Source organism: Oncorhynchus mykiss, chromosome 4, assembly GCF_057628025.1.
Source record: "Oncorhynchus mykiss isolate SJ-2025 chromosome 4, ASM5762802v1, whole genome shotgun sequence".
NCBI classification, from domain to species: Eukaryota; Metazoa; Chordata; class Actinopteri; order Salmoniformes; family Salmonidae; genus Oncorhynchus; species Oncorhynchus mykiss.
Window position 1 is genome coordinate 96,571,276 of NC_143025.1, and position 72,089 is coordinate 96,643,364.

General features: G+C 42.8%; 1 protein-coding gene across 1 annotated transcript; it reads left to right on the plus strand.

The window, feature by feature from the left end:
- The first annotated feature begins 779 nt into the window (after positions 1–779).
- tfap2d (transcription factor AP-2 delta (activating enhancer binding protein 2 delta)) lies at positions 780–43,079 on the plus strand. Its single transcript, XM_021601156.3, has 8 exons — positions 780–1,007; positions 1,638–2,147; positions 4,747–4,807; positions 12,697–12,862; positions 14,291–14,409; positions 21,611–21,752; positions 23,175–23,288; positions 41,735–43,079. Exons 1-8 carry the CDS (start codon positions 969–971, stop codon positions 41,943–41,945), a joined length of 1,362 nt encoding a protein of 453 aa, XP_021456831.1. The 5' UTR covers positions 780–968; the 3' UTR covers positions 41,946–43,079.
- The last annotated feature ends 29,010 nt before the right edge of the window (positions 43,080–72,089 follow it).

Here is a 72,089-nt window from a genome sequence, read left to right on the forward strand (position 1 = left end):
TTAGCAGAAATTATTCCCTGATTATTCTCATTATTTCTCTCCACGAAATTATCTTCCTCCCTGGTATACACTCATTGCATAGCCTAATTTTAATTTCGATCGAAACAAAATATTGTCGCTTAATTCCAAATACATCTGGAGCAGACGTTACTGTTTAATATGGGGTGTATTTGATTTAAAAACAAAGATAATATAATATTAGTAATAATAATAATAATAAAGGCAATACATAAGTCTATAATAATATATAATAATGATATTAATTACACAACAATAACGATAATAATTAAAATAAAACAATAATAATATTTATAATGGTAGTAGTAGTAATAATAATTTGCTTATTAATTAATAGAGACTTGTTGACGGGGCACGGCTCTGTTTGAAAAAACAAAATAGCCTACATCAAATTACATTAAGTTCAATAGATGAGAAAATACATGTTTATTTAATAATGATAGCCTATATAAACGTGGGGATGTTTTGAAATCAACTTACATTTTTGTTGAAAATCCGACTAGTTTTGTAATAGCCTAGGTTTAAGCCATGTGGGTAAAACGAAGAAAGCAAACCGTCTGAAAATACAAACGAGAAAAAAGAAAATGTCCACAAAAATGGTAAAACATTTTGAAAGTGTCTGTTCCTTATTAGGGAAGATACAATATTTATTCCTTGTCTCCTGGGATGGAAACAGCTAGCTCTTCTATTGTCCTCCATCCATTCCTCAGTGCTGATGCTTATTTTTCTAACTATATTATCAGGGGACCACCGACGACATCACAACAGAAATACCCTGCAAGTACAAAATCTGTGCGCCAGCCGGTGTGATGGTACAGAGGGAAAACGCTCGTGTTCCACCAGCTATCCGCGGCTCCGTGCAGGGACTTTTTCCACTTCTCTCGGTTTGGGGATTTTAACGGAAAGCATTTGTTCGATCAGGAGGGAAAGCTGGTTAGCGGAGCAACACCATGTCAGCCACGTTCCCCGGTTTGGTCCATGATGCCGAGGTATTTATTTATTAGCACTCTTCATTATCAATAATATTTAGGAATTATCATCTACCTGTTATAGTAATCACACCTGTTTGATACATGCAGATTTAAAGTTATAGTAATCACACCTGTTTTGATACATGCAGATTTAAAGTAAAATCGTTGTGATGCGTCTCCAGAAAGCAAAGCTTCCCTGGGTAATGGCAGAGGACTGGCTACGGAAAACTGGAGTAATGTTTTTTATTTGTGTGAAGAGTGAGGGAATAAAATGAGGGAGACAGATGAGGCTTGTGTGTGTAAACCGGTAACGGGTGTGATTATAACATTTAGGGCGGAACACTGGTGGCTCACTCTACTTACCTGCCACCCAGCGCGCGTTCAGAGCTGAGACCCAAATAATAATAGAACAGCACGCGCTCTAAAACGCTGCACTGAAAATGACAGATACCGTGTACAACGCACACACACACTGAGGGCTTGTGCTGCTGTGCGTACCCCTCCCAGGCTCATGGAATCACATTTTCTTCGTGTTTTTTCTAAGAGCTTTGAGTGTTTGAGTTTGAGGTATTAAAAGAGAGAGAGTGGTAAAGAGAGAGAGATGGTAAATGAAATGACACCGCTGATATTTTCCTTTATTCCTCTCAGATACGTCATGACGGGTCCAACAGTTACCGTCTGATGCAGCTAGGTTGCCTTGAGAGCGTCGCCAACTCCTCGGTGGCTTACAGCTCGTCTTCGCCGCTCACAGCCTACCCCGCGGCGGCTACAGAGTTTGCCTCGCCCTACTTCTCCACCAACCACCAGTACACCCCCCTGCACCACCAGTCCTTCCACTATGACTTCCAGCACTCCCACCCAGCCGTGGGCCCAGAGGCGTACGGCCTCAACTCTCTCCACTCCGGGCAGTACTACCAGCAGATTCACCACGCGACCCACGGAGACACAGACTTCATCAACCTGCACAGCGCCCGTGCACTTAAGTCCTCGTGCCTGGACGAGCAGCAGCGGCGCGAGCTGGGCTGCCTGGACGCCTACCGGCGCCATGACCTGTCTTTGATGACATCACACGGTGGGCAGTACGGCATGCACCACGACCAGAGGCTGCTGCCTGCAGCCGGTCTGGGGCTCCCTCCCCCCGGGGCGGACGACCTGCAGGTACCCCCTCTCCTCTTCTCTCTCCTCTCCTCCACTGTTGTCATTCTGATCAAACACCAACAATTCACACAACAGCCATACTGGCTATAGTGCACAACAAAGTTTAATTTCAGACCCTAAATACTAAACCCTAGCACCTATTTCCTAAAGCCTAGCCACTATCTCCTAAACCCTATTTCCTAACTCCTAAACCCTAACTCTTGTCACTCTCAGAGTCCGTCTGTCTGTCCCGTTCCAAACACAGAGACACGAGGGTATCTCTGCTCTCTTACGCTCTGCAGAACTCCAGTTATTCTGAGTAGGACGAGGAGGGTTCAGTCAAAATAAAAACAGAATATTCCATGACTGAATATGACATTAGGCTGATATTACATTAGATGGAGAGGAATTAAAATATGAAGTAATCTAGAATACAACTGAATAGAATATACTCTGCATTAAAACAGTTAATGTGAGAAATTCACTCCCATTATGCAGTCCACCCTCTATTTTACTCTAAATGCACGTGACCTATATTTTACATATTATTTTCGATGTAAAGAAATGGTGTGTGTGTGTGTCCGGCTGGTGAGGCGGTGAAAAGACGCTGGTTCTCTCTTCTCTTCTGAAAGCGGATTAAGGGATTGGGGTTCAGGGCACAATGGGCTGCTCGGGCACGGTAAAGCACCGTAGTTTATCCAATTACCGTTTTAATGTCAATCAACGTGTTCTTTATGCAGCGACATCTGAGCCGCGGCTCTGGTTAAACACACTGCTGCACAAGACAGAACAACCTCCAGTTAAACACTGTGCACGAGACAAAAATATCTCGTTTTAAACACGTTGCATCATTCCTTTATCGCGTCGTTCATTTCTCAATTGTACAACCAAACTGGTAAGATATTTGACATTCAACTACTAGCATACCAGAGGTAATTAAACTACTAGCATAGCATAAGTAATTAAACTACTAGCATACCAGAAGTAATTAAACTACTAGCATAGCATAAGTAATTAAACTACTAGCATACCATAAGTAATTCAATTACCAGCATACCAGAAGTAATTAAACTACTAGCATACCAGAAGTAATTAAACTACTAGCATACCAGAAGTAATTAAACTACTAGCATACCAGAAGTAATTAAACTACTAGCATACCAGAAGTAATTAAACTACTAGCATACCAGAAGTAATTCAAGTAATTCAATAGGTAGAACACCTGAAGAAATGTATCTGCTAGACCTAGATATATATTTGCTTGACTAATAGTACTAATATAGGGATATCTGCTAACTACTTGTTTGTGGTATTAATATATGATAATAACTAGTTAATTAATAATATTTATAAAGGGCTATATGATAACTTGTTGAATAATAATTTTAATAGCGTAGCATAGTAAAATAGTCTGCTGATAAGACCTGTAATAATAATAATGGTAATAATAATCACAATAATAACAATAACTAACAATAATAACAAAACCATAATAACAATAATGACAACAACAACTATAATAATAACCATAATAAGAACAACAATAATAATTATAATAATGGAGCTGTTCTAGATCCAAGAGCCTACCATATCTTTCTTTCTGTTGTGAATGTTCTCTTATTTAGGCTATTATGATGGTGATGAGGATAACAGTTATAATTATTCTGATCATTCTAATTCTGATTATTATTATAGATACTAAGAATCTTTATTTTTATTTAGATGTTAATATATTTCAATATGTCACCATCATTACCACTTTCATTATGTAGATTATCAGACCTTTGAGTGGCGTGTTGGTAAGAAGGGTAACCACACACACACTAACACACAGAAATGCACAAACACGAGCGAGCAAGGGGTCTCTCACACACAAGCCACTAGAAAAGATCTTCGACCTTCTTTAGAAAATAAAGGCACGTGAACCTGAGTAGAACAGATGCAGTCTGTCTTTTGCAGCACATCGCATTTTTGAGCGCCTAAAGAGATTTCCATGCTCAACAAAAGAGCTGCCACACCTTTCCCCCGGCTCCCTAACTCTTTCTCCTGTTAGACACTTAATGTATGCGAGACCTCTGCGTTTTGTATATTGATTTTATAATCACTTTAGCTTCGGAGTAAAAATGTTCTATACAGCCTTGTTTGTTATAAAGACTTACACAGCCTCTTCGAGAAAGACAGCCGAGTGTTTATTTTAATCAGGGTTGTGTCTGCACCCCGTCCGCTCGCTGCTCACACCGGGGATTAACCGGGTTCTTCTCAATAATAGCTCATGTTCCTCAGTCGTTCGGATGACATCACTGATATCACCATGTGTAACAGGTTCCACATCTGTGGTTAGGATCGGTTATAAGCGGTAACAACAGGTAGGCGCAGGTGTCAAAACACACACACACACACACACACACACACACACACACACACACACACACACACACACACACACACATACACACACACACACACACACACCCCACTGTGGGCTGGGCTGAGCGTTCTCGTCAACACTGAGGTTGACGCACTGCGCCAAGCTCGTGCGTGTGTTTCTTGATTACGATTCTTGATTGTTTATCACGGACCTTGTACTATTATTATTAATAATAATATGACGCTGTTTCAGGGCTCCGTGGAGGCGCAGTGCGGGCTTGTGCTCAATGGCCAAGGCGGCATCATCCGAAGAGGTAAGACACACCTTACACACACACCTTAAACCCCACACCTTTAACACACATTAACATGAATACCCATCTCTTTCCCTGTCTGGTAAAAATGAATAATCGAAAAGACAAGATGGAAGCATTATCTAAATCAAGGGAAAATATATTTTTGTTGAACTAGACAATTTTATGACACACCACTGTACTATTTTTCATTTTTCTCTCAGTTTGTGTTTAAAATGGTTAAATTAGGATGTCACGTCAATCCAGAGAATTCTACCACTACGCCTCAAGCTGTAATGTCGGGTTTAATTGACGCTATCAGTGCACCTTCCATTGTAGAATAGAGTGCGTAATTCTTTCTCGCAGATCTGTCATTCTCTTAACCAACTCTATTATCAAAATCAACAATGAAAAGAAGAAACCCAAATTAATATTGCCTAACAATGATAAAAATGACAGCAACAATAATAATAATAATAACAGGAATAATAATAATACATATAACAATAAGTTATAGTATGAGTTATAATAACATAAATAATAAGTTATAATTACGGTTGTAATAACAGCAATAATAGTAACAATAATAACAGTAATAATAGTTACAATGATAACAGTAACAATGGTCACAATAATAATAACAACAGTAATAATAATAATAATAACAGTTGTAATAGTAATAATGATAACAATTATAATTACAGTTGTAATAACAGCAGTAGTCGTGATAATAATAACAGTAATAATAGTAACAATAATAACTGTCAAAATAGTAACAATAATAACAGCAATAATAATAACATTAATAATATTAATAATAATGGCAATTAGTAATATTAATAACAGTAATAATAGTAATAATAAAAACAGTAACAATAGTAACAATAATAACAGTAGCAACAATAACAGTAATATTAACAGCTGTAATAACAGTAATAATAACAGTCACCCAGACAGTTCTAATAACAGTTCTAGTAATCGTAACAATAATAGTTATAATAACAGTAATTCTACTAACAATAACAGTAATAATAACAGTTATAGTAACCGTAATAATAATAGTTATAATAACAGTAATAATAACAGTTGAAATAAGAGTAATAATAATTACAGTAATAGTAAAAGTAATAATAACAGTTGTAATAAGAGTAATAATAATTACAGTAATAATAACAATAGTAATTCTAACAGTTATAATGATTGTCGTTTGGTAATTTCATTGTTTGGCCTTCACAGTAATAACAGCATTTATTTTTTATGTTATTTCATTGTGTTGGCCTTCACAGTAATAATGGAAGGATGTTTTGGTAATTTTATTGTGTTGGCCTTCACAGTTGTAACTGCAGGATGTTTTGATGTTATTTCATTATGTTGAGCTTCACAGTAATAACAGGATGATGTTTTAATGTCATTAGTGAAAACTTATGGCTGTTTTTTATTACTTGTTACCTTTGACAAATTGGAAATGAATTGTATAATGAAATATAGCCTAAGGGTGTAGAAGATCATTAGAACTCTGAAATGTTATTCCTGCTGATTTGAATCCACTAGGCTGTTGACTTTTCCATTTGTTTGTGTGGTAAAGTAAATAAAAATGTAAATTAAAAACAAAAATTAGAACATTTAAATAAAAACTTTTAGCTAGAGCTAAAAGGACAACACAAATCAAACGTCTTTCTGGTATTTTTACCGCATCACTTTCTGTTGATGTGAAAGAAGCAAAGAATGCGTTATTATTCCGTTATTCTCGAGCTATAAACACGTGTAATTTTCCACCGAGCAGCCTGTGTCTAGTTGTTAATGTTTCATAAATCAAATCAAATCAAAGTGTATTTGTCACGTGCGCCGAATACAACAGGTGTAGATAGACCTTACATTGAAATGCTTACTTACAGGCACTAACCAATAGTGCAAAAAAGGTATTAGGTGAACAATAGGTAAGTAAAGAAATAAAAACAACAGTAAAAATACAGTGAAAAATAACAGTAGCGAGGCTATATAAAGTAGCGAGTCTATAACAGTAGCATAAACTGTCTAGGTGTGTGTGTGCTACTCTGTCTAGGTGTTTTTTTGAGGGGGGGGGGGGGGGGGGGGGGTGGCAGGGTTCTGGAAGCTTGATGCGGGAATCTCTCCGCTATCACTTTTGGTTAATGGTGTGTAGGATTTAGCCGCGAGCTCCACTGCTCCAACCATCACAACCAATAATCTTTGCTTTACCTCGCGCTCCCGTATCGATAGCTTCTCTCGCCTCGGGCGGCCGCTTTGATATGCTAATGTGGCGCGGCCCGAATTCAGCTGAGATCATATTAATGTTGTTCTTTCTGACGCCGGCTTTGGCGCCATGAATATTCACACAACCTTTTTCAAAAGAAATGTCTCCAGAAACGCGGCTCCTACTTAGAGCAGTGTCTGTGTTTTAATCACCAGTATCCCACCAAGCCTTCAGCATCTGATCAAGCTTATCACCCTCCACGTGCACGCACCCTCTCTCAGACGGCTGCTGGATATGTGTGGGCTGTGCTGTCTTGTGACAGGTGCTATAAACATTGTGGTTAAAATAGGAGGAGAATGACATTTGGCCCATGTCTCATTTTCTTTAATTTTCATGGTAAACTTGTAAAAGGCGCTTGATTCCGAGTGTGATCCCGCCGCTGCTCCGCCGCTGCCCGAGGCTACTCTCCGCTGCTTAAATAGAGCTATCGCCTCTGGGCCCACGCGCTCCACCGTACTATCGGCAATAGCTCCTTTTCCATTGCCCGTGGCAACATAAAATACAAACTACTTTGATTCAAAACATTTTTGGAGGAATTACTATGATGTGAACTCACAGCTTTCAGAGATGTGAGCTTGACTGACATGCCAGGCCGGAAACTGTCACACAGCCGAAATTCACACACACAAACGCACACACACGCACACGCACGTACACGTTAGCCTATGACCACATGTAATCCCGTATCAAATAGTGAAAGACTTTGGCTGGATTTGCAAGCCTTATTTAAATTAGAGTTAATCAATGTCTGTGTTCTCATTGATAAAGTGTTGTCAGTCCAACCTCCCTGTTACCCTGATGCCTGTTAGCAGCTGCTAGGGTTGTTTTGTATTTGTATTTATTAGGGAACATCAATCTTTTAACCTTGTCTAATAAAACTACACATTTTTAATGGTGAGCAAGCGTTGAGCCTTTTCTTTTCCAATTATATTTATCAGGGATCCCCATTAGCTGCAGCCAAGGTAGCAGCTATTCTTCCTGGGGTTTATCAGGGATCCCCATTAGCTGCAGCCAAGGTAGCAGCTATTCTTCCTGGGGTTTATCAGGGATCCCCATTAGCTGCTGCCAAGGTAGCAGCTTCTCTTCCTGGGGTCCAATGTGTTTGGGTTACTTACATTACATATAAAACAAAATATACAAATGTACATCATATAAAATTATTACACCACTACATATATGCAATATAAATGTATAATACCACCAAACAACAATATTACAATGTACGTGTGTGTAGAGTGTGTGTGCTAGTGTGTGTATGTAGCTGTTAGTGTGTCTCTACACAGTCCCTGCTGTTCCATAAGGTGTATTTTCATCTGTTTTGACAATCTGATTCTACTGCTGCATCAGTTCCCTGATGTGGAATAGAGTTCCATGTAGTCATGGCTCTATGTAGTACTGTGCACCTCCCATAGTCTGTTCTGGACTTGGGGACTGTGAAGAGACCTCTGGTGGCATGTCTTGTGGAGTATGCATGGGTGTCTGAGCAGTGTGCAAGTAGTTTAAACAGACAGCTAGGTGCATTCAACATGTCAATACCTCTCATAAATACAAGTAGTGATGAAGTCAATCTCTCCTCCACTTTATTCCATGAGAGATTGACATGCATATTATTAATGTTAGCTCCCCGTATACATTTAACGGCCAGCCGTGTTGCCCTGTTCGGAGACGATTGTAATTTTCCAAATCCCTCTTTGTGGCACCTGACCACATGACTGAACAGTAGTCCAGGTGCGACAAACTAGTGCCTGTAGGACCTGCCTTGTTGATAGTGTTGTTAAGAAGGAAGGTAGAGCAGCACTTTATTATGGACAGACTTCTCCCCATCTTAGCTACTGTTGTATCAACATGTTTTGACCATGACAGTTTACAATCCAGGGTTACTCAAAGCAGTTTAGTCACCTCAAATTGCTCAATTTCCACATTTTGCATTAAAAGATTTGGTTGAGGTTTAGGGTCAAGTGAATGATTTGTCCCAAATACAATGCTTTTAGTTTTTGAAATATTTAGGACTAACTTATACCTTACCACCCATTCTAAAACTAACTGTAGCTCTTTGTTAACTTCTCTAGGATAGGGGGCGGGTATTTGGAATTTTGGCATGCCCAAATTCAACTGCCTGCTACTCATCACCAGAAGATAAGATATGCATATTATGAGTAGATTTGGATAGAAAACACTCTGAAGTTTCTAAAACTGTTTGAACTTGCTTGCAGTTCCTACCGCTTCCACTTGATGTCACCAGTCTTTAGAAATTGATTAAGGTTTTTCCTTTGTGTATTGAAGAAGTAGCCCTCTTCAAAACGAGGGTCCCTTCATGTGTACTGTTTGATAGAGGCACGTGACCAGAAAGCTAGCGTCAGTTTGTTTTCTTCCTGTATTGAACACAAATCATCCCGTCTTCAATTTTGTCGATTATTTACTTTAAAAAATACCTAGTTGTATTACAAAAGTAGTTTGAAATGTTTTGGCAAAGTTTACAGGTAACTTTTGAGAAATTTTGTAGTCACGTTGCGCAAGTTGTAACCGGTGTTTTTCTGGATCAAATGCGCCAAATAAATGGACATTTTGGATATATATGGATGGAATTAATCGAACAAAAGGACCATTTGTGATGTTTATGGGACATAACTGGAGTGCCAACAGAAGAAGATCGTCAAAGTTAAGGCATGATTTATATTTTTATTTCTGCATTTTGTGTCGCGCCTGCAGGGTTGAAATATGTTTTCTCTCTTTTGTTTACGGAGGTGCTATCCTCAGATATTAGCATCGTTTGCTTTCGCTGAAAAGCCTTTTTGAAATCTGACATGTTGGCTGGATTCACAACACATACAGTACATAGACACACTGGCTTTACTCAAAGCCAGAGGCATGTTGTTAGTAAAGATTGAAAAAAGTAAGGAGCCTAGACAGCTGCCCTGGGGAATTCCTGATTCTACCTGGATTATGTGGGAGAGGCTTCCATTAATCTTTCTGGCGCAGGGGTCCCACCTCGACAACATCCGGTGAAATTGCACAGCGCCAAATTGAAAATACAGAAAACTTAATATTAAACTTCATGATAATACAAGTGTCATACGTGATTCTTTAGCTTAGAGTCTTGGCAATCTAACCGCATCGCCAGATTTCAAAAAGGTTTTACGGCGAAAGCACAGCATTCGATTATCTCAGGTCAGCGCCCCACACCAGCATATTATCCAAACAAGCACAGACGTCACAAAATCCCAAATAGCAATAAAATAAGTCACTTACCTTTGAAGATCTTCCTCTGATCGCATTCACAAGAGTCCCAGGAACACAATGAATGGTCATTTTGTTCGATCTTTATATCCCAAATAGTCCGTTTAGTAGGCGTCATTGAGTTAAGTAATCCACCCGTTCAGAATGCAGACATAGGAGTTCCAAAAGTTACCAGTAAAGTTTATCCAAACAAAACAAACAACGTTTCTAATTCATTATTAGGTACTCTAATATCTAAATAAATGATAATATTTCATACGGAGCAAACTATTTTCAATAGGAAAGGAAAAGAACGCAACGTGCTCCCTCGGTCACATGAGCAATGAGACTAGTTGTGCCATGGGATGCGCTGAGGAGAAACAACTATTCCTCGTTGGTTTTTCAGAATACAAGCCTGAAACCATGTATGTAAAGATTGTTGACATCTAGTGGAAGCAATAGGAACTGCCTTTTGGGAGGCGGAAGTCTTTGGTTTCAATAGCTTAAGCTTGGAATTGGCTGGCAGGTCAAAAGAAAGAAAATTGGTCCTTGGGTTTTTGCCTGCCAAATCAGTTCTGTTATACTCACAGACAGTATTTTAACAGTTTTAGAAACTTTAAAGTGCTTCCCATCTAATACCACCATGCATATGCATATCCTAGCTTCTGGACCTGAGTAACAGGCAGTTTACTTTGGACACCTCAGTCATCCAAAATTACGAATACTGCCCCCTATCCCTAACAAGTTTTAAAGAACACCCTCTGTTAGACAGGTAACTATTTATCCACAATATAGTAGGGGGTGTAAATCCATAACAAATAAGCTTTTCCAGCAGCAGACTATGATTGAAAATGTCAAAAACAGAGCTAAAGTCTTACAAAACAGCCCCCACTATCTTTGTACCATCAATTTCTCTCAGCCATTCATCAGTCATTTGTGTATGTGCTGTGCTTGTTGAATGTTTTTCCCGAAACACGTGTTGAAAGTCTGTGGTCAATTTGTTTACAGTTTACTAAGGGTTGGTAACAGGCTGATTGGTGGGCTATTTAAGCCAGTAAAGGGGGCTTTACTATTCTTGCGTAGCTTTTTCTTCCCTCCAGGCCTGAGGGCACAGACATTTAGTAGACTTAGATTGAAGTTATGGCAAATAGGACTGGCAATATCGTCAACTATTATCCTCAATAATGTTCATTTCAAGTTGTCTGACCCCGGTGGCTTGTCATTGCTGATTAACAACAACAATTATTTAATCTCTTCCACCACACTCACTTTACGGAATTCAAAATTACAATGATTGTCTTTCATAATTTGTTCAGTTGTACTTGGACGTGTAGTGTCGACGTATGTTGCTGGCATGTCATGCCTAAGTTTACTAATCTTGCAGATGGGCTTTGTGATGAACGAGCCATCTGATTCAATGAATGAGTTTGTATGTTTTTTGCCCAAAATGTAATTTAAGGTGCTCTAAAGCTTTTTACTATCATTCTTAAAATCATTTATCTTTGTTTTATAATATGTTTTCTCAGATTTTTTTATTCAGTTTATTCAATTTGCAGTACGTTTGCCAATTGGTTGTGCAGCCAGACTTATTTGTCATTCTTTTTACCTCATCTCTCTCAACCATACAATTTAGGGGGGTTAAGGGAGGGTTAGGGGAGAGTTAGGGGGGTTAAAGGAGGGTTAAGGGGGTTAAGAGTAGGTTGGGGGTTAGGGGATGGTTAGGGGGATGAGGTAGGGGGTTTAAAGGAAGTTAAGGGTGTTATGGGGTTGGGGGTTTTGGGGGGTTAGGAGGGTTAGGGGAGGATTAGGGCGGTTAAAGGAGGGTTAAGGGGGTTAAGGGAAGGTTCAGGGGAGGGTTAGGGGGTTGGGGTAGGGGGTTATGGGGGGTTAGAGGAAGTTAGGGGGTAATGGGATTGGGGGTTATGGGGGTTATGGGGAGTTAGAGGAAGATAGGGGGGTTAGGGAGGGTTAGGGGGTTATGGGGGTTAGAGGAATTTAGGGGGGTTATGGGGTTGGGGGTTATGGGGGGTTATGGGGGTTAGGGGGTTATGGGGGTTAGAGGAATTTAGGAGGGTTATGGGGTTGGGGGTTATGGGAGGTTATGGGGGTTAGGGGGTTATGGGGGTTTAGAGGAATTTAGGGGGGTTATGGGGTTGGGGGTTATGGGAGGTTAGGGGGTTAGGGGGGTTAGGGTAGAGTTAAGCGGGTTAGAGGAGGGTTAGGTGGTTAGGGGAGGTTTAGGGGAGTTAGGAGGTTAGGGGAGGGTCACGGGGGTTAGGAGGTTAGGGGAGGGTTAGGAGGTTAAGGGGTAGTTAGTGGGGTTAGGGGAGGTTAGCACATAGGGTTATTGGAGGGGGGTAAGGTCCCTGAACACTATATGTTACTCGTGTTTGTTTAACATGTGTATATGTGTTCTACCTAGGAGGAACCTGTGTGGTGAACCCTACAGATCTGTTCTGCTCTGTCCCCGGCCGTCTGTCCCTCCTGAGCTCAACCTCTAAATATAAAGTCACCATCGCTGAGGTGAAAAGACGCCTCTCGCCTCCAGAGTGTCTCAACGCCTCACTTCTGGGAGGAATATTGCGCAGGTACAGACACACACACACTGGCACACAGACATGCACACTCACACAAACACAAACAAACACGCGCACACACACACACTCACACGCTCACACACTCAATAGTACTAAACATTTTGAAGCTAAACATTTACATAATTTTCGAAGACTCAAATGATATCAAAAACATGAATAATGGCGTACTGCTATTAGCCCATAGAAACACAATGAATAACAGATAGTCCTTACTCCTATTAGCCCATAGAAACACATTGAATAACAGATAGTCCTTACTGCTATTAGAAACACATTGAATAACAGATAGTCCTTACTGCTGTTAGCCCATAGAAACACATTGAATAACATATAGTCCTTACTGCTATTAGCCCATAGAAACACATTGAATAACAGATAGTCCTTACTGTTATTAGCCCATAGAAACACATTGAATAACAGATAGTCGGAACAACAGATAGTCAGAACAACAGTCCCCCAATATTTTTTAAGTGTATCTCCTATATCTGATAGATGTACATATATTTAACCCTTTATTTTTGACAATAAACAGTCTCCATTTATACTTCCATTCATTTTTTCAACTGATACCGGGGGACCTTCAGACGAGTGAAGCCTGGGGGATCCTAGAGCAAAACAAAATCTCACCTTTCTAAAGGGGTCATATTAGTGTCTGGTCTGATAAACACCTTTCTAGCTCTGTTAGCGTAAACTGTTCAGACGCTCCATACAGAAGTTGGCAGAACAGCTGTATCGACTTAAGACGAGTCCCAAGACGCTCCTTGGGGACGTAGAGCAAACCGTTTGGACGCTACAGACGATTTCATGAGAAGACCGATTTTCGGTCTCATTGTCAGATAAACACCGCTCTAGCTCTGTCACCTTTCACCGCAGATGGGCTGTCTCATGGTGTGATAAACACCACTCTAGCTCTGTTACCTTTCACCGCAGATGGGCTGTCTCATGGTCTGATAAACACCTCTCTAGCTCTGTTACCTTTCACCGCAGATGGGCTGTCTCATGGTCTAAACACCTCTCTAGCTCTGTTACCTTTCACCGCAGATGGGCTGTCTCATGGTCTAAACACCTCTCTAGCTCTGTTACCTTTCACCGCAGATGGGCTGTCTCATGGTCTGATAAACACCTCTCTAGCTCTGTTACCTTTCACCGCAGATGGGCTGTCTCATGGTCTAAACACCTCTCTAGCTCTGTTACCTTTCACCGCAGATGGGGCAGTGCGAAATAGGTGGATTGAGATGCATCCAATGCAAAACAAATACAGATATCTGCCAGATTTGAACCCTAACCCTAATGCTAATTATATTACCGCGGGTGAGAGGACATCGACTTCAGCGGGTTAATTGATATTAATATGTTAATTATTTTAATGAAATTATAGTATATTTTATTTTATTGCTGTGATAATGTATTTTAATGCAGAGCTAAGTCTAAGAATGGTGGTCGTTGTCTGAGGGAAAAGTTAGATCGACTGGGACTCAACCTGCCAGCTGGACGGAGAAAAGCTGCCAACGTTACACTCCTCACCTCTCTGGTGGAAGGTAAGAATAACTCATCCCTCAATCAATCTGGACCACCTAATATAATTCATCCCTCTATCAACCTAGACCTTCTAAAAAAAACTCATGCCTCTATTAACCTACACCTAATACAACTCATCCCTCTATTAATCTACACCTTCCAAAAAACCTCAACCCTCTATCAATCTACACCTAATAAAATGTATTCCTCTGTCGATCTACATCTTCTAGGAAAATTCACCCCTCTATCAATCTACACCTAATAAAACTCACCCCTCTATCAATCTACATCTTCTAATAAGACTCATCCCTCTATCAATCTAAACCTAATAAAACTCATCCCTCTACCAATTTACACCTTCTAATAAAACTCATCGCTCTGTCAATAGAAACCTAATAAAACTTAACCATCTATCACTATCGACCTGTCACGGTCATCCTCCTCTTCTTCTGAAGAGGAGAGGCGAAAAGGATCAGAGGACCAATATGCGGCATGGTAAGTGTCCATGGTAAATCTTTAATAAAGAAAGACTGAACACTATACAAACGAGTAACAAAAACAATAAACCAAATTCGACCGTGAAGCTACAAAATGAGACCTGTGCTGAAACAAGCCATCAACATAGACAATCACCCACAAACTAACAGTGCAACCCAGGCTACCTAAGTATGATTCTCAATCAGAGACAACTAATGACACCTGCCTCTGATTGAGAACCATACTAGGCCGAAACATAGAAATGCCCCAAAACATGGAAAAACAAATATAGACTACCCACCCAACTCACGCCCTGACCATACTAACTAAAAACAAAACAAAGGAAATAAAGGTCAGAACGTGACACAACCTCTTAATTAAACTCAAACCGTTATCAATCTACTCATTCTAATAAAACTAGTCAATATGTCAATCTACACATAATCAAACTCATCCCTCTATAAATATGGACCTACTAATAAAACTCATCCATTTAACCATCTACCCCTCTTAATAAAACTCATCCCTCTTTCAATCTACTCATTCTAATATGACTATGAAAGGATGAGGTCATCCCACTATCAATCTACACCCCCAATGCAACTCATCCCTCAATCAATCTATACCTCCTAATAAAACACATCCCTCTACCAATCTACACCTTCTAATAAAACACATCCCTCTACCAATCTACACCTTCTAATAAAACACATCCCTCTACCAATCTACACCTTCTAATAGAACACTTCCCTCTACCAATCTACACCTTCTAATAAAACACATTCCATCATTCTGGACCTCCTAATAAAACTCAGCCTTCTATCAATCTACACCTAATAAATCTCATCCCTCTATCAATCTGCACTTAATTCAACTCATCCCTCTATCAATCTATACCTCCTAATAAAACTCATCCCTCTACAAATCTACACCTTCTAATAAAACACATCCCTCTACCAATCTACACCTTCTAATAAAACACATCCCTCTACCAATCTACACCTTCTAATAAAACACATCCCTCTACCAATCTACACCTTCTAATAAAACCCTTCCCTCTACCAATCTACACCTTCTAATAGAACACATTCCATCATTCTGGACCTCCTAATAAAACTCAGCCTTCTATCAATCTACACCTAATAAATCTCATCCCTCTATCAATCTGCACTTAATTCAACTCATCCCTCTATCAATCTATACCTCCTAATAAAACTCATCCCTCTACCAATCTACACCTTCTAATAAAACACATCCCTCTACCAATCTACACCTTCTAATAGAACACTTCCCTCTACCAATCTACACCTTCTAATAAAACACATTCCATCATTCTGGACCTCCTAATAAAACTCAGCCTTCTATCAATCTACACCTAATAAATCTCATCCCTCTATCAATCTGCACTTAATTCAACTCATCCCTCTATCAATCTATACCTCCTAATAAAACTCATCCCTCTACCAATCTACACCTTCTAATAAAACACATCCCTCTACCAATCTACACCTTCTAATAAAACACATCCCTCTACCAATCTACACCTTCTAATAAAACCCTTCCCTCTACCAATCTACACCTTCTAATAGAACACATTCCATCATTCTGGACCTTCTAATAAAACTCAGCCTTCTATCAATCTACACCTAATAAATCTCATCCCTCTATCAATCTGCACTTAATTCAACTCATCCCTCTATCAATCTATACCTCCTAATAAAACTCATCCCTCTACCAATCTACACCTTCTAATAAAACACATCCCTCTACCAATCTACACCTTCTAATAAAACACATCCCTCTACCAATCTACACCTCCTAATAAAACTCATCCCTCTATCAATATACTCATTCTGAGAAATCTCATCCCTCTATAAATCTGCACTTAATATAACTCATCCCTCTATCAATCTATACCTCCTAATAAAACTCACCCCTCTATCAATCTATACCTCCTAATAAAACTCATCCCTCTATCAATCTGGACCTCCTAATAAAACTCATCCCTCTATAAATCTACACCTAATAATTCTCATCACTCTGTCAATCTACACCTAATAAAACACATCCCTCTATCAATCTATACCCCCTAATAAAACTCATCCCTCTATCGATCTACACCTCCTAATAAAACTCATCCCTCTATCAATCGACACCTCCTAATAAAACTCATCCCTCAATCTACACATTGAAATCTACACCTCCTAATACAACTCACCACTCTATAAATCTACACCTCAAAATACATCCAATCCTCCTTCATTCGACACCTAATAAAACTCATCCCTCTGTCAATCTAAACTATCTAATTAAACTCATCCCTCTATAAAGCTGTACCTAATAAAACTCACCCCTCTATCAATCTGTGCCTTCTAATAAAACTCATCCCTCTATCAATCTACACCTCCTAATACAACTAATCCCTCTATCAATCTGAACCTCCTAATACATCTCATCCCCATATCAATCTACACCTTTGAATAAAACTCATCCCTCTGTCAGTACACACCTAATAAAACTCGCCCCTCGATACCCAGCTCCTAATAAAACTAATCCCTCAATCAATCTAGACCTCCTAATAAAACTCATCTACACCTAATAAAACACATCCCTCTACCAATCTACACCTTCTAATAAAACTCACCCCTCTATCAATCTGTGCCTTCTAATAAAACTCATCCCTCTATCAATCTACACCTCCTAATACAACTAATCCCTCTATCAATCTGAACCTCCTAATACATCTCATCCCTCTACCAATCTACACCTTCTAATAAAACTCACCCCTCCATCATTCTGGACCTCCTAATAAAATGCATCCCTCAATCAATCTACACCTCCTAATACATCTCATCCCTCTGTCAATCTGGACCTCCTAATAAACTCATTATTCTATCAAATTACACCTCCTAATAAAGTCATCATTCTATCAATCTAAACATTCTAATTAAACTCATCCCCCTATCAATCTACACCTCCTAATACATTTCATCCCTCAATCTATCTGCACCTCCTAATACATCTCATCCCTCAATCAATCTAGACATCCTAACTATCAATCTACACCTCATAACAAAACACAACCCTCTATCAATCTACACCTGATAAAACTCACCCCTCAGTCAAACTACACCTCCAAATAAAATTCATCCCTCAGTCAATCTAGACCTCCTAATTAGACTAATCCCTCTATCAATCTACACCTTCTAATACAACTCATCCTTCTATCAATTAGGACATACTAATACACATTCATCCATCTATCACTCTACATCTTCTATTAAAAGTCATCACTCTCAGTCTACACCCTCTAATACAACTCATCCCTCTATCAATCTGGACCTCTTAATTAAACTCATCCACCTATCAATCTACACCTCCTAATAAAACTCAAACCTCTATCAATCTACACCTTCTAATACAACTCATCCGTATATCATTCGAAATCAGATAAAACATCCCACTATACCTTCACATAAAACTTGTCCCTCTATACAGCTACACCTCCTCTAAAAATCATCCCTCTATCAATCTACACCTCCTAGTAAAACTCAACCCTCTATCAATCTACACCTTCTAATACAAATCATCCTTCTCTCTATATGCACCTTTAAAACCCATCACTCTATCAGTCTACTCAATCTGATAAATCTCTTCACTCTATTAATCTGCACCTTAACAACTCATCCCTCTATCAATCTGAACCTCCTAATAAATCTAATTTCTCCATCAATCTACACCTTCTTATAAAACTCATCCTTCTATCAATACACACCCCATAATACAACTCATCCCTCTATCAATCTACACCTAATATAACTCATCCCTCGATCAATCTGGAACTCCTAATAAAACTCATCCCTCCATCAATCTACACCTTCTTAAAAACTCATCCCTCTATTAATCTACACATAATAAAACTCCTCCTTCTGTCAATCTACAACATCTAATAAAACTCATCCCTCCATCAATGAAGGAGATGAAACTCATCCATCTATCAAAATACTCAAAATATAACTTATCCCTCTATCTACATATCCCAATAAAACTCACCCCTCTATCAATCTACACCTAATACAACTCAGCCCTCTATCAATCTGGATCTCCTAATAAAACTCATCCATCTATCAATCTACACCTTCAAACCAAACTCATCCCTCTTTCAATGTACACCTCCTAATTAAACTCATCCCTCTATCAATCGACAGCTTCTTATATAACTCATCCCTTTTCAATCTACACCTCCTAATAAAACTAATCTCCTTATCAATCTTCACCTTCTTATAAAACTCATCCCTCTATCAGTACACACCTAATAAAACTCACCCCTCCATCAATCTGCACCTCCTAATAAAAACGCATCCCTCTATCAGTCTACACATTCTAATAAAACTCACCCCTCTATCAATCTCCAACAAATACAACTCATCCCTCTATCAGTCTACATCTTCTATTAAAATTCTTCACACTATCAATCTCCACCTAATACAATTCATCCCTCTATCAATCTGGATATTCTAATAAAACTCATCCCTCTATCAATCGACACCTTCTTAAATAACTCATCCCTTTTCAATCTACACCTAATAAATCGAATATCCTTATCAATCTTCATCTTCTTATAAAACTCATCCCTCTATCAGTACACACCCAATAAAACTCAACCCTATTTCAATCTACACCTCATAATACAGCTATTCCCACTATCAATCTACACCTCCTAATAAAACTCACCCTTCAATCAATTTGGACCTCCTAATAAAATTCATCCCTCTATCAATCTCCACCTAATACAACTTATCCCTCTATCAATCTACATATTCTATTACAATTCTTCCCTCTATCAATCTACACCTAATACAATTCATCCCTCTATCCATCTGGACATTCTAATAAAACGTATTCCCTCTATCAATCTACACCTCCTAATAAAACTCATCCCTCTATCAATCTACACCTCCTAATAAAACTCATCCCTCTATAAATCTACACCTTCTAATACAACTCATCCTTCTGTCAATATGCACCTTTAAAACCAATCACTCTATCAATCTACTCATTCTGATAAATCTCATCCCTATAGCAATCTATACTTAATACTGTAAATCTACACCTTCAAACCAAACTCATTCCTCTATCAATTTACACCTCCTAATACGTGATCCCTTTTCAATCTATACCTCCTAATAAAAGTAATCTTCTTATCACTCTACACCTTCTTTTAAAACGAATCCCTCCATCAATGTACACCTAATACAACTCATCCCTCTGTCAATCTACACCTCTGTATAAAAATCATCCTTCTATGTACCATCCTCTATCAATCTACAACCATCCCTCTATCAATCTACAACTCCTAATAAAACTCATCCCTCTATCAATCCACACCTTCTCATAAACCCATCCCTCTATCAATCTCAACGTTCTCATAAAACTCATCCCTCTGTCAATCCACACCTTCTCAAAAAACTAATCCCTCTATCAATCCTCAACCTTCTCATAAAACTCATGCCTCTATCAATCTACTCATTCTGATACAACTCATCCCTCTATCAGTCTACACCTAATAAAACTAATCCCTCTATCAATCTGGACCTCCTAATAAAACTCATCCCTCTATCAATCTACACCTTCTAATTATACTTATCCCCATATCAATCTACACCTTCTAATTATACTCACCCCTCTATCAATCTACACCTTCTAATTATACTTATCCCCATATCAATCTACACCTTCTAATTATACTCACCCCTCTATCAATCTACACCTTCTAATTATACTCACCCCTCTATCAATCTACACCTTCTAATTATACTTATCCCCATATCAATCTACACCTTCTAATTATACTCACCCCTCTATCAATCTACACCTTCTAATTATACTTATCCCCAAATCAATCTACACCTTCTAATTATACTCACCCCTCTATCAATCTACACCTTCTAATTATACTCACCCCTCTATCAATCTACACCTTCTAATTATACTTATCTCCATATCAATCTACACCTTCTAATTATACTTATCCCCATATCAATCTACACCTTCTAATTATACTCACCCCTCTATCAATCTACACCTTCTAATTATACTCACCCCTCTATCAATCTATACCTTCTAATTGTACTCATCCCTATATCAATCTACACCTTCTAATTATACTCATCACTCTATCAATCTACACCTTCTAATTATACTCATCCCTCTATCAATCTACACCTTCTAATTATACTCATCCCTCTATCAATCTACACCTTCTAATTATACTTATCCCCATATCAATCTACACCTTCTAATTGTACTCATCCCTATATCAATCTACACCTTCTAATTATACTCATCCCTATATCAATCTACACCTTCTAATTATACTTATCCCTCTATCAATCTACACCTTCTAATTATACTCATCCCTCTATCAATCTACACCTTCTAATTATACTTATCCCCATATCAATCTACACCTTCTAATTATACTCATCCCTATATCAATCTACACCTTCTAATTATACTCACCCCTCTATCAATCTACACCTTCTAATTATACTCACCCCTCTATCAATCTACACCTTCTAATTATACTCACCCCTCTATCAATCTACACCTTCTGATTTTACTCACCCCTCTATCAATCTACACCTTCTGATTTTACTCATCCCTATATCAATATTCTCCTCCTAATAAAATATGTTTTTTGTGTGTACGTGTACGTGTATGTGTGTGTTTGTGTTTGTGTAGGTGAGGCGCTCCACCTGGCTAGAGACTTTGGTTATACATGTGAGACAGAGTTTCCTACCAAGGCAGCAGGAGAACACCTAGCCAGACAACACAATGAACCCAAGGAGACCAGTGGGCGCAAGAAGATGGTGCTGGCCACCAAGTAAGACAAACACACACACACACACACACACACACACACACACACACACACACACACACACACATATGTTTGATCCTGATCCTCAACACTGGGGCCCCACAAGGGTGCGTTCTGAGCCCTCTCCTGTACTCCCTGTTCACCCACGACTGCGTGGCCACGCACGCCTCCAACTCAATCATCAAGTTTGCGGACGACACAACAGTTGTAGGCTTGATTACCAACAACGACGAGACGGCCTACAGGGAGGAGGTGAGGGCCTTCGGAGTGTGGTGTCAGGAAAATAACCTCACACTCAACGTCAACAAAACTAAGGAGATGATTGTGGACTTCAGGAAACAGCAGAGGGAACACCCCCCTATCCACATCGATGGAACAGTAGTGGAGAGGGTAGTAAGTTTTAAGTTCCTCGGCGTACACATCACAGACAAACTGAATTGGTCCACCCACACAGACAGCATTGTGAAGAAGGCGCAGCAGCGCCTCTTCAACCTCAGGAGGCTGAAGAAATTTGGCTTGTACAGATGCACAATCGAGAGCATCCTGTCGGGCTGTATCACCACCTGGTACAGCAACTGCTCCACCCACAACCGTAAGGCTCTCCAGAGGGTAGTGAGGTCTGCACAACGCATCACCGGGGGCAAACTACCTGCCCTCCAGGACACCTACACCACCCAATGTCACAGGAAGGCCATAAAGATCATCAAGAACAACAACCACCCGAGCCACTGCCTGTTCACCCCGCTATCATCCAGAAGGCGAGGTCAGTACAGGTGCATCAAAGCTGGGACCGAGAGACTGAAAAACAGCTTCTATCTCAAGGCCATCAGACTGTTAAAGAGCCACCACTAACATTGAGTGGCTGCTGCCAACACACTGACTCAACTCCAGCCACTTTAATAATGGGAATTGATGGGAATTGATGTAAAATATATCACTAGCCACTTTAAACAATGCTACCTAATATAATGTTTACATACCCTACATTATTCATCTCATATGTATACGTATATACTGTACTCTATATCATCTACTGCATCTTTATGTAATACATGTATCACTAGCCACTTTAAACTATGCCACTTTGTTTACATACTCATCTCATATGTATATACTGTACTCGATACCATCTACTGCATCTTGCCTATGCCGCTCTGTACCATCACTCATTCATATATCTTTATGTACATATTCTTTATCCCTTTACACTTGTGTGTATAAGGTAGTCGTTTTGGAATTGTTAGTTAGATTACTCGTTGGTTATTACTGCATTGTCGGAACTAGAAGCACAAGCATTTCGCTACACTCGCATTAACATCTGCTAACCATGTGTATGTGACAAATAAATTTGATTTGATTTGATTTGACATATTGATCTCTTAACCTCTAACCCCTAACCTCTTACTTTTTCCCTGTGACATTTAGGCAGATCTGTAAAGAGTTCCAGGACCTGTTGAGTCAGGACCGTTCTCCTCTTGGCTCCTCCAGACCCACACCTATACTGGACCTGGATATACAGAGACACCTCACACACTTCAGGTACATGCACACACACACACACACACACACACACACACACACACACACACACACACACACACACACACACACACACACACACACACACACACACACACACACACACACACACACACACACACACACACACACACACACGCACGCACGCACGCACACACACACAATCTTCAGCTGTTCTGAGCTGCCCTTCACAATGTAATTTGACCCCACGTGAACCATGACAGTATCAGCCCCCAGTGACTGACTCACAGCCTCGGGAAGCAACCTGGTGATATCCTGAACTTTGACCCCACATGAACCGTGACTGACTCACAGCCTTGGGAAGCAACCTGAAGATATCCTGAACTTTGACCCCACATGAACCATGACAGTATCAGCCCCGGTGACTGACTCACAGCCTCGGGAAGAAACCTGGTGACTTTTGCCCGAAGAAAACACAAAGTCTTTGCCCCAGGTATAGATATATGCCTCACTATTGAACTCCCTATCACAATAGCCAGAATGATCCGTCATCTGTCGTGTCTTGAAGCAGATTGTGAGGCAAGAGCCAGAACTAACCTGAGAAGAGGGCTGCTGAGACGCCGGCTGTGTGCAGGACACAACAGCCAAAAGGACAAAGCTCCGAACCAGATAGTGGTGGTTCAGGCTGTGTGCAGGACACAACAGCCAAAGGGACAGAGCTCTGATCCAGAGAGTGGTGGTTCAGGCTGTGTGCAGGACACAACAGCCAAAGGGACAGAGCTTTGATCCAGATAGTGGTAGTTCAGGCTGTGTGCAGGACACAACAGCCAAAGGGACAGAGTTCTGATCCAGACAGCACGGCCCAGCGGAGGGGGGCAACAGTGGTCCAGGCAGTTGATTGACTAGGACAGGGATAGGCAGCTGGAGGGGCATCCACTGCCATGGATGGAACACCCAAGTCACCTGGAGTCCAACAAGGAGCATCCATTTACACTCACCTGGAGTCCAACAAGGAGCAGCCATTTACACTCATCTGGAGTCCAAACAAGGAGCAGCCATTTACACTCACCTGGAGTCCAACAAGAAGCATCCATTTACACTCACCTGGAGTCCAACAAGGAGCAGCCATTTACACTCACCTGGAGTCCAACAAGGAGCAGCTATTTACACTCACCTGGAGTCCAACAAGGAGCAGCCATTTACACTCACCTGGAGTCCAACAAGGAGCATCCATTTACACTCACCTGGAGTCCAACAAGGAGCATCCATTTACACTCACCTGGAGTCTAACAAGGAGCAGCCATTTACACTCACCTGGAGTCCAACAAGGAGCAGCCATTTACACTCACCTGGAGTCCAACAAGGAGCAGCCATTTACACTCACCTGGAGTCCAACAAGGAGCAGCCATTTACACTCACCTGGAGTCCAACAAGGAGCAGCCATTTCCTGGTTCTAGCTAGTAGAGGGGTGCAGTGGGGGAAACTGATCATAGTCCTGGAAGGTCCTATTAGGATCCTCTTGGATGTTTTGATAGTCTCATAGAATCCTTATTCAGGTCATAATAATTCTTTCTTTAGCTGCATCAAGTTCCATCGGATCGTGACAACAACGAATATGTGGCAGATTATACATTTAATAGCACGCGACACCCCAGCAGATTCAAATGAGTTTTAACAGCTGCACGCCAACAGTCCAAGGGAACAAACATTTTCCGGCTCCACCGCGGACACCTGCACAACAGTGTTGTTTGTCTTTGGTTGAATGCGAAGAGCGTTGAATGTGAAGAGCGAGAGAGAAGTGCAGGGGGGCGGGTGATGTCTGGGTCAGCTGTCAGTGGCCGGCTGTTCCTTGCTATGCACCGGCCCGGCTGTGTGTTAATGTTCGGTGTAGCCTCTCAGAGCTGATTCGGGGTGTCCCTAGTGTCTGTAGTCGTGGAGGTGCTTTGCTGCAGGAGGGAGTGGTGCACTTCACAAAACAGATGGTGTCATGAGGAAGGAAAATTATGTGTATATACTGAAGCAACATCTCAAGACATCAGTCAGGAAGTTAAATCTTGGTCGCAAATGGTTCTAAGGATCCCAAGCATACTTCCAAAGTTGTGCAAAATGGCTTAAGGACAACAAAGTCAAGGTATTGGAGTGGCCATCACAAAGCCCTGACCTCAATCCTATAGAACATTTGTGGGCAGAACTGAAAAAGCGTGTGCGAGCCTGCAAACCTGACTCAGTTACACCAGCTCTGTCAGGAGGAATGGGCCAAAATTCACCCAACTTATTGTGGGAAGCTTGTGGAAGGCTACCCAAAACATTTGACCCAACTTAAATGATTTAAAGGCAATGCTACCAAATACTAATTCAGTGTATGTAAACTTCTGACCCACTGGGAATGCGATGAAAGAAATAAAAGCTGAAAGAAATAATTCTCTCTACTATTTTTCTGATATTTCACATTATTGAAGTAAACTGGTAATCCTAACTGACCTAAAACAGGGGATTTTTACTAGGATTAAATGTCAGGAATTGTGAAAAACTGAGTTTAAATGTATTTGGCTAAGGTGTATGTAAACTTCAGACTTCAACTGTATATAGCGTAAACATAGTGCAAACATAGTGTATATATAGTGTCTATATAGTGTCTATATAGTATATTTATAATGTCTATATAGTGTGCATATGGTGTCTATAAATGTTATTTATAGCATCTATATTGTGTCCATATCGTGTATATAGTGTTAATAGAGTATATAGTGTGTATAGAGTGTATATAGTTGGTAATATAGTGTATATATAGAGTATATAGTGTTAATATAGACTATATAGTGTATATAGAGTATCAAATCAAATCAAATCAAATTTATTTTATATAGCCCTTCGTACATCAGCTGATATCTCAAAGTGCTGTACAGAAACCCAGCCTAAAACCCCAAACAGCAAGCAATGCAGGTGAAGAAGCACGGTGGCTAGGAAAAACTCCCTAGAAAGGCCAAAACCTAGGAAGAAACCTAGAGAGGAACCAGGCTATGTGGGGTGGCCAGTCCTCTTCTGGCTGTGCCGGGTGGAGATTATAACAAAACATGGTCAAGATGTTCAAATGTTCATAAATGACCAGCATGGTCGAATAATAATAAGGCAGAATAGTTGAAACTGGAGCAGCAGCACAGTCAGGTGGACTGGGGACAGCAAGGAGTCATCATGTCAGGTATTCCTGGGGCATGGTCCTAGGGCTCAGGTCCTCCGAGAGAGAGAAAGAAAGAGAGAATTAGAGAGAGCATATGTGGGATGGCCAGTCCTCTTCTGGCTGTGCCGGGTGGAGATTATAACAGAACATGGCCAAGATGTTCAAATGTTCATAAATGATCAGCATGGTCGAATAATAATAAGGCAGAACAGTTGAAACTGGAGCAGCAGCACAGCCAGGTGGACTGGGGACAGCAAGGAGTCATCATGTCAGGTAGTCCTGGGGCATGGTCCTAGGGCTCAGGTCCTCCGAGAGAGAGAAAGAGAGAAGGAGAGAATTAGAGAACGCACACTTAGATTCACACAGGACACCGAATAGGACAGGAGAAGTACTCCAGATATAACAAACTGACCCTAGCCCCCCGACACATAAACTACTGCAGCATAAATATACTGCAGAGTATATAGTGTATATAATGTCGTTTATTTATGGTGTCTTTATAATGTCTATATTATGTCTCTATAGTATATAGTATATATATATTTTTTTTATTTTTATATTTTTTTTAACCTTTATTTAACCAGGCAAGTCAGTTAAGAACAAATTCTTATTTTCAATGACGGCCTGGGAACAGTGGGTTAACTGCCTGTTCAGGGGCAGAACGACAGATTTGTACCTTGTCAGCTCGGGGGTTTGAACTCACAACCTTCCGGTTACTAGTCCAACGCTCTAACCACTAGGCTACCCTGCCATATAGTGTATATATATATATATACATATATATATATATATATACACACACTACCCTTCAAAAGTTTGGCGTAACTTAGAAATGTCCTTGTTTTTGAAAGAAAAGCTATTTTTTTTTGTCCATTAAAACAACATAAAATTTATCAGAAATACAGTGTTGACATTGTTAATGTTGTAAATGACTATTGTAGCTGGAAACGGCTGTTTTTTTATGTCATATCTACATATCCCCAACGCTGTAGGCGACCAGTTTTGATAGCCTTTAGCCGCACCCTCATACTACTCCTCCTCTGTTCCGCGGGTGATGTGGAGGTAAACCCAGGCCCTGCATGTCCCCAGGCACCCTCATTTGTTGACTTCTGTGATCGAAAAAGCCTTGGTTTCATGCATGTCAACATCAGAAGCCTCCTCCCTAAGTTTGTTTTACGCACTGCTTTAGCACACTCTGCTAACCCTGAGATTTCCATACCCAACTATAACATTTTCCGTCAAGATTGAACTGCCAAAGGGGGAGGAGTTGCAGTCTAATGCAGAGATAGCCTGCAAAGTCATGTCATACTTTCCAGGTCAATACCCAAACAGTTCGAACTACTAATTTTAAAAATGACTCTCTCCAGAAAAAAGTCTCTCACTGTTGTCGCCTGCTACCGACCCCCCTCAGCTCCCAGCTGTGCCCTGGACACCATTTGTGAATTGATCGCCCCCCATCTAGCTTCAGAGTTTGTTCTGTTAGGTGACCTAAACTGGGATATGCTTAACACCCCGGCAGTCCTACAATCTAAGCTAGATGCCCTCAATCTCACACAAATCATCAAGGAACCCACCAGGTACAACCCTAAATCTGTAAACAAGGGCACCCTCAGAGACGTCATCCTGACCAACTGGCCCTCCAAATACACCTCCGCTGTCTTCAACCAGGATCTCAGCGATCATTGCCTCATTGCCTGTATCCGCTACGGAGCCACAGTCAAACGACCACCCCTCATCACTGTCAAACGCTCCCTAAATCACTTCTGTGAGCAGGCCTTTCTAATCGACCTGGCCCGGGTATCCTGGAAGGACATTGACCTCATCCCATCAGTTGAGGATGCCTGGTCATTCTTTAAAAGTAACTTCCTCACCATTTTAGATAAGCATGCTCCGTTAAAAAAATGCAGAACTAAGAACAGATGTAGCCCTTGGTTCACTCCAGACCTGACTGCCCTCGACCAGCACAAAAACATCCTGTGGCGGACTGCAATAGCATCGAATAGTCCCCGCGATATGCAACTGTTCAGGGAACTCAGGAACCAATACACACAGTCAGTCAGGAAAGCTAAGGCCAGCTTCTTCAGGCAGAAATTTGCATCCTGTAGCTCCAACTCCAAAACGTTCTGGGACACTGTGAAGTCCATCCATGAAGAACAAGAGCACCTCCTCTCAGCTGCCCACTGCACTGAGGCTAGGTAACACGGTCACCACCGATACATCCATGATTATCGAAAACTTCAACAAGCATTTCTCAACGGCTGGCCATGCCTTCCGCCTGGCTACTCCAACCTTGGCCAACAGCTCCCCCCCCCCCCCCCCCCCCGCAGCTACTCGCCCAAGCCTCTCCAGGTTCTCCTTTACCCAAATCCAGATAGCAGATGTTCTGAAAGAGCTGCAAAACCTGGACCCGTACAAATCAGCTGGGCTTGACAATCTGGACCCTCTATTTCTGAAACTATCCGCCGCCATTGTCGCAACCCCTATTACCAGCCTGTTCAACCTCTCTTTCATATCGTCTGAGATCCCCAAGGATTGGAAAGCTGCCGCAGTCATCCCCCTCTTCAAAGGGGGAGACACCCTGGACCCAAACTGTTACAGACCTATATCAATCCTGCCCTGCCTATCTAAGGTATTCGAAAGCCAAGTCAACAAACAGGTCACTGACCATCTCGAATCCCACCGTACCTTCTCCGCTGTGCAATCTGGTTTCCGAGCCGGTCGCGGGTGCACCTCAGCCACGCTCAAGGTACTAAACGATATCATAACCGCCATCAATAAAAGACAGTACTGTGCAGCCGTCTTCATCGACCTTGCCAAGGCTTTCGACTCTGTCAATCACCATATTCTTATCGGCAGACTCAGTAGCCTCGGTTTTTCTGATGACTGCCTTGCCTGGTTCACCAACTACTTTGCAGACAGAGTTCAGTGTGTCAAATCGGAGGGCATGCTGTCCGGTCCTCTGGCAGTCTCTATGGGGGTGCCACAGGGTTCAATTCTCGGGCCGACTCTTTTCTCTGTATATATCAATGATGTTGCTCTTGCTGCGGGCGATTCCCTGATCCACCTCTACGCAGACGACACCATTCTATATTCTTCCGGCCCGTCCTTGGACACTGTGCTATCTAACCTCCAAATGAGCTTCAATGCCATACAACACTCCTTCCGTGGCCTCCAACTGCTCTTAAACGCTAGTAAAACCAAATGCATGCTTTTCAACCGTTTGCTGCCTGCACCCGCACGCCTGACTAGCATCACCACCCTGGATGGTTCCGACCTTGAATATGTGGACATCTATAAGTACCTAGGTGTCTGGCTAGACTGTAAACTCTCCTTCCAGACTCATATCAAACATCTCCAATCGAAAATCAAATCTAGAGTTGGCTTTCCATTCCGCAACAAAGCCTCCTTCACTCACGCCGCCAAACTTACCCTAGTAAAACTGACTATCCTACCGATCCTCGACTTCGGCAATGTCATCTACAAAATTGCTTCCAACACTCTACTCAGCAAACTGGATGCAGTTTATCACAGTGCCATCCGTTTTGTCACTAAAGCACCTTATGCCACCCACCACTGCGACCTGTATGCTCTTGTCGGCTGGCCCTCGCTACATATTCGTCGCCAGACCCACTGGCTCCAGGTCATCTACAAGTCCATGCTAGGTAAAGCTCCGCCTTATCTCAGTTCACTAGTCACGATGGCAACACGCGCTCCAGCAGGTGTATCTCACTGATCATCCCTAAAGCCAACACCTCATTTTGCCGCCTTTCGTTCCAGTTCTCTGCTGCCTGTGACTGGAACAAATTGCAAAAATCGCTGAAGTTGGAGACTTTTATCTCCCTCACCAACTTCAAACATCTGCTATCTGAGCAGCTAACCGATCGCTGCAGCTGTACATAGTCTATCGGTAAATAGCCCACCCATTTTTACCTACCTCATCCCCATACTGTTTTTATTTATTTACTTTTCTGCTCTTTTGCACACCAATATCTCTACCTGTACATGACCATCTGATCATTTATCACTCCAGTGTTAATCTGCAAAATTGTAATTATTCGCCTACCTCCTCATGCCTTTTGCACACAATGTACAGTGCCTTGCGAAAGTATTCGGCCCCCTTGAACTTTGCGACCTTTTGCCACATTTCAGGCTTCAAACATAAAGATATAAAACTGTATTTTTTTGTGAAGAATCAACAACAAGTGGGACACAATCATGAAGTGGAACGACATTTATTGGATATTTCAAACTTTTTTAACAAATCAAAAAATGAAAAATTGGGCGTGCAAAATTATTCAGCCCCTTTACTTTCAGTGCAGCAAACTCTCTCCAGAAGTTCAATGAGGATCTCTGAATGATCCAATGTTGACCTAAATGACTAATGATGATAAATACAATCCACCTGTGTGTAATCAAGTCTCCGTATAAATGCACCTGCACTGTGATAGTCTCAGAGGTCCGTTAAAAGCGCAGAGAGCATCATGAAAAACAAGGAACACACCAGGCAGGTCCGAGATACTGTTGTGAAGAAGTTTAAAGCCGGATTTGGATACAAAAAGATTTCCCAAGCTTTAAACATCCCAAGGAGCACTGTGCAAGTGATAATATTGAAATGGAAGGAGTATCAGACCACTGCAAATCTACCAAGACCTGGCTGTCCATCTAAACTTTCTGCTCATACAAGGAGAAGACCGATCAGAGATGCAGCCAAGAGGCCCATGATCACTCTGGATGAACTGCAGAGATCTACAGCTGAGGTGGGAGACTCTGTCCATAGGACAACAATCAGTCGTATATTGCACAAATCTGGCCTTTATGGAAGAGTGGCAAGAAAGCCATTTCTTAAAGATATCCATAAAAAGTGTTGGTTAAAGTTTGGCACAAGCCACCTGGGAGACACACCAAACATGTGGAAGAAGGTGCTCTGGTCAGATGAAACCAAAATTGAACTTTTTGGCAACAATGCAAAACGTTATGTTTGGCGTAAAAGCAACACAGCTGAACACACCATCCCCACTGTCAAACATGGTGGTGGCAGCATCATGGTTTGGGCCTGCTTTTCTTCAGCAGGGACAGGGAAGATGGTTAAAATTGATGGGAAGATGGATGGAGCCAAATACAGGACCATTCTGGAAGAAAACCTGATGGAGTCTGCAAAAGACCTGAGACTGGGACGGAGATTTGTCTTCCAACAAGACAATGATCCAAAACATAAGGCAAAATCTACAATGGAATGGTTCAAAAATAAACATATCCAGGTGTTAGAATGGCCAAGTCAAAGTCCAGACCTGAATCCAATCGAGAATCTGTGGAAAGAACTGAAAAGTGCTGTTCACAAATGCTCTCCATCCAACCTCACTGAGCTCGAGCTGTTTTGCAAGGAGGAATGGGAAAAAATTTCAGTCTCTCGATGTGCAAAACTGATAGAGACATACCCCAAGCGACTTACAGCTGTAATCGCAGCAAAAGGTGGCGCTACAAAGTATTAACTTAAGGGGGCTGAATAATTTTGCACGCCCAATTGTTCAGTTTTTGATTTGTTAAAAAAGTTTGAAATATCCAATAAATGTCGTTCCACTTCATGATTGTGTCCCACTTGTTGTTGATTCTTCACAAAAAAATACAGTTTTATATCTTTATGTTTGAAGCCTGAAATGTGGCAAAAGGTCGCAAAGTTCAAGGGGGCCGAATACTTTCGCAAGGCACTGTATATAGACTCTCCTTTTTTCTACTGTGTTATTGACTTGTTAATTGTTTACTCCATGTGTAACTCTGTGTTGTCTGTTCACACTGCTATTCTTTATCTTGGCCAGGTCGCAGTTGCAAATGAGAACTTGTTCTCAACTAGCCTACCTGGTTAAATAAAGGTGAAATAAAAAATTAAATAAAATAAATAGGCGTACAGAGACCCATTATCAGCAACCATCACTCCTGACTGAAGATCTTGTACAACGCCATATACTACTCCCTTCACAGAACATCGCAAACGGTCTCTAACCAGAATAGAAAGAGGAATTGGAGGCCAAGGTGCAAATCTGAGCAAGAGGACAAGTACATTAGAGTGTCTAGTTTGAAAGCCTCACAAGTTATCAACTGGCAGCTTCATTAAATAGTACCCACAAAACACCAGTCTCAACGTCAACAGTGAAGATGCGACTCCAGAATGCTGGCCTTCTAGGCAGAGTTGCAGAAAAAAAGCCATATCTCAGACTGGCCAATAAAAAGAAAAGATTAAGATGGGCAAAAGAACACAGGCACTGGACAGAGAAAGAGTGGAAAAAAGTATTATGGACAGACAAAGTTTGAGGTGTTCAGATCACAAAGAAGAACATTCGTGAGATGCAAAAAAAATGAATAGATGCTGGAGGAGTGCTTGACGCCATCTGTCAATCATGGTGGAGGCAATGTGATGGTCTGAGGGTGCTTTGGTGGTGGTAAAGTGGAAGATTTGTACAGGATAAAAGGGATCTTGAAGAAGGAAGGCTATCACTCCATTTTGCAACACCATGCCATACCCTGTGGATGGCACTTAATTGGAGCCAATTTCCTCCTACAATAGGACATGACCCAAAGCACAGCTCCAAACTATGCAATAACTATTTAGTGAAGAAGCAGTCAGCTGGTTTTCTGTCTATAATGGAGTGGCCAGCACAATCACCGGATCTCAACCCTATTGAGCTGTCGTGGGAGCAGCTTCACCGTATGGTATGTATGAAGTGCCCATCAAGTCAATCCCACTTGTGGGAGGTGCTTCAGGAAGCATGGGGTGAAATCTCTTCAGATTACCTCAACAAATTGACAACTAGAATGCCAAAGGTCTGCAAGGCTGTAATTGCTGAAAATTGAGGATTCTTCGAAGAAAGCAAAGTTTAAAGGACAGAATTATTATTTAAATTAAAAATCATTATTTATAACCTTGTCAACATCTTGACTAGATGTTCTATTCATTTTGCAACACAATTCATGTTAGTTTTCATGGAAAACAAGGACATTTCTAAGTGACCCAAAACTTTTGAACAGTGCCAATATTGTGTCTAAATAATATATATACATATTGTGTCTATATAGTGTCTATATAACGTCTGTATAATGTCTATATAGTGTGTATATATGGTATGAATAGTGTCTACATATTGTGCATATAGTGAATATTGTCAGGTGGGTGCAGGAAAGGGACTAGTTGGGTGCAGGAATCAGATGCAGAGAGAGTTCTACTGAGGTTAAGTGCTTTACTCAGGCACAACAGAATAATAAGCCCAACAAATACAGGGCGCGGGACATACAACGAGACAACCCAAAAACCACAGGGTGCTCAGTTAAAGAAAAGAAAATCCACCACTACCTAAAATGCGCACGCGTAACATAAAGACAATCCCGCACAAAACAAGGGCAGGCCTACCTACTAAATATAGGGAAGCTAATTAAACCAAACAACAGAAACACAGGTGAAACTAATAAGACTAAACAAACAGACAAACGAAAAAGGGATCGGTGGCGGCTAGTAGGACGGTGACGACGACCGCCGAGCACCGCCCCAACAGGCAGGGGAGCCAACTTCGGCGGAAGTCGTGACAAATATAGTGTTTATATTGTGTCTATACGGTATTAAGTATATGTTGCATATATAGTGTATATGTAGAGTATATATTGACTATATAGTTTATATAGTAGTTTATATAGTATCTATATAGTGTATATGTGGAGTATATATTGTCTATATAGTTTATATAGTAGTTTATATAGTATCTATATAGTGTACATGTGGAGTATATATTGTCTATATAGTTTATATAGTAGTTTATATAGTATATATGTAGAGTATATATTGTCTATATAGTTTATATAGTAGTTTATATAGTATCTATATAGTGTATATGTAGAGTATACTGTATATTGACTATATAGCTGATATCATATTTATTTTGTGTATGTAGTATATTAAGTGCATATATAGTGTATATATATATTCGCTATACAGTGGCTATATAATGTATATGTAGTGTAAACATAGTGTATATGTAGTGTCTATATAAAGTACATGTAGTATTTATATAGTGTCTATATAATGTACATATACTGTAAACATAGTGTATATAAAGTGTCAGATAATGGTCATTTAGTATTTATATAGTGTCTATATCGTGGCTATATAATGTACATATAGTCTTTATATAGTAGCTAAATAATCTATATTTAGTGTAAACATAGTGTCTTTTTGTACATATAGTGTCTATATACTGTAGATAATATCTATATAGAGAATATATATATTGTACATAGTGTCTATTTAGTATATATATAATGTCTATATTGTTTATGTAGTGTCGACAGGGTGTATATACAGATATACAGTACCAGTCAAAAGTTTGGACACATCAAAGGTTTTTCTTTATTTGTACTTTTTTCTACATTGTAGAATAATAGTGAAGACATCAAAACTATGAAATAACACATATGGAACCATGTAGTAACCCAAAACGTGTTAAACAAATCACCCTTTGCCTTGATGACAGCTTTGCACACTCTTGGCATTCTCTCAACCACCTTTACGTGGAATGCTTTTCCAACAGTCTTGAAGGAGTTCCTACATATGCTGAGTACTTGTTGGCTGCTTTTCCTTCACTCTTGCATCCTGTAGCACAAACTCAAGAACGTTCTGGGATACTGTAAAGTCCATGGAGAAAAAGAGCACCTCCTCGCAGCTGCCCACTGCACTGAGGCTAGGAAACACTGTCACCACTGATAAATCCACAATATTTGAGAATTTCAAGAAGCATTTTTCTACAGCTGGCCATGCTTTCCACCTGGCTACCCCTACCCCGGTCAACTGCCCTGCAGCCCTCACAGCAACTCGCCCAAGCCTCCCCATTTCACCTTCACCCAAATCCAGATAGCTGATGTTCTGAAAGAGCTGCAAAATCTGGACCCCTACAAATTAGCCTGGCTAGACAATCTGGACCCTCTCTTTCTAAAATTATCTGCTGAAATGGTTGCAAACCATTTTACTAGCCTGTTCAACCTCTTTTTCGTATCGTCTAAGATTCCAAAAGATTTGAAAGCTGACGTGATCATTCCCCTCTTCAAAGGGGTAGACACTCTTGACCCAAACTGCTACATACCTATATCTATCCTACCCTGCCTTTCCAAGGTCTTCGAAAGCCAAGTTAACGACCATTTTGAATCCCACCGTACCTTCTCCGCTATGCAATCTGGTTTCAATGCTGGTCATGGGTGCACCTCCGCCACGCTCAAGGTCCTAAACGATATCAAAACCACCATCGATAAGACATTACTGTGCAGCTGTAATCATCGACCTGGCCGAGGTTTGAGACTCTGTCAATCACCACATTCTTATCGGCAGACTCAACAGCATTGGTTTCTCAAATGACTGCCTCGCCTGGTTCACCAACTACTTCTCTGATAGAGTTCAGTGTGTCAAATCGGAGGGCCTGGCAGTCTCTATGGGGGTGCCACACGGTTCAATTCTCGTGCCGACTCTCTTCTCTGTGTACATCAATGATGTCGCTCTTGCTGCTGGTGATTCTCTGATCCACCTCTACGCAGACGAAACCATTCTGTATACTTCTAGCCCTTCTTTGGACACTGTGTTAACTAACCTCCAGACGAGCTTCAATGCCATACAGCTCTCCTTCTGTGGCCTCCAACTGCTCTTAAATGCAAGTAAAACTAAATGCATGCTCTTCAACCGATCGCTGCCCGCACCTGCCCGCCTGTCCAGCATCACTACTCTGGACAGTTCTGACTTAGAATATGCGGACAACTACAAATACCTAGGTGTCTGGCTAGACTGTCAACTCTCCTTCCAGACTCACATTATTATCTCCAATCCAAAATTAAATCTAGAATCGGCTTCTTATTTCGTAACGAAGCATCCTTCACTCATGCTGCCAAACATACCCTTTTAAAACTGACCATCCTACTGATCCTCGACTTTGGCGATGTCATTCACAAAATAGCCTCCAACACTCTACTCAACCAATTGGATGGAGTCTATCACAGTGCCATCCGTTTTGTCACCAAAGCCGCATATACTACCCACCACTGCGACCTGTACACTCTCGTTGACTGGCCCTCGCTTCAAACTCATCGCCAAACCCACTGGCTCCAGGTCATCTACAAGTCTTTGCTAGGTATATCCCCGCCTTATCTCAGCTCACTGGTCACCATATCTGCACCCAATCGTAGCACGCGCTCCAGTAAGTACATCTCACTTGTCACCCCCCAAAGCCAATTCCCCGTTTGGTCACCTTTCCTTCCAGTTCTCTGCTGCCAATGACTGGAACAAACTGCAAAAATCACTGCAGCTGGAGACTCATATCTCCCTCACTAGCTTTAAGCACCAGCTGTCAGAGCAGCTCACAGATCACTCCACCTGTACATAGCCCATCTGTAAATAGCCCATCCAACTACCTCATCCAGATACTGTATTTATTTCTTTATCTTGCTCATTTGCACTCCAGTATTTCTACTTGCACATCATAATTTGCTCATCTATCACTCCAGTGTTTAAAAGGTATATTGTAATTACTTCGCCACCGTGGCCTATTTATTGCCTTACCTCCCTTATCTTACCTCTTTTGCACACACTGTATATATACTTTTTCTACTGTATTATTGACTGTAAATTTGTTTTTTCCATGTGTAACTCTGTTTTGTTGTATGTGTCGAACTGCTTTGCTTTATCTTGGCCAGGTCCAAGTTGTAAATGAGAACTTGTTCTCAACTAGCCTACCTGGTTAAATAAAGGTGAATTAAAAATAAAGAAACTCTGTGGTCCAACTCATTCCAAACCATCTCAATTGGGTTGAGAACGGGTGATTGTAGAGGCCAGGTCATCTGATGCAGCACTCATCACTATCCTTCTTGGTCAAATAGCCCTTACACAGTCTGGAGGTGTGTTGGGTCATTGTCCTGTTAAAAACCAAATTATCGTCCCACTAAGAGCAAACTGGATGGGATGGCGTATTGCTGCAGTATGCTGTGGTTGCCATGCACGTTAATTGTGCCTTGAATTCAAAATAAATCACAGGCAGTGTCACCATCAAAGCACCCCCACACCATCACACCTTCTCCATGCATCATGGTGGGAACCACACATGCAGAGATGATCCGTTCACCTACTCTGCGTCTCATAAAGACACGGCAGTTGGAACCAGAAATCTCAAACTTGGACTCATCAGACCAAAGGACAGATTTCCATCTGTCTAATGTCCATTGCTCGTGTTTCTTGGCCCAAGCAAGTATCTTCTTCTTATTGGTGTCCTTTAGCAGTGGTTTCTTTGCAGCAATTCGGCCACGAAGGCCTGATTCACACAGTCTCCTCTGAATAGGTGATGTTGAGATGTGTCCGTTACTGTTATTTGGGCTGCAATTTCTGAGGCTGATAACTCTAATGAACTTATCCTCAACAGCAGGGGTAACTCTAATGAACTTATCCTCAACAGCAGGGGTAACTCTGGGTCTTCCTTTCCTGTGGCGGTCATCATTAGAGCCAGTTTCATCATTGCGCTTGATGTTTTTTGCTACTGCACTTGAAGAAACGTTCAATGTTCTTGACATTTTCCACATTGACTGGCCTTCTTGTCTTAAAGTAATGATGGACTGTCATTTCTCTTTGCTTATTTGAGCTGTTCTTGCCGTAATATGGACTTGGTCATTTGCCAAATAGAGCTATCTTCTGTATATCACCCCTACCTTGTCACAACACAACAGATTGGCTCAAATGCATTAAGAATGTATTTTTTTAACAAGACACACCTGTTAATTGAAATGCATTGGTGACTATCTCATGAAGCTGGTTGAGAGAATGCCAAGAGTGTGCAAAGCTGTCATCAAGGCAAAGAGTGGCAACTTTTCATGAGGTAGTCACCTGGAATGCATTTCAATTAAAAGGTGTGCCTGATAAAGGTTAACAATTTATTTCCTTCTTGATGTGTTTGAGCCAATCGGTTGTGTTGTGACAAGGTAGGGGTGGTATACAGAATATAACCCTATTTGGTAAAAGACCAAGTCCATATTATTGCAAGAACAGCTCAAATAAGCAAAGAGAAATGACAGTGAATAATTACTTTAAGACATGAAGATCAGTCAATATGGAACATTAAGGAATTTGAGAGTTTCTTCAAGTGCAGTCGCAAAACTATCAAGCGGTATGATGAAACTGGCTTTCATGAGGACCGCCACAGGGAAGTAAGACCCAGAGTTAACTCTGCTGCAATGGATAAGTTTATTAGAGTTAACTGCACTTCAGAACGCAGTCCAAATAAATACTTCACATAATTCAAGTAACAGACACATCTCAACATCAACTGTTCAGAGGAGAATGTGTGAATCAGGCCTTCATGGCCGAATTGCTACAAAGAAACCACTTTTAAAAGACACCAATAATAAGAAGAGACTTGGTTGGGACAAGAAACATGAGCAATGGACATTAGACCTGTGGAAGTCTGTCCTTTGGTCTGATGAGTCCAAACTTAAGATTTCTGGTTCCAACTGTAATTGTGAGATGCAGAGTAGGTGAACGGATGATCTCCACACGTTTGGTTCCCACCGTGAAGCACGGAGGAGGTGGTGTGATGGTGCTTTAATGATGACACTGTCTGTGATGTATTTAGAATTCAAGGCACACTTAGCCAGCATGGCTAACACAGCATTCTGCCGTGATACGCCATCCCATCTGGTTTGCTCTTAGTGGTACTATAATTTGTTTTTCAACAGGACAATGACCCAACACACCTCCAGGCTGGGAAAGGGATATTTGACCAAGAAGGAGATTGATTGAGTGCTGCATCAGATGACCTGGCCTCCACAATGACCCAACCTCAACCCAGTTGAGATGGTTTGGGATGAGTTGGACCGCATGGAGGAAAAGTAGCCAACAAGTGCTCAGCATATGTGGGAACTCCTTCAAGACTGGTGGAAAAGCATTCCAGGTGAAGCTGGTTTAGAGAATGGCAAGAGTGTGCAAAGCTGTCATCATAGCAAACGGTGGCTACATTGAATAATGTAAAATATATTTTGATTTCATCAACACTTTTTCGGTTAATACATGATTCCATATGTGTCATTTCATAGTTTGTCTTCACTATTATTCTGCAATGTAGAAAATTGTAAAAATAAAGAAAAACCCTTGAATCAGTAGGTGTGTCCAAACTTTTGACTGGTACTGTATATCTATAGTGTTTGTATAGTGTGTGTTGTGTCTACATAGTGTCTATAGTGTATTTATATTGTATATATAGTGTATATTGTGTCTACATAGTGTACAGTGCATTCGGAAATTATTCAGGCCTTATTCTAAAATAGATTAAATAAAAAAACATCCTCATCAATCTACACACAGTACCCCATAATGGCAAAGTGAAAACAGGATAGAATAAATTTTTGCAAATGTGTTGAAAGTAAAAAACACAATTACCTTTATTACATCAGTATTCAGATCCTAACAACTCTACAACTTGATTGGAGTCCACGTGTGGAAAATTCAATTGATTAGACATGATCTGGAAAGGCACACAACTGTCTATATAAGGTACCACAGTTGACAGTGCATGTCAGAGCAAAAACCAAGCCATGAGTTTGAAGGAATTGTCCGTAGAGATCTGAGACAGGATTGTGTCGAGGCACAGATCTGGGGAAGGGTACCAAAAACGTTCTGTAGCATTGAAGGTTCCCAAGAATATAGTGGCCTCCATCATTCTTAAATGGAAGAAGTTCGGAACCACTAAGACTGTTTCTAGAGTTGGCCTCCCGGCCAAACTGAGCAATCAGGGAGAAGGGCCTTGGTCAGGGAGGTGACAAAGAACCCGATGGTCACTCTGACAGAGCTCTAGAGTTTCTCTGTGGAGATGGAAGAACCTTCCAGAAGGACTACCATCTCCACAGCACTCCACCAATCAGGCCTTAATGGTAGATTGGCCAGCCACTCCTCAGTAAAAGGCACATGATTCTCTGGTCTGATGAAACCAAGATTGAACTCTTTGGCCTGAATGCCAAGCGTCACGTCTGGAGGAAACCTAGCACCATCCCTACGGTGAAGCATCGTGGTGGCAGCATCATGCTGTGGAGATGTTTTGCAGTGGCATGGACTGGGAGACTAGTCAGGATTGAGGAAAAGATGAACATAGGAAAGTATAGAGCAATCCTTAATGAAAACCTTCTCAAGAGTGCTCAGGACCTCAGACTGGAGCAAAGGTTTACCTTCCAACAGGACAACGACCCTAAGCAAACAGCCAAGACAAGGCAAGAGTGGCTTCCGGACAGGTCTCTGAATGTCCTTGATTGGCCCAGCTAGAGCCTGAACTTGAAACCGATCAAACATCTCTGGAGAAACATGAAAATAGCTTTGCAGCAACTCTCTCCATCCAACCTGACAGAGCTTGAGAGGATCTGCAGAGAAGAATGGGAGAAACTTCCCAAATACAGGTGTGTCAAGCTTGTAGCGTCATACCCAAGAAGACTCAAGGCTGTAATTGCTGCCAAAGGTGAATCAACAAAGAACTGACTAAAGGGTCTGAATACTTTAAGTAAATGTCATTTCATTTTATTTATTTATTTTAATTAGCAAAAATCTTGCTATCTATCTTTCTCCTGGGGAACTGCTGTCAGGTCTTCATTCTTCATGTTTGTCCTTTTCAGAAGTTCTTCCGATGAGTATTCAATCAACTGTTTATATTCTAACAAAGGGATTCACATCCAGGATCTGTTATTATACGTGTCCAATCAACTGTTTATATTCTAACAAAGGGATTCACATCCAGGATCTGTTATTATACGTGTCCAATCAACTGTTTATATTCTAACAAAGGGATTCACATCCAGGATCTGTTATTATACGTGTCCAATCAACTGTTTATATTCTAACAAAGGGATTCACATCCAGGATCTGTTATTATACGTGTCCAATCAATTGAATTTACCACAGGTCAACTCCAATCAAGTTGTAGAAACATCTCAAGGATGATAAATGGAAACAGGATGCACCTGAGCTCAATTTTGAGTCTCATAGCAAAGGGTCTGGATACTTTTTAGATTTTTAATACATTTGCCAAAAAAAAAAAAAGGTGTTTTTGCTCTGTCATTGTGGACTATTGTGTGTAGATGATTTAATCAATTTCAGAATAAGGTTGTAACGTAACAAAATGTGGAAAATGGGAAGTGGTCTGAATACTTTCAAAATACACTGTATAGTGTATATATAATGTGTATATAGTGTATATATAATGTAAATAATTTCTATCTATATATGTAGTGTATATTTATGTCTTCATGTGTTTGTGTTCTCCAGTCTGATCACCCATGGATTCGGGACTCCGGCAGTGTGCGCGGCTCTCAGCACCTTCCAGACCGTTCTTAGTGAGATGCTCAACTTCCTGGATAAACATTCTGCCGCCGGGAACCCTGGGAAAACCTCTGGTCAGGAGACTGAAAAGACCGGAACTGTCCGGAAAACCAGCGAGCTGCTCAATAAAGACGGCAAAGCTGAAAAGACAGAGTAGCCCTTTCCCTGTGCTGTGCAGTGTATGTGCCTGTGTTTGTCAGGGTTTTATCCCTGGGAGGAGGAGCTAATCTCTGTGGAGACTGACAGAGACATTTATTCATTCTGAACAACAGGAAGTAGAGACAGGGACTTCTGGTCAGCGCCATCTGGGAGTCAACGGGAGAGGAGCGGGGTACACATGTACACACATATGCACACATACACACAATACGTTCTCCCTCCAGTCTCCACCTGAACAGTGCAATTAATGCCATTATTACGTTTACCGTTTTAGAACCAAGAGACTGGGGTCTGGGTTCACTATGTTGGTGAGAGTGTGAGACTGGGTTCACTATGTTGGTGAGAGTGTGAGACTGGGTTCACTATGTTGGTGAGAGTGTGAGACTGGGTTCACTATGTTGGTGAGAGTGTGAGACTGGGTTCACTATGTTGGTGAGAGTGTGAGACTGGGTTCACTATGTTGGGGAGAGTGTGAGACTGGGTTCACTATGTTGGTGAGAGTGTGAGACTGGGTTCACTATGTTGGTGAGAGTGTGAGACTGGGTTCACTATGTTGGTGAGAGTGTGAGACTGGGTTCACTATGTTGGTGAGAGTGTGAGACTGGGTTCACTATGTTGGGGAGAGTGTGAGACTGGGTTCACTATGTTGGTGAGAGTGTGAGACTGGGTTCACTATGTTGGTGAGAGTGTGAGACTGGGTTTACTATGTTGGGGAGAGTGTGAGACTGGGTTCACTATGTTGGGGAGAGTGTGAGACTGGGTTCACTATGTTGGTGAGAGTGTGAGACTGGGTTCACTATGTTGGTGAGAGTGTGTGTGTGTGTTCATGTGCCTGTGCTTGTGTGTGTGCCTGTGTGTGCGTGCGTGTGTGTGAGTCCAGATTTCTGAGACTCTGCCATTTTGTAAAGGTGACTATTCAGTTGCCATGGAAACATTTTGTTGTGCATGTCTATCTTTGTACACTCCCCAGAACTACAATTATGATACAAGCTCTTTGACCCTTCATAAACATTTGTATAGATATATATATAAATATTTAAATAACTTTTCTTGTAGGCTTTGAATTACATATACTGTATGTTAAAACCATACCTTCTAAAATACCTGTGTTCAATAAAAACTATTGATACATGTTCCTTCCTACTAGTTCCTGTGTAGTGTGTGGGTCAATCAATCAACCAATCAATACACACACGCACATAATTGCATACAACAAAATATACAAGAACATGTGGTATCGTATAATAACAGATCCTGGATGTGAATCCCTTTGTTAGAATATAAACAGTTGATTGGACACGTATAATAACAGATCCTGGATGTGAATCCCTTTGTTAGAATATAAACAGTTGATTGGACACGTATAATAACAGATCCTGGATGTGAATCCCTTTGTTAGAATATAAACAGTTGATTGGACACGTATAATAACAGATCCTGGATGTGAATCCCTTTGTTAGAATATAAACAGTTGATTGGACACGTATAATAACAGATCCTGGATGTGAATCCCTTTGTTAGAATATAAACAGTTGATTGAATACTCATCGGAAGAACTTCTGAAAAGGACAAACATGAAGAATGAAGACCTGACAGCAGTTCCCCAGGAGAAAGATAGATAGCAAGATTTTTGCTAATTAAAATAAATAAATAAAATGAAATGACATTTACTTAAAGTATTCAGACCCTTTAGTCAGTTCTTTGTTGATTCACCTTTGGCAGCAATTACAGCCTTGAGTCTTCTTGGGTATGACGCTACAAGCTTGACACACCTGTATTTGGGAAGTTTCTCCCATTCTTCTCTGCAGATCCTCTCAAGCTCTGTCAGGTTGGATGGAGAGATTTGCTGCAAAGCTATTTTCATGTTTCTCCAGAGATGTTTGATCGGTTTCAAGTTCAGGCTCTGGCTGGGCCAATCAAGGACATTCAGAGACCTGTCCGGAAGCCACTCTTGCCTTGTCTTGGCTGTGTGCTTAGGGTCGTTGTCCTGTTGGAAGGTAAACCTTTGCTCCAGTCTGAGGTCCTGAGCACTCTTGAGAAGGTTTTCATCAAGGATTGCTCTATACTTTCCTATGTTCATCTTTTCCTCAATCCTGACTAGTCTCCCAGTCCATGCCACTGCAAAACATCTCCACAGCATGATGCTGCCACCACCATGCTTCACCGTAGGGATGGTGCTAGGTTTCCTCCAGACGTGACGCTTGGCATTCAGGCCAAAGAGTTCAATCTTGGTTTCATCAGACCAGAGAATCATGTGCCTTTTACTGAGGAGTGGCTGGCCAATCTACCATTAAGGCCTGATAGGTGGAGTGCTGTGGAGATGGTAGTCCTTCTGGAAGGTTCTTCCATCTCCACAGAGAAACTCTAGAGCTCTGTCAGAGTGACCATCGGGTTCTTTGTCACCTCCCTGACCAAGGCCCTTCTCCCTGATTGCTCAGTTTGGCCGGGAGGCCAACTCTAGAAACAGTCTTAGTGGTTCCGAACTTCTTCCATTTAAGAATGATGGAGGCCACTATATTCTTGGGAACCTTCAATGCTACAGAACGTTTTTGGTACCCTTCCCCAGATCTGTGCCTCGACACAATCCTGTCTCAGATCTCTACGGACAATTCCTTCAAACTCATGGCTTGGTTTTTGCTCTGACATGCACTGTCAACTGTGGTACCTTATATTTACAGGTGTGTGCTTTTCCAAATCATGTTGAATCAATTGAATTTACCACAGGTCAACTCCTGTCAAGTTGTAGAAATATCCCAAGGATAATCAATGGAAACAGGCTATACCTGAGCTCAATTTCAAGTCTCATAGCAAAGGGTCTGAATACTTATGTAAATAAGGTATTTCTGTTTATTTATTTTTTTAAATCAGCAACATTTCTCAGAAACTGTTTTCACTTTGCCAGTATGGGGTATTGTGAGTATATTGTGGAGGATTTTTTATTTATTTAGTCCATATTAGAAGAAGGCTGTAACGAAACAAAATTTGGATAAAGTCAAGGGGTCTGAATACTTTCTGAAGGCAAGATAGATAGATAGATAGATATATAGATAGATAGATAGATATATAGATAGATAGATAGATAGATAGATAGATAGATAGATAGATAGATAGATAGATAGATAGATAGATAGGTAGATAGATAGATAGACAGCATTCTACCTAATAGATACAGTATTTAGTCCTTGTTTTATGTTGGAAACCTCTGTGTTTGGTTATGCCATAAAGTCAGAAAGGTACAACTCGTGTTTTAACCCTAACCTAGTATCTATAATGAGTTAATAGAGTCATATTTTAACCATTTGAACCCAAACTCTAACCCAGTACCTATAATTAGTTAATAGAGCCCCAGCTTAATGGTGAGACAGAAGGTTAGCATTAGCCCCACGCTGACATGATTGAATTACCTAGGCCGGGATTCAACACTTGTAGACAATGCAGTTTATGAAGGCAATGTTACAGCATTCGAGGAGGTTGCATTCAAGGTAAACGCAGTAGATGTTGGCTCAATTAGAAATGACCTTTGAATGTCCTTAACCCTATTATCATATACACTGAGTGTACAAAACATGAAGAACACCTTCCTAATATTGAGTTGCATCTCCCCCACACCCCTTTTCCCTAAGAACAGCCTCAATTCGTCGAGGTATGGACTCTACAAGGTTTCTAAAGCATTCCACAGAGATGCTGGCCCATGTTGACTCCATTGCTTCCCACAGTTGTGTCAAGTTGGCTGGATGTCCTTTTGGTGGTGGACCATTCTTGATACACACAGGAAACTGTTGAGCTTGAAAAACCCAGCAGTGTTGCAGTTCTTCATACACTCAAACTCGTGCGCCTGGCACCTACTACCATACCGTATTCAAATGCACTTAAATATTTTGTCTTGTCCATTCACCCTCTGAATGGCACACATGCACAATCAATGTCTCAGTTGTCTCAAGGCTTAAAAATCCTTCTTTAACCTGTTTCCTCCCCTTCATCTATACTGATTGAAGTGGATTTAACAAGTGACATCAATAAGGGATCATAGCTTTCACCTGGATTCACCTAGTCAGTCTATGTAATGGAAAGAGCAGGTGTTCCTAATGGTTTGTACAGTGTATATTCCATTTATGGCAAAACAGTTCTGGTTTTCATCCTTTCCTTCTAATCAGGAACTGACTCAGACCTGGGACATCAGGTGAGTGCAATTACCAGACAAAAACCAGAAGTGGTTTGCCCCTCCAGGACTGGAATTAAACAGCCCAATTCTGTATCATCACATATATTCCTTGTAATATTGTTTACGTTGAGGGACAGGTTGTTGTCCTTGCACCTCCTCCCTATAGGCTGTCTCGTCATTGTCGGTGATCAGGCCTACCACTGTTGTGTCATCTGCAAACTTAACGATGGTGTTGGAGTCATGCCTGACCGTGCAGTCATGAGAGATCATAGCTTTCACCTGTATTCACCTGTATTCACTTGGACAGTCTATGTCATGGAAACAGCAGGTGTTCTTAATGTTTTGTACACTCAGTGTATTTACAGTACCCACTCATTCCAGGGTTTTTCTATTTTCTACATTGTAGAAGACATCAAAACTATGAAATAACACATATGTAATCATGTAGTAACCAAAAAAGTGTTCAACAAATCAAAATATATTTTATATTTGATATTCTTCAAAGTAGCCACCCTTTGCCTTGACAACTTTGCACACTCTTGGTGTTCTCTCAACCAGCTTTATGAGGAATGCTTTTCCAACAGTCTTGAAGGATTTCCCACATATACTGAGCACTTGTTGGCTGTTTTTACATCATGCAGACCAAGGAGCATCATGAGCAACTCTGGGTTCATGCTGTCATTATCTGTATAGAGATGTTGTTTTAACCACACCCTGGATTAGTTGCCCAGTTGATTTTGAGACAATGAGGGATTGTTCTACTGCGAAGCTATCCCTAGTAAAACACATTTGTGTCTATGTAATGCAGGCTTTAACTAATTTGTCAGCTCAAGCCATCTCTGGTGACCATACGCCCAGATTAGTTGCAGGGAACAAGAGTGGAGACCATAAAAAGACAGAATTAAACAGAACAGAAATGTCCTAAATATTTTACATTATTCAATATAGCCACCGTTTGCTATGATGACAGCTTTGCACACTCTTGCCATTCTCTACACCAGCTTCACCTGGAATGCTTTGAAGGAGTTCCCACTTATGCTGAGCACTTGTTGGCTGCTTTTCCTCCCTGCGGTCCAACTCATCCCAAACCATCTCAATTGGGTTGAGATTGGGTGATTGTGGAGGCTAGGTCATCTGATGCAACACTCAATCAATCTCCTTCTTGGTCAAATATCCCTTACACAGCCTGGAGGTGTGTTGGGTCATTGTCCTGTTGAAAAACAAATGATTGTCCCACTAAGCGCAAAACCAGATGGGATGGCGTATCACGGCAGAATGCTGTGTTAGCCATGCTGACTAAGTGTCAGTGTCAGTGAATTCTAAATACATCACAGACAGTGTCATCATTAAAGCACCATCACACCACCTCCTCCATGCTTCACGGTGAGAACCAAACATGTGGAGATCATCCGTTCACCTACTCTGCATCTCACAAAGACATAGTGGTTGGAACCAGAAATCTTAAACTTGGACTCATCAGACCAAAGGGCAGATTTCCACCTGTCTAATGTCCATTGCTCGTGTTTCTTTGACCAAGCAAATCTCTTCTTTTTATAGGTATCCTTTAGTAGTGGTTTCTTTGTAGCAATTCAACCATGAAGGCCTGATTCACAAAGTCTCGTCTGAACAGTTGATGTTGAGATGTGTCTGTTACTTGAACTCTGTGAAGCATTTATTTGTGCTGCAATCTGAAGTGTAGTTAACTCTAATGAATGTATACTCTGCAGCAGAGGCAACTCTCGGTCTTCCTTTCCTGTGGCCTCATGAGAGTCAGTTTCATCATAGCGCTTGATGGTTTTTGCGAGTTTTTGCAATGTTCCGCATTGACTGACATTCATGTCTTAAAGTAATGATTGACTGTCTTTTCTCTTTGCTTATTTGAGCTGTTCTTGCCATAATATGGACTTGGTATTTTGCCAAATAGGGCTATCTTCTGTATAACACCCCTACCTTGTCACTACACAACTGATTGGTTCAAAAGCATTAATTAAGAAGGAAAGAAACTCCACAAATTCACTTTTAACAAGGCACACCTGTTATTTGAAATGCATTCCAGGTGACCAACTCTTGAAGCTGGTTGAGAACATGCCAAAAGTGTGCAAAGCTGTCATCAAGGTAAAGGGTGGCTACTTTTAATTATCTCAAATATAAAATATATTTTGATTTGTTTAACATTTTTTGGTTATTACATGATTCCATGTGTTATTTCATAGTTTTAATGTCTTCACTATTAAGCTACAATGTAGAAAATAGTAACAATTACGAAAAACCCTGAAATTAGTAGGTGCGTCCATAACTTTTGACTGGTACTGTATATATCTGTGTTATTGTTTTATTTGTTTGTGTGTCTATGTGTTGGTCTTTATCATTTATTTGTATGTGTTTAGCTTCAGCTGAGATTATTCTTTCAGGACACTTCTGACATTATCTGGTCATGGTTTTTCCGGATCTGCACATGGTATTAAAATGTGTCTCTTCTCCGTCCACTGTGTCCGCATTGTGACCATATTGACAGATTTTCTTTCAAAAATAATATGCATTTAGTTTAAAAATTTGTTTTTTAAATTTTACCCCCAATTTCGTGGTATCCAACTGTTAGTAGTTACTATCTTGTCTCATCGCTACAACTCCAGTACGGGCTTGGGAGAGACGAAGGTTGAGAGCCATGCGTCCTCCGAAACACAACCCAACCAAGCCGCACTGCTTCTTAACACAGCGTGCATCCAACCCGGAAACCAGCCGCACCAATGTGTTGGAGGAAACACTGTGCACCTAGCGACCTGGTCAGCGTACAATGCACCCAGCCCGCCACAGGAGTCGTTAGTGCATAATGAGACAAGGATATCCCTACCGGCCAAACTCTCCATAACCCGGACGACACTAGGCCAATTGTGCGTCGCCCCATGGACCTCCAGGTCGCGTCCGGCTGCGAGAGAGCCTGGGCTCAAACCCAGAGTCTCTGGTGGCACAGCTAGCACTGCGATGCAGTGCCTTAGACCACTGTGCCACCCGGGAGGCCGCATTTAGTTATTTTAAGACAATTATTGATTCCATGACTCAATGGTTCTTACTATCAAATATGTTAGAGGCTGGTATAACGATTATTTAAATGGTTTGACCATCTGGATATGTTTACACTTGATTTATATCTAGATAGGTCCCTGACTACCTCCGGAGGTGATCAGTAAGATCTGATCACAATGTGGTTTTTAATTTTTTACAACTGTCTAAAAATGTGGACACAATCAGAATGTGGACAAATTCATGACAAAGGATGCATGTTAGCACCAGGTAGCACCAAGATTCTGAGCTGTAGAGTACCTCTGAGCTCTAGAGTAGTAGAGTACCTCTGAGCTCTAGAGTAGTAGAGTACCTCTGAGCTCTAGAGTAGTAGAGTACCTCTGAGCTCTAGAGTAGTAGAGTTCCTCTGAGCTCTAGAGTAGTAGAGTTCCTCTGAGCTCTAGAGTAGTAGAGTAGTGTCTGGGCTGGGTTGGTCTCGTGGAGAGCGGTGATGTTCTGGTGGACAGGTGTGTTGAACGGAGGGGGTCTCCTTCAGTTGGCAGGGAGATAAAGGAAGTAAAAAGTGTGCCAAAAGGAGCACCTAGACGGTACTAGGGAGCTACCCGTTCCAGACTGGAAAAACGTGTGTGTGGTGCAGGTGTAGTGTTTGTTGGGGTGGAGGTCTGGGAGATCTAGTTGGTGAAGGCGAGGGTCTAATAGCTCAGATCGTTGGGAGTGGAGGTCTGGTAGATCTAGCCGTAGTGTGGTGAGTCTTCTACAGTGGGTCTCTTGCTCATTGCTGGCATCTGGATGAAGTTCTCTGCTTGAAGTGCTTCACCCAAATGGTGCTGAGCCTGAGATGATGTCCTTCTTTTATAAAGAAAGGGGTGTGGTCCAGCAGGTGTCAATGATGCTCATTGGAGCATGATGATGGCATGCTTTGTGCATGTGAGTGGTATGGCCGTGTTGTCCAATCAGATTGCAGTACCTGTAGTGGCCTGCATGGGATGTCCATGTTATCTGGAGGTAAAGTGGTCTGGGATAGAGAGCTAGCTCCATGGATTACGATGGTGATGACCTGTAACCTTGTTTCCAATTGCATTGGGCCCGGTTACCTTTCTCTTTTTGGGTCCAGGATGAGTTGGAGGTAAGAGACAAAGTCTGTGGGATTAGAAACAGTCATTGATGAGGTTCCTAGGTGGTGTAGAAGTCCCTCAACTGGTCCTCCAAAGATGGTAGTCTTCACCTTTGTTCTGCCATAGACCTGTGTGTTAGCATCAAGGGGCGGTAGGCTCATCCTCTCTGGTTTTAACCTCTAGTGACTCCCCATACCGCTTACGGGAGCGTAATCATTGACTGACACTAATTAGCATAACGCAACGGACATAAATATTCCTAGAAAATATTCCTATTCATGAAAATCACAAGTGAAATATATTGAGACACAGCTTAGCCTTTTGTTAATCACCCTGTCATCTCAGATTTTCAAAATATGCTTTACAGCCAAAGCTAGACAAGCATTTGTGTAAGTTTATCGATAGCCTAGCATAGCATTTTGTCCAGCTAGCAGCAGGTAACTTGGTCACGGAAATCAGAAAACTAATCAAATTAACCTCTTGCAACGAGCAATCCCGTATCCGGGAGCGTAATCATAGCCTCAAACGCATTAGCATAACGCAGCGGACATAAATTCCCCTAGAAACTTTTCCTATTCATGAAAATCGCAAATGAAATGAAATAAATATATTCAAACACAAGCTTAGCCTTTTGTTAACAACACTGTCATCTCAGATTTTCAAAATATGAGTCACTTCCGGCTTGGATTTTTCTAAGGCTTTTGCCTGCAATATCAGTTCTGTTATACTCACAGACAATATTTTTACAGTTTTGGAAACTTTAGAGTGTTTTCTATCCTAAGCTGTCAATTATATGCATATTCTAGCATCTTGTCCTGACAAAATATCCCGTTTACTACGGGAACGTTATTTTTCCAAAAATGAAAATACTGCCCTAGTCACAAAAGGTAAAAGTGCCATAATACTTTTCTGATGGTGGCAGGTACAGGAGGTGTCAGAAGCAAGGGTGAACACTTGGGGGGTTGGAGCCAGCCCCTGTAGAGATCTTTCTGAGGTGTTTTGTGGTCATGGCAAGCGAATAAAGATGAGTAGTTAGCTGTCTTTTCTCTCTCTCCCATTGCCTGGTATGAGGTGTTGGGAGCAATTAGCTCTCGTTGTAGTGGGTTCATTTCTATATTGAGTGTGGGCCTTCCCAGGGTCCAAATGGTGTTTAGGGCAGATGTCCACCTTCCTAGGGAGGTGCTCCTGTAAGGGGACCTGTTTGGCGGTGTTAAAGTGGTCCATACTTACCTTTGAAGTTGGGTGTCTGTGTTATCGATTCTCCATAGGCTTCCATTGTGGTGGAGGAGAGCGGTGGGTTATACTGTTGTTCTGGGCTATACTGTTGTTCTGTTGGTCTTTGCACCTTGTCTGTGTGGGACAAAACTCTGAGGCTATAATAGGATGAAGTTTACCCTTGTGGGGTTGTAGTACACCCATTGTTTCCTTCCTGGGAGGTGTTTTTCTAATTTTCTGCTGTGGTTGAAGTGTGCTGTGTCGGGTCTTTTGTAGTGGAGCTCTCTCTTGTAGATGTAGATAAGGTGCCTGGGATGGCTGTATCCAGGCCCCCCGATGCCCAACACCTAGGCGTCTGGCCATGTTTAGGTTTAGATTTAGGGTTAGGGTCAGGGTCAGGGTTAGGGTTAGGGGTTAGGGGTTAGGGTTAGGGTTAGGTTTTGAATATAATTGTGTTTCGTTTCAACTAGTTAGTTTTACGGTGCACAGGCCTATCTCCTGTTTTCCCTCCCATTTCTGATGATCTAATATAATAGGTGTAGTACTTAAAAAGGCCCGTAGATGTCCTCCTAGGATCATAAATTAAACTGAGGTAAGCTCCAAGTTGCCTCTTTTTCTGGGTGGCAGTGCAGAAGTCGATGTGGTGAGAGATTCATTCAACCATGTGTTGTTAAATATGAACATACACGCCATATTGTGCATTTGAATGGTTTTATTGTTTTGTTAAAGGAAAGGAAAAACCTAAAAGAGGAAGTGCCAAACTAAAACCAAACAAACCATAAATATATAGAGTAAAAATAAATTATGAATAAAACCATGTTCTTCTCCATCCATTTTCCTGTCTGTTAAAACCCATTTTCTAATACAGGCCATTTGGTGTTATTGTCTGTAGGTGCTGGATCCACTCCCGTTCTACCCTCTTTCGCTGCCCACAGGTCCAGCCTATATGTGACTGTAACCCTAATATGGTAAGGTGAGTGATGGGGTGCTCCTGGAAGTGGGTTATGAGTTCCGTTTGTAGGTGTGCCCTTTTAATGTTATACAGGTGTTGTTTGAGTCTGGTTTCTATGGTGTGTTTGGTTTCTCCAATGTATTGTTTATTGCAAAGTGTACATGTAATGATATAAATGGTGTTATGTGTGTTCAATGAATAGGATTCTTGTACTGGTGCTGATGTGTGGCTGTGTATATTTGAAATTAACTTTATCTGTCGAAAATGGAAATTATGAGGTTTGAGGTCTTGTGGTGGCTTACTACTGAATCTTGCTTTGGTGAGGAGGTCCTTTAAATTTTTGTTCTTTCTAAATGCTGAAATGTTTCTGTATGGTCTGAGTGGTATGTAAGTGTGCTGAACAGTAGAGAAGTTGTGTTTGATTGATTGATGTAGGGGTCTAATTCTATGTGAAAATGTGGTTACTAGGGGGATGATAATTGTCTGTTGATTGAGTATTGATGGCAAGGGAGAAGAGACAGAGGAAGTGTTTCGGTTTAGTGATTGGTGCAGATCACTTTCTATAGGGGAGTCAGGATTAGGGTGAGGGAGGGAGATAGGATGAGAACCCTGGTTAGGGTAATGGTACACATTAGGGTTAGGCGTGGGGTTTGGGGAAAGGTTGAGGTTAAGGTTAGGCGTGGGGTTAAGGGAAAGGTTAAGGTTAGGCGTGAGGTTCGGGAAGAGGTTAAGATTAGGCGTGGGGTTTGGGGAGAGGTTAAGGTTAGGTGTGGGGTTAGGGTTAGGGTTAGGGGGGGGGGCGGTTAGGGTTAGGGGTTAGGGTTAGGGTTAGGGTTAGGGGTTAGGGTTAGGGTTAGGGTTAGGGTTTAGGGGTTAGGGGTTAGGGGTTAGGGTTAGGGTTAGGGTTAGAGGGTTAGGGTTAGGGTTAGTTTGTTTGGTGGAGCAAACAAAGAGACACGGAGGAAGCCCGGAGAGAGAAGCTATGAGCAGCAGACCAAGACGCGACTGTGGGCTTTGTTGTAAACAGAATATCGTGCGGCTAGACCGACATTTAAAGGCTGTACATGGACTTAAGTTTGGTACTATGGAGGGGACGAATGCTATGCAATTTAGCCGGTTTTCGAGTGAGAGACAGCAGCCCGAATCAGGGCAGTATATGCAGCCTGACAACGGTGTTGAACCGCGGCCGGAGGACCCTGTGATTTTGCAGTGTTTTGAAAGTGAGTTGTCCGTGGAGCAGCAGCTGGTGGACGAGGGTGATCAGACGGCAGGTGCGTCGGCGGCGGTGCAGCCAATCAGTCAGGTCGGTAGTGAACTGTGCTCGGATCCGAGGGAGCAAGGCTGTGTCGTGGCGACTTCCACAGAGAGCGAGAGTGATGAAGACGGCGGCGTGCCGTCCAGAATTGAGGTTTGGAGTAATGCAATTTTGACTCAATATGAACAATATATTACGGGTATACACCCTTCAGTTAAACAAATTGACAATAGTCGCACCAGTATATCCAGAGTAAGGGAATTCCTCCGCATTATGTCAGAGGGCAAGGCCGATGAAGGACTGTGTTTTCTGGATAACTACAGACGTGTGTCTGAGTGGTATGGTCAATGTGCTGACCGTGGTTTGGCACCATCCACGTTAAAAATGTACCGAGCCGATGTTCGAGGTTTCCTGAATTATCTTATTCAGTTCCGGCCAAATGGTATGCAAGCTAAGGTCGTTGGAATTCGAAAGATGTTACTCTGCTTGGCGAAGATGGACAGGGACTCACGGCAGAGCCAGGCAACGCATAGGGCAAAATTCCGCCAACGCTGCAGGGACGAGGTGCTCAGCGCTGCAGAGTTAAAACGCTTTGTTGAGCTAAGCAATCAAGCCATTCCTTCAGTTCTCAGTAGGCTGGAGGTCCGTGCCACCTGCTCTGACAGGCGTAGGTTTGCAGCTCTCATGTCCAGCCGGTTGGCCATATTTAATGGCACTCGACGATCCCCAGACACCATGTTTAGTGAGAGTGATTTCAATGAAGTAACCCCGGAAGGTGGGGGTTATCAGATGTGCGTAGCTAGCCACAAAACAAACTATAGCTTTGGGGAGTGCAGAATTGTTCTATGTCAGGAGGAATACACTTGGCTTAAACGATTACATCAAATCAGGCCTCATCTGAGTGGAATGACCTCAGAAATAGAACTCTTCTTTTTCACATCCTGCGGTCAACCGTACGGTAATCTGTGTGAGTATGTGGGGCAAATCTTTGCAGAGTTTGGCATTGGAAGTAAAGTGACCTTCGGTACAATTCAACGCAGTGTTGCCACATTGAACTTTAACCAAGGCTCTGATACAGACCGAGGAACTGTGGCTGACCATATGTGTCACTCTCTGGAAACGCAGGCACGCCACTACTGGTACCATAATTTGCCCAAAAATGCCAGCCGGGCCCGTACACTGATTGAGGGACAAATCAATAAATGATTAACTGATTAAATAAAGCATATTTGTTTGAAATTCACCCTTGTATTTGTGTCATTTATGCATTAAAATGATTAAAAATGTGTTTCAAAATACATTTACCTGGACTCCTAATATTACTGCCCAGTATGAAGCCCCACTACTGGAGAAAATTCACTGGATGGCGCCAAAGGTACATCTATTTTAGAATCCTCCATATATTGTACTTTTGGCGCCATCCAGTGAATTTTCCCCAGTAGTGGGGCTCCATAGTGGGATTTAATATTAGAATGCCTGGTAAATGATTTTGAACAGTATTATATTTTTTGGGGTTACCAGATGCACAACAATCACAATCTGCATCCATCGTAATATCTTAAAGTGTCCATAAAGCACTGAAGGACGGCCCTGACCGAGACAGGGCCGTAGTAGGGTACTTCCCTAGCGGGCTATATCAATAGAATGACCGACAAGTGCATTTAGGACAGTATTTTTATTTTTAGGTTACCAGGTGCCTACCTTCAAACACCTTACGAGGTGACTACTTTAAATCAGGAGTTTATTTTTAGGTTACCAGTTGCACAGTAATTTATTTTTCCTGCCAAAATCGGTAATTTTCAAAAAATGATTAAAAATACTTCCCGAGGGGCTAGAGGTCCCAAATTTCGTCTCATACCCCCTCTCTCAATGGGCAACAAGTAGAGCATGTAAAAAACAAATTGGCTCCTATGTTTCCAGTAACATGTACTTTTTCCCAAAACTTAAAACACGATTTCCTATTAAAAGGTTTTATACAAAAACGGTTTTAATTAAATGTAAATTCTCGTCTATGTGTGCCCTTTCGTTTAAAAAAAACCCATCCAGATTGGACATGTACTTTTTGATTTATTCACGTTTTGGTGTACCGGAATATAGCCCAAAATGGCGGCCAACAAAGGTCAAATAAGGCCTTGAGGCCAGATAGAGGCATATAAACTGGTTGGGGGTGTTTGGCCTTTAGGCCTGTATGTCCCTTCATCACATGAGAGAGAGTTTAGCCTTTTAAGCCTCTCTGTGTCCTCTCATTCCCAGAAAAAGTCATTTTTACCGGTTAGGTCAAATGAGGCCTTGAGGCCTGTTTGTGACCTCTGATGCCCAGATAGAGGCATATAAACTGGTTAGGGGTGTTTGGCCTTTAGGCCTGTATGTCCCTTAATCCCATGAGAGAGAGTTTAACCTTTTAAGCCTCTCTGTGTACTCTCATGCCCAGAAAAAGGCATGTAAACCTGTTAGGGCTATAAGGCCTTGAGGCCTTTTTGTGTCCTCTGATGCCCGGATGGAGGCATCAGGGAGGGAGGGTTAGGGTTAGGGTTAGGGTTAAGGGTTAGGGTTAGGGTTAGGGTTAGGGGTTAGGGTTAGGGTTAGGGGTTATAGGGTTAGGGTTAGAGGGTTAGGGTTAGGGTTAGAGGGTTAGGGTTAGAGGGTTAAGGTTAGAGGGTTGGGGTTACGGTTGGGTTAGGGTTAGGGTTAGGGTTAGGGGTTAGGGTTAGGGTTAGGTATAGTTTTTCAAAAATGGTTAAGGTTAGGGTTAGGGTTTAGGGCTAGGTAAGGATTTTTTAGAGTGGTTAAGGTTAGGGTTAGGGTTAGGGGTTACGGTTAGGGGTTAGGGGTTAGGGTTATGGTTAGGGGTTAGGGTTAGGGTTAGGGTTAGGGTTATGGGGTTAGGGTTAGGGTTAGGGTTAGGGTTAGTTTGTCTAGTTTTGAGTCGGTTGATCCACTTCCATCTCTGACACGTGGAAGCCGAAGGGGGGGAAGGGAGGGGTGTGCACTCCACACATGTGCGCGCGGTCCGGGTGGGTCCGGGCGCGGCCGGCCAAAGTAGTAGGCCCCATGGTTGCCCACTTGTAGATTAACCCGTTGGTTGGGTTAAAATACTGTCTGTCAGTAGGTTTTAGGTTTAGGTATAGTTTTAAGAGTGGTTAAGGTTAGGGTTAAGGTTAGGGTAAGGTATAGTTTTTTAGAATGGTTAAGGTTAGGTTTAGGTAAGGGTTAGGGTTAAGGTTAGGGTTAGGGTTAGGGTTAGGGTTTAGGGTTAGGGTTTAGGGTTAGGTAAGGGTTTTTTAGAGTGGTTAAGGTTAGAGTTAGGTTTAGGGTTAGGGTTAGGTATAGTATTTCAGAATGGTTTAGTTTTAGGTAAGTCTGTCAACTCAACTTAGGATCAGGCAAAACCCTTGAGTTGCGTACCTTATGCAGGTCCGTTCCTCGGTTGGTTGCCATGTGTCCATGTCGAGTGGTATGGTCATGATGTCTAGGTCCGCTATGTCAACGGAAGTGGAAAGCATAGTGCAACTTAGGAGTTTACTCTCTTTCGGATCCTTCTTTTTTGGCTCCATGTTGTCTATGTATTTACTTCAGTTTTCGTCAGTCTTTGGTCCTGGATGTTTTCAATCATGTGTGTAATTAGGAGTTATTCCCTTCCAGGATCCTAATTCCAAATTAACCCATGTCTAGTCAAATCCAGCTGGTCTGTATGGGTATACTCGGCGTAGGATCAGGCAAAACCATCGAGTTGCGTACCTTATGCAGGTCCGGACCTCAGTCGGTTGCCATGTGTCCCTGTCAAGTGGTCAGTCTTTGAACTACCAGTGGTTTGAGCAGACAAAAAAAACAGAAGGCAAGCCCTCTATACGGTTGTCATGCATCCGCCCTTTGAGCTTCGTCCTGTGTTTCGGTAGGTGTATGGAGGGTTTAGGAACCGGCAAACCTTCTCTGGCTTACGTAGGAAACGTCCGGCAGTAGTAGAAGTTAATTGGGTGTTTCCATCCCCACCATCTCAGTCGTAAGTGATTCAGTGGTTTTGGGTGATAGTGACCAGTGAAGTTACTCCCTTCCAGGATCGTAACGTCTCCAGAGGTATATCCTCCCTAGACAGTGAATTTGTTCGTAGTCCAGGTCAAACAAGTGGATCGGTTGTCCAGGCTAAGTACGGCGGAGTAAGGGATCCACCCAGGGGAATTATTCCGTTGGATCCAATTCTCCGCCAGACATTATCTGGGCACCCCAGGGATTACACGGCCAATGCGAGTCCTCCAGCCGCAGCGCCTGACCCAAAGCCCCTGTTTTGGAAGATTTAACTGCCCCAGCCCGCTAGGACCACCCACGCGCTACTGAACATACTGCCAATCCAATTCTAAACTGGGGTAGATAGTCGTTCAGCGCGTTACGTGACTCTCCCGTATGTAATGGGGCTAGGAAGATTGAGCCGATTGGTCTGCCAACAGAACCCCGAGAGGTCCCGAAGGAGTCCGGTCTATCCATATCCTCCTGTCTTCTTGCTTGGTGTATGGAAGGGCCTAATTGCTTAGGGTGTAATCGCTGCGGGGGAGTCGCCAAGGTTGGGGTCCCCGGAGTAGTTGGAGAAAAAAGGTTCTCGTCCGTTGGGGGTGCTGGTGGGTGTTTCCAAAAAATATTTTAGAAGAATGGTAGGTTGGTGAAGGTTTTTTTTGTTAAAATTTGGTCTATTTGTGTTCTATTTTATTGTTTCTTTCCGTTAAGGGTCCATGGTCATGGTAACTCTTACTTCTAGAAACAAAAAAAAGAAAAAATCACATAGATATGTGTTTTATTTTTTTATTTATTTATTATTATTATTATTTTTTTTTTTTGTTGTTTTTATAAGAATGTGTAAGTAAAAGTAACTAAAGGTAAATATTTTTTTGAGAGTCCGTGGTCACGGTAACTCTATAGTGCTAGTAAAGTGGCTGAAGGAAAGTGTTTATTGAGCGTCCATGGTCATGGTAACTCTATGGTGCTAGTAAAGTAGCTACAGGAAAGTTATATTGAGAGTCCGTGGTCACGGTAACTCTATAGTGTTTAGTAAAGTGGCTGAAGGAAAGTGTTTATTGAGCGTCCATGGTCATGGTAACTCTATGGTGCTAGTAAAGTAGCTACAGGAAAGTTATATTGAGAGTCCATGGTCATGGTAACTCTATGGTGCTATTGGAGGTCTGTTTTTGTGGTCTTAATGACCCCCTGTCTTTTGTATGGGATGTGGGGTGTGTAAGGTGCGGGTGTAGTGTATGTCCAGATGTTCCTCAGCTGTACTGTAAGCCTCAGTGGTGGTCCAGCCCGTGGTAGTGGTGTTGGTCCTGGAGGGTTTTTTTTAGGTAGGTCCATCCTTGGTCCGTGAGTCTCAGTGGGATGTCTACGTTGTGGTTTTATTTTGGAGGTGGCTGTTGACCAAGGAATCCTTGAGAGATTTTTTTTGTGTTCCCTTTGAAGAGAGAGTAGTTTTTTGGATTTGAGACATCATTTTTGGGGGGATGCGAGTAGCCACTCGGAAGCTGGGTGAGTTGTATGGTGGGGGTAGGCCATCAGGTATGGTGGGGTTGATCCGCTTCTAGGGAGAGTTCTTTTGACATCGGTTCCCGTGGGAAGTGGTGTTGGTCCTTGAGGGGTTTGGGAGGTCCATCCTTGGTCCGTGGGTCCCGGTGAGATTCTTTGGTTCCTTTGTTGTGGTCTTTGGAGGTGGTGGTATACCAAGGAATCCTTGAGGTTTTTTTTGTTATTCATTTGGGAGGCCAGGATCGGTGTGTGAAGAGGGAGTAGTTATTTTGGCCGTAGTCTTTTCTGGATGTGGGTCGCCACCCGGTAGCTTGGTGAGTTGTATGGTGGAAGTGGGCCATCGGGTGTGGTGGGGTTAGGCCTCTATCTTGGGAGAGTTCCTTTAACATTGGTTATTTGTGGGTCTTGGGTTGGTGAGACCAGGTTGTCCTGTTTTTTTCAGAGTGGTAGTGGTGAGGGTCTGGTGTTCCAAACGGTTTCTTATATTTTGCTGTGGTATTGTTCCACCTGTGGAGGCATTAACCCTGCGGTACTGGATTGGTGAGGGCTTCGCCTTTCGCTGTGTTTTGCTGCTGGATGGAGCAGGTGGGTTTATCCGGTCCGTGGGGTTTCTGGAGGGGGACAGAGCACGGGGTCAGGGTCCACAAATCAATAGCTTCTGTTGGGTTGTAGGAAGTTGATGGTGTTCTTTGAGTTTCCTGCAGCGTCTTTAGTGTTTGTAAAGGTGGTTTGGTTTTGGGGCCCTCTGGTCCTGTGTGGGGGACCGTCCTCTGGGGTGTCCATATCCTATCTCTCCACTGGATTGGTGAGGGCTTCGCCTTTTAGCTGGGTTTGCTGTTTTGATGGAGTGGGTGGGTTAATCCGGTCCGTGGAGTTTCTGGAGGGGGACAAAGCACGGAGTCAGGGTCCAAGAATGGATAGCTTCTGTTGGGGTGAAGGAAGTTGGTGTTCTTTGAGTTTCCCGCAGAGTCTGGGTGCTCATAAAGGTGGTCCGGTACTGGTGCCCTCTGGTCCTATGTGGGGGACCGTCCTCTGGGGTGTCCACGTCCTATCTCTCCATCCTATGGTGTGGTGAGCGGTGGTGGTATTCTGTTTGAAGGGGTGACCTGTTTGGCAGGTTTGAGGCGTGACCTTCTCGAGGGGCTAGGTGTCTAGAAGGTCCTGGATTCCCATCATGTAGGATTGGCTGTGGGTTTGGTTGCCTGCTGGGGATGTCATCCAGTGGTTCTGTCCAGCAATCCCATGAATGATGGTGTTGACTGGGAAGAGAGTATGGAGGTAGGTGGTAACGGAGTGTTAACCTGTTCCTGCTGATTATCATTCCATACCACCCAGGTCTGGGTATGGGATGGAGATGAAAATGCAGAGGCCACCTTAACACTCTGCCTCTGCTCCGTTCCCTCAATCACCCTGGTCAGGGTATGATGTGGGGGAAGGTTCGGAGGGTTTGTGTTGCCCAAAAAGAGCCCTTCCCTATGTCAACCTTGTGAGGGTATGACCGGGTCTCTGGGTCCTCTGGCATGGTGGGGGTTTGGCCGCTTTTTTAGAAGGGTTTCTTTGTTCTCGGTTCCGGTTGGTCTTGGGTTTGTGAGGCCGGGTTGTCCTGTGTGGTCGGGGTTGTAGTGGTGGGAGCCTGTTGTGCCATTCGTTGAAGCCTGAAAAAAAGACGTTATGTTAGGCGAAGTCGACGTTCCTACAATGAGACTAGGTTGCCAGTCTAAACTTTTTTCGGCTGGCCCCTCTGAGCGTCTCTTCTTAAAAGGTGTAGAGGGTCTAAGTGATTATCTATGCCCCGTCAAAAATTTTTGGGCCCGGTTTGTAGGTGGAGTAGGGGGTCTGGGTTGCCATCAGAGTGCCCGGAGTCCTTGTTGTCTCGCAGATCATCCGTTGTAGTGTGTCCCTGTGTAAAACTCAAAATAAGGGTAAGAGAAAAGTACAAATGAAAATAGGTAGCCAAAAGGAGATACCCCCGAAGTCCGTGTGGAATCTGCCTTCCTTACAGCATCACAGCGGATCTAGGGGTAGCCCAGCCACGACGCGTTTCTGCCTTACTCGGCTTCATCAGGTGGCAGGGAGGAGAAAAGAAAGGTGCAAAAATAGGTGCACTTGGTCGTAGTACGGTAAAAAAGGCCGTATTTTGGACCAGGGAAAATGGGGTGTGTGTGTGGGTATATGTGTAGTTGAGGCTCGACGGTCTTGGAGGTCTATGAAGGTCCGTTGAAAAAAAGGCCAAAAAGGGCGTTGATTCTCTGGGAGGTGGGTTCCGTGATGTAGGAGTACCTAGATTAGGGGAGGAATCGCAATGATTTAAAAGCGGCTCGGAGTGGTCCAGATTCAGGGTGTAGCATGAAGCTATTTAGGGGCCTTTTGTTCCAAAGGGAGTAGAAGGATATTCGTGGGGAGTGTGGAGTACCAGCTGGCAGCTTGGTCCAGGTGAGGTGTATCCATGGTGTAGCATGGAGCTGGGGTCTGGTCTTTCAATTGGAGTAGTCATCTTGGGTGCAGTTCTTTGGTAGAGGTCCAGCTTGTGTCTTCTCCAGGTGAAGTGTCTTCAAAAGATGTTCAGGCAGAATGGTACTGAGGCTGAGGGATGCTCCTCTTTTATAGGAAATGAGGGGTGTGTGGTTTTGCCAGGTGTCGAATCCGATTGGTGCATGAGGTGTGCATGAGGTGTTCATGTGAGAGAAACGACCGTGGTTTGTCCAATGAGATCACTTGGCTTTTGGGGAGAGGCGTCTAGTAGTCTGTTATGTGATGGAAAGGCCTCCGTCGTTGATTCCAATGGGGAATTGTATAGGAGAAGTAGACACTTTGCTTTTGGGGTGCTGTTTGGGTTGTGGGTGTCCGAGAGGTACCAGGTGAGTTTTAAGTAAGACTAGAAGTCCTAGGGGTCGAGAGGAGCCATACGTGGAGTTCCTGTGATTTGTAGAAGTATGATAGATCCTCCTATAAAAAAGTGTGTGTTTGACCTTTGTGTCACCATTGACTTGTGTGTTAGCGTTGGGAGCGGTCTGCTCTGGTAGGGGGTTTGGGGTTGGAAATACCCGAAGGTGAGGTTATGTGGGCCCAGGAAAGGTAGAGGATAGAGTGGACATCTGTGGGTTCCTGTAGAATTTTTAGTTGGGGTTCTAGGTGACCCATAGGTTTGGTTATAGGTCTTTGAATGTGGTTGAGTTATTTTTTCCTCCGATTTTTGTGGAGTCACGTTTACTCAAATGTAATAAGGTGCGATGTGTAGGGAAGAGTAGTAGCCGTGGTTCTTTGGTCTTTTTGTGGTATTAGAGGGCTTGAACTTTGTTTCTTAATTGAGGGATAGTTGCAGGTAGTGTTACTAGGGGGGTGTTCCTTTTTCCTCGGATCGAGAATGGTGTTGTTTATATCTTTTTAGTTGGTGCTTATTTAGCGGAGTTTTAGCTTTGATCGCGTTCCTGTCCATTTGGGTGCCCGGATATGCGGTAGATTTGGCCGTTTTGCTGTGTTCAAGTCCACTTGGAGTATGGGATGTACGGGTCCGAAAAAACTTTTTATGCTGTTTCCAGTGATGTGTGTCCTCCGGAGTTGATGCAACCTGTCCTGTGGGGGATACTTCCCTGGGGGGGGGGGGGGGGGGGGGGGGGGGGGGGGGGTCCAGTGTTGAATATGGGTGTTTACTTCTGTAAACAGGTACATGTATGTACCTGTGATGTACAGTTGACAGGCATTCCTGGTTGAGGCTTGTAGTGTGGGTGGGTCTCCTATGGGTGGGGGTCTTACCTGGGTTTTTGGTTTGTTTGTGTATGGTGCAGAGGTGTGAGTGGGGTGGACCTATTTTATAATTTTGTTTCTTTTTGCTCCTAAGTTGGAAATATGGTCGTCAGGGTTTCTGTGGGAGGGTAGGAGTCTGTTTCCACTGTGTCAGGGTGATGATGTTTTGTTCTTTGGTGAAAAAGAAGGGTGGATGTTGCCTCTTAGTTGAAAAAAAATAGAGGAGGTGATGTATATCTGAAGGTCAGGGGCTGGTTGTAGAGTTCTTGGTCTTTTGATGAGTTCTTCTGAGAAGGCTTGGAGTAGGTGGGTCTTGATTTCTTCATCGTTCTAGTTGTTTCTCAGGGGTAGAAGTGTGTGTTGGTGGAGGTCTCAGGAGTGATGTCCTACAGAGGTTTGTTAGAGCTATTTTAGGTTGTATTAAATCTAATGATTATTTTTAACCTGTTCACCATCAAACCATTTCACAGAGAGATATACTGGGTGTAGAATCAACACCCCTAGAAAAGGCCTGATTTGAGATGATCCCGGTTAATTTAAAGGGATAAAAATTTGGGTGTTTACTTCTGTAAACAGGTACATGTATGTACCTGTGATGTACAGTTGACAGGCATTCCTGGTTGAGGCTTGTAGTGTGGGTGGGTCTCCTATGGGTGGGGGTCTTACCTGGGTTTTTGGTTTGTTTGTGTATGGTGCAGAGGTGTGAGTGGGGTGGACCTATTTTATAATTTTGTTTCTTTTTGCTCCTAAGTTGGAAATATGGTCGTCAGGGTTTCTGTGGGAGGGTAGGAGTCTGTTTCCACTGTGTCAGGGTGATGATGTTTTGTTCTTTGGTGAAAAAGAAGGGTGGATGTTGCCTCTTAGTTGAAAAAAAATAGAGGAGGTGATGTATATCTGAAGGTCAGGGGCTGGTTGTAGAGTTCTTGGTCTTTTGATGAGTTCTTCTGAGAAGGCTTGGAGTAGGTGGGTCTTGATTTCTTCATCGTTCTAGTTGTTTCTCAGGGGTAGAAGTGTGTGTTGGTGGAGGTCTCAGGAGTGATGTCCTACAGAGGTTTGTTAGAGCTATTTTAGGTTGTATTAAATCTAATGATTATTTTTAACCTGTTCACCATCAAACCATTTCACAGAGAGATATACTGGGTGTAGAATCAACACCCCTAGAAAAGGCCTGATTTGAGATGATCCCGGTTAATTTAAAGGGATAAAAATTTCCTTGGCTTGCTGCGTCCAGATCCCCCGTCAGGCAATGCAGCGGTGACTGGCAAGTGTTTGTTTGTCTAGTTTTGAGTCGGTTGATCCACTTCCATCTCTGACACGTGGAAGCCGAAGGGGGGGAAGGGAGGGGTGTGCACTCCACACATGTGCGCGCGGTCCGGGTGGGTCCGGGCGCGGCCGGCCAAAGTAGTAGGCCCCATGGTTGCCCACTTGTGGATTAACCCGTTGGTTGGGTTAAAATACTGTCTGTCAGTAGGTTTTAGGTTTAGGTATAGTTTTAAGAGTGGTTAAGGTTAGGGTAAGGTATAGTTTTTTAGAATGGTTAAGGTTAGGTTTAGGTAAGGGTTAGGGTTAAGGTTAGGGTTAGGGTTAGGGTTTAGGGTTAGGGTTTAGGGTTAGGTAAGGGTTTTTTAGAGTGGTTAAGGTTAGAGTTAGGTTTAGGGTTAGGTATAGTATTTCAGAATGGTTTAGTTTTAGGTAAGTCTGTCAACTCAACTTAGGATCAGGCAAAACCCTTGAGTTGCGTACCTTATGCAGGTCCGGTCCTCGGTTGGTTGCCATGTGTCCATGTCGAGTGGTATGGTCATGATGTCTAGGTCCGCTATGTCAACGGAAGTGGAAAGCATAGTGCAACTTAGGAGTTTACTCTCTTTCGGATCCTTCTTTTTTAGCTCCATGTTGTCTATGTATTTACTTCAGTGTTCGTCAGTCTTTGGTCCTGGATGTTTTCAATCATGTGTGTAATTAGGAGTTATTCCCTTCCAGGATCCTAATTCCAAATTAACCCATGTCTAGTCAAATCCAGCTGGTCTGTATGGGTATACTCGGCGTAGGATCAGGCAAAACCATCGAGTTGCGTACCTTATGCAGGTCCGGACCTCAGTCGGTTGCCATGTGTCCCTGTCAAGTGGTCAGTCTTTGAACTACCAGTGGTTTGAGCAGACAAAAAAAACAGAAGGCAAGCCCTCTATACGGTTGTCATGCATCCGCCCTTTGAGCTTCGTCCTGTGTTTCGGTAGGTGTATGGAGGGTTTAGGAACCGGCAAACCTTCTCTGGCTTACGTAGGAAACGTCCGGCAGTAGTAGAAGTTAATTGGGTGTTTCCATCCCCACCATCTCAGTCGTAAGTGATTCAGTGGTTTTGGGTGATAGTGACCAGTGAAGTTACTCCCTTCCAGGATCGTAACGTCTCCAGAGGTATATCCTCCCTAGACAGTGAATTTGTTCGTAGTCCAGGTCAAACAAGTGGATCGGTTGTCCAGGCTAAGTACGGCGGGGTAAGGGATCCACCCAGGGGAATTATTCCGTTGGATCCAATTCTCCGCCAGACATTATCTGGGCACCCCAGGGATTACACGGCCAATGCGAGTCCTCCAGCCGCAGCGCCTGACCCAAAGCCCCTGTTTTGGAAGATTTAACTGCCCCAGCCCGCTAGGACCACCCACGCGCTACTGAACATACTGCCAATCCAATTCTAAACTGGGGTAGATAGTCGTTCAGCGCGTTACGTGACTCTCCCGTATGTAATGGGGCTAGGAAGATTGAGCCGATTGGTCTGCCAACAGAACCCCGAGAGGTCCCGAAGGAGTCCGGTCTATCCATATCCTCCTGTCTTCTTGCTTGGTGTATGGAAGGGCCTAATTGCTTAGGGTGTAATCGCTGCGGGGGAGTCGCCAAGGTTGGGGTCCCCGGAGTAGTTGGAGAAAAAAGGTTCTCGTCCGTTGGGGGTGCTGGTGGGTGTTTCCAAAAAATATTTTAGAAGAATGGTAGGTTGGTGAAGGTTTTTTTTGTTAAAATTTGGTCTATTTGTGTTCTATTTTATTGTTTCTTTCCGTTAAGGGTCCATGGTCATGGTAACTCTTACTTCTAGAAACAAAAAAAAGAAAAAATCACATAGATATGTGTTTTATTTTTTTATTTATTTATTATTATTATTATTATTATTATTATTTATTTTTTTATAAGAATGTGTAAGTAAAAGTAACTAAAGGTAAATATTTTTTTGAGAGTCCGTGGTCACGGTAACTCTATAGTGTTTAGTAAAGTGGCTGAAGGAAAGTGTTTATTGAGCGTCCATGGTCATGGTAACTCTATGGTGCTAGTAAAGTAGCTACAGGAAAGTTATATTGAGAGTCCATGGTCATGGTAACTCTATGGTGCTATTGGAGGTCTGTTTTTGTGGTCTTAATGACCCCCTGTCTTTTGTATGGGATGTGGGGTGTGTAAGGTGCGGGTGTAGTGTATGTCCAGATGTTCCTCAGCTGTACTGTAAGCCTCAGTGGTGGTCCAGCCCGTGGTAGTGGTGTTGGTCCTGGAGGGTTTTTTTTAGGTAGGTCCATCCTTGGTCCGTGAGTCTCAGTGGGATGTCTACGTTGTGGTTTTATTTTGGAGGTGGCTGTTGACCAAGGAATCCTTGAGAGATTTTTTTTGTGTTCCCTTTGAAGAGAGAGTAGTTTTTTGGATTTGAGACATCATTTTTGGGGGGATGCGAGTAGCCACTCGGAAGCTGGGTGAGTTGTATGGTGGGGGTAGGCCATCAGGTATGGTGGGGTTGATCCGCTTCTAGGGAGAGTTCTTTTGACATCGGTTCCCGTGGGAAGTGGTGTTGGTCCTTGAGGGGTTTGGGAGGTCCATCCTTGGTCCGTGGGTCCCGGTGAGATTCTTTGGTTCCTTTGTTGTGGTCTTTGGAGGTGGTGGTATACCAAGGAATCCTTGAGGTTTTTTTTGTTATTCATTTGGGAGGCCAGGATCGGTGTGTGAAGAGGGAGTAGTTATTTTGGCCGTAGTCTTTTCTGGATGTGGGTCGCCACCCGGTAGCTTGGTGAGTTGTATGGTGGAAGTGGGCCATCGGGTGTGGTGGGGTTAGGCCTCTATCTTGGGAGAGTTCCTTTAACATTGGTTATTTGTGGGTCTTGGGTTGGTGAGACCAGGTTGTCCTGTTTTTTTCAGAGTGGTAGTGGTGAGGGTCTGGTGTTCCAAACGGTTTCTTATATTTTGCTGTGGTATTGTTCCACCTGTGGAGGCATTAACCCTGCGGTACTGGATTGGTGAGGGCTTCGCCTTTCGCTGTGTTTTGCTGCTGGATGGAGCAGGTGGGTTTATCCGGTCCGTGGGGTTTCTGGAGGGGGACAGAGCACGGGGTCAGGGTCCACAAATCAATAGCTTCTGTTGGGTTGTAGGAAGTTGATGGTGTTCTTTGAGTTTCCTGCAGCGTCTTTAGTGTTTGTAAAGGTGGTTTGGTTTTGGGGCCCTCTGGTCCTGTGTGGGGGACCGTCCTCTGGGGTGTCCATATCCTATCTCTCCACTGGATTGGTGAGGGCTTCGCCTTTTAGCTGGGTTTGCTGTTTTGATGGAGTGGGTGGGTTAATCCGGTCCGTGGAGTTTCTGGAGGGGGACAAAGCACGGAGTCAGGGTCCAAGAATGGATAGCTTCTGTTGGGGTGAAGGAAGTTGGTGTTCTTTGAGTTTCCCGCAGAGTCTGGGTGCTCATAAAGGTGGTCCGGTACTGGTGCCCTCTGGTCCTATGTGGGGGACCGTCCTCTGGGGTGTCCACGTCCTATCTCTCCATCCTATGGTGTGGTGAGCGGTGGTGGTATTCTGTTTGAAGGGGTGACCTGTTTGGCAGGTTTGAGGCGTGTCCTTCTCGAGGGGCTAGGTGTCTAGAAGGTCCTGGATTCCCATCATGTAGGATTGGCTGTGGGTTTGGTTGCCTGCTGGGGATGTCATCCAGTGGTTCTGTCCAGCAATCCCATGAATGATGGTGTTGACTGGGAAGAGAGTATGGAGGTAGGTGGTAACGGAGTGTTAACCTGTTCCTGCTGATTATCATTCCATACCACCCAGGTCTGGGTATGGGATGGAGATGAAAATGCAGAGGCCACCTTAACACTCTGCCTCTGCTCCGTTCCCTCAATCACCCTGGTCAGGGTATGATGTGGGGGAAGGTTCGGAGGGTTTGTGTTGCCCAAAAAGAGCCCTTCCCTATGTCAACCTTGTGAGGGTATGACCGGGTCTCTGGGTCCTCTGGCATGGTGGGGGTTTGGCCGCTTTTTTAGAAGGGTTTCTTTGTTCTCGGTTCCGGTTGGTCTTGGGTTTGTGAGGCCGGGTTGTCCTGTGTGGTCGGGGTTGTAGTGGTGGGAGCCTGTTGTGCCATTCGTTGAAGCCTGAAAAAAAGACGTTATGTTAGGCGAAGTCGACGTTCCTACAATGAGACTAGGTTGCCAGTCTAAACTTTTTTCGGCTGGCCCCTCTGAGCGTCTCTTCTTAAAAGGTGTAGAGGGTCTAAGTGATTATCTATGCCCCGTCAAAAATTTTTTGGGCCCGGTTTGTAGGTGGAGTAGGGGGTCTGGGTTGCCATCAGAGTGCCCGGAGTCCTTGTTGTCTCGCAGATCATCCGTTGTAGTGTGTCCCTGTGTAAAACTCAAAATAAGGGTAAGAGAAAAGTACAAATGAAAATAGGTAGCCAAAAGGAGATACCCCCGAAGTCCGTGTGGAATCTGCCTTCCTTACAGCATCACAGCGGATCTAGGGGTAGCCCAGCCACGACGCGTTTCTGCCTTACTCGGCTTCATCAGGTGGCAGGGAGGAGAAAAGAAAGGTGCAAAAATAGGTGCACTTGGTCGTAGTACGGTAAAAAAGGCCGTATTTTGGACCAGGGAAAATGGGGTGTGTGTGTGGGTATATGTGTAGTTGAGGCTCGACGGTCTTGGAGGTCTATGAAGGTCCGTTGAAAAAAAGGCCAAAAAGGGCGTTGATTCTCTGGGAGGTGGGTTCCGTGATGTAGGAGTACCTAGATTAGGGGAGGAATCGCAATGATTTAAAAGCGGCTCGGAGTGGTCCAGATTCAGGGTGTAGCATGAAGCTATTTAGGGGCCTTTTGTTCCAAAGGGAGTAGAAGGATATTCGTGGGGAGTGTGGAGTACCAGCTGGCAGCTTGGTCCAGGTGAGGTGTATCCATGGTGTAGCATGGAGCTGGGGTCTGGTCTTTCAATTGGAGTAGTCATCTTGGGTGCAGTTCTTTGGTAGAGGTCCAGCTTGTGTCTTCTCCAGGTGAAGTGTCTTCAAAAGATGTTCAGGCAGAATGGTACTGAGGCTGAGGGATGCTCCTCTTTTATAGGAAATGAGGGGTGTGTGGTTTTGCCAGGTGTCGAATCCGATTGGTGCATGAGGTGTGCATGCGGTGTTCATGTGAGAGAAACGACCGTGGTTTGTCCAATGAGATCACTTGGCTTTTGGGGAGAGGCGTCTAGTAGTCTGTTATGTGATGGAAAGGCCTCCGTCGTTGATTCCAATGGGGAATTGTATAGGAGAAGTAGACACTTTGCTTTTGGGGTGCTGTTTGGGTTGTGGGTGTCCGAGAGGTACCAGGTGAGTTTTAAGTAAGACTAGAAGTCCTAGGGGTCGAGAGGAGCCATACGTGGAGTTCCTGTGATTTGTAGAAGTATGATAGATCCTCCTATAAAAAAGTGTGTGTTTGACCTTTGTGTCACCATTGACTTGTGTGTTAGCGTTGGGAGCGGTCTGCTCTGGTAGGGGGTTTGGGGTTGGAAATACCCGAAGGTGAGGTTATGTGGGCCCAGGAAAGGTAGAGGATAGAGTGGACATCTGTGGGTTCCTGTAGAATTTTTAGTTGGGGTTCTAGGTGACCCATAGGTTTGGTTATAGGTCTTTGAATGTGGTTGAGTTATTTTTTCCTCCGATTTTTGTGGAGTCACGTTTACTCAAATGTAATAAGGTGCGATGTGTAGGGAAGAGTAGTAGCCGTGGTTCTTTGGTCTTTTTGTGGTATTAGAGGGCTTGAACTTTGTTTCTTAATTGAGGGATAGTTGCAGGTAGTGTTACTAGGGGGGTGTTCCTTTTTCCTCGGATCGAGAATGGTGTTGTTTATATCTTTTTAGTTGGTGCTTATTTAGCGGAGTTTTAGCTTTGATCGCGTTCCTGTCCATTTGGGTGCCCGGATATGCGGTAGATTTGGCCGTTTTGCTGTGTTCAAGTCCACTTGGAGTATGGGATGTACGGGTCCGAAAAAACTTTTTATGCTGTTTCCAGTGATGTGTGTCCTCCGGAGTTGATGCAACCTGTCCTGTGGGGGATACTTCCCTGGGGGGGGGGGGGGGGGGGGTCCAGTGTTGAATATGGGTGTTTACTTCTGTAAACAGGTACATGTATGTACCTGTGATGTACAGTTGACAGGCATTCCTGGTTGAGGCTTGTAGTGTGGGTGGGTCTCCTATGGGTGGGGGTCTTACCTGGGTTTTTGGTTTGTTTGTGTATGGTGCAGAGGTGTGAGTGGGGTGGACCTATTTTATAATTTTGTTTCTTTTTGCTCCTAAGTTGGAAATATGGTCGTCAGGGTTTCTGTGGGAGGGTAGGAGTCTGTTTCCACTGTGTCAGGGTGATGATGTTTTGTTCTTTGGTGAAAAAGAAGGGTGGATGTTGCCTCTTAGTTGAAAAAAAATAGAGGAGGTGATGTATATCTGAAGGTCAGGGGCTGGTTGTAGAGTTCTTGGTCTTTTGATGAGTTCTTCTGAGAAGGCTTGGAGTAGGTGGGTCTTGATTTCTTCATCGTTCTAGTTGTTTCTCAGGGGTAGAAGTGTGTGTTGGTGGAGGTCTCAGGAGTGATGTCCTACAGAGGTTTGTTAGAGCTATTTTAGGTTGTATTAAATCTAATGATTATTTTTAACCTGTTCACCATCAAACCATTTCACAGAGAGATATACTGGGTGTAGAATCAACACCCCTAGAAAAGGCCTGATTTGAGATGATCCCGGTTAATTTAAAGGGATAAAAATTTCCTTGGCTTGCTGCGTCCAGATCCCCCGTCAGGCAATGCAGCGGTGACTGGCAAGTGTTTGTTTGTCTAGTTTTGAGTCGGTTGATCCACTTCCATCTCTGACACGTGGAAGCCGAAGGGGGGGAAGGGAGGGGTGTGCACTCCACACATGTGCGCGCGGTCCGGGTGGGTCCGGGCGCGGCCGGCCAAAGTAGTAGGCCCCATGGTTGCCCACTTGTGGATTAACCCGTTGGTTGGGTTAAAATACTGTCTGTCAGTAGGTTTTAGGTTTAGGTATAGTTTTAAGAGTGGTTAAGGTTAGGGTAAGGTATAGTTTTTTAGAATGGTTAAGGTTAGGTTTAGGTAAGGGTTAGGGTTAAGGTTAGGGTTAGGGTTAGGGTTTAGGGTTAGGGTTTAGGGTTAGGTAAGGGTTTTTTAGAGTGGTTAAGGTTAGAGTTAGGTTTAGGGTTAGGTATAGTATTTCAGAATGGTTTAGTTTTAGGTAAGTCTGTCAACTCAACTTAGGATCAGGCAAAACCCTTGAGTTGCGTACCTTATGCAGGTCCGGTCCTCGGTTGGTTGCCATGTGTCCATGTCGAGTGGTATGGTCATGATGTCTAGGTCCGCTATGTCAACGGAAGTGGAAAGCATAGTGCAACTTAGGAGTTTACTCTCTTTCGGATCCTTCTTTTTTAGCTCCATGTTGTCTATGTATTTACTTCAGTGTTCGTCAGTCTTTGGTCCTGGATGTTTTCAATCATGTGTGTAATTAGGAGTTATTCCCTTCCAGGATCCTAATTCCAAATTAACCCATGTCTAGTCAAATCCAGCTGGTCTGTATGGGTATACTCGGCGTAGGATCAGGCAAAACCATCGAGTTGCGTACCTTATGCAGGTCCGGACCTCAGTCGGTTGCCATGTGTCCCTGTCAAGTGGTCAGTCTTTGAACTACCAGTGGTTTGAGCAGACAAAAAAAACAGAAGGCAAGCCCTCTATACGGTTGTCATGCATCCGCCCTTTGAGCTTCGTCCTGTGTTTCGGTAGGTGTATGGAGGGTTTAGGAACCGGCAAACCTTCTCTGGCTTACGTAGGAAACGTCCGGCAGTAGTAGAAGTTAATTGGGTGTTTCCATCCCCACCATCTCAGTCGTAAGTGATTCAGTGGTTTTGGGTGATAGTGACCAGTGA

Excerpts from the sequence above, each read along its gene's own strand:
- tfap2d (XM_021601156.3), top strand. The coding sequence starts at position 969 with ATGTCAGCCACGTTCCCCGGTTTGGTCCATGATGCCGAG. Across the intron at positions 21,753-23,174 it reads AAGATGGTGCTGGCCACCAA|GCAGATCTGTAAAGAGTTCC; the intron begins GTAAGACAAACA and ends TGTGACATTTAG. Across the intron at positions 23,289-41,734 it reads AGACACCTCACACACTTCAG|TCTGATCACCCATGGATTCG; the intron begins GTACATGCACAC and ends TGTGTTCTCCAG.